Source organism: Neomonachus schauinslandi, chromosome 12 (genome assembly GCF_002201575.2).
Source record: "Neomonachus schauinslandi chromosome 12, ASM220157v2, whole genome shotgun sequence".
NCBI classification, from domain to species: domain Eukaryota; kingdom Metazoa; phylum Chordata; class Mammalia; order Carnivora; family Phocidae; genus Neomonachus; species Neomonachus schauinslandi.
In genome coordinates this window covers 64,387,208-64,459,296 of record NC_058414.1, presented here as the reverse complement: position 1 = coordinate 64,459,296, position 72,089 = coordinate 64,387,208, and the positions used below count along the sequence as shown (strand labels likewise).

Genomic DNA, 72,089 nt, shown 5'->3' with positions numbered 1-72,089 from the left:
CAGGCGCCCCCAGCATAGGGATTTGACCCAACCTTGGGATATATGACATGACTGGGCTTCGAGGGTTTTGTGTGCATTTATCTCCTCTGGGTAGGATGATAGCTGTGATTTATTCTCTCCCTGATCACCATTCAGATTCCTTATTCCTCTCCCCTTCTGCAGAGAACTCTATGAATTATACAAGATTAAATCATTCCCAAACCTGGGATCCAAGATCCTACATTACTTCTTCTTCCTTATCTATTTGAACATGTTTAAAACGGTATATTCTCCAAGTCATGACTGTATTTTTTTCCTGATAAGGTGAACTTGTTGTTTAATTTCTACTTCCTCACTTGGAGTTCTGTAGTCTACCCCAAGTTCTGTTTTTAGTTACTCTATAGTGTGTAGAATCAAAAATATGTTCTCTTTCTAATTTCGCTGCTGTTTGAGTTCAAAAATTTTTTTTATCTGATCCCATCATTCATTAGTTTTCCCAAGCAGATTAGTAAATCAGTTATACAGCTAATTTATTAAATAGCAGTGATTACTAACTCAAGTATTCACGTAATTGTGTTCACATTTAGGGACATCTGAAACTCTGAACCATTTATGTTAGATTTCTAGAATTCCTTTCCTCTGAAGGAATGATTCAGGGCTAAAGTAGAATTTTTAAAACAATGACTCTCATTCAAAAATTATATGCTCGACCTAGCAAATGAAAAGGGACAGCAAAAAAGAAAAAGATGGGGATAGGAAATTGAAAAGGAACCAAGAACACAGAAGAAAACGATAGGTTTAGGGTTGAAAAATTAGACTAAAAGAGAGGATGGAGAAAAAGCTTATCATAAATGCATGAAATGCAAATGTAATGGCATCGAGAAATAAAAATTGAGGTCAGGTTTCTAAATTATGATTAGACCCAAGGTGTAGATCTGTGATTCCAGGGAGATTTAGCCTTAAGGATCCCTTATTCAGAGGCTAACACTGCATCTCTGGGGTTTATTTCTGTCTTCTATTCACGAGTCCTTACCAGAGCACAATGACATTTTTTCAGAGGCAGAAGTTACCTTTCCAAAAGAGGTAGCTTTCTACCTTTCCAAAAGAAGATACTAAGTTCCTGTCTAGTGGTAACTTTCTTTGTTTTTACTGGTATTACTTTATTATAGGACTCTGAAAATGATAGCTATGAAAATAGCTAAGATGTCACAAATGAAGAATTTTTGGTTCTGATTAAAAAATTGGAATAGGAAATGATGAAATGTTAAGGAAAAAAAGAAAAAAAAAGCTTTTCCCTTCCTTTCCTCGGCAAATCAAATGCCCAGTTATCAAAGAACACAAGAAAATACTGCATACACGAGCAGAACTGTTTCTAAATAAAATGTTGAGACTGTAAATGCTGCATCAGTTCCTAATTAAGCACTCTGTGAATAAAGCCTTACTCTTCATCTTCGGTTTTATTGGAAACTTCCACGGGCAGAGATACTGAATGGAGTGAGACAGTAGGGCCACCCAGTGGCTAATGTGGTTAACCGCAGCAATGGTGCATTTCATGGTTCATTGTGTTTCCTGTTCTACAAATGAGTATATTTCCTCATGAAAATACCACACTAAGTACCTCTAAGAAGAAATTTAATAATATGATAGTAAATATGAAATCCGTAACTTGAATATAACTCTCAAATTAGGTCTTCATCTAAAATTCTGAAGAATTTGTGAGCAAGCAAATTTTTAATATAAAAATACCATTCAATCCTGCTTACTTTCTAAAAAAAAGTGGTTTTTTAAACCACCGAAGTAGGTTCCTTTTTTAGTACCAGTTTTGATTTTAGAAAATGTTCCTTATGGAGATTAAAACTTAAAACATGAAATTAACTTAAAGCCTCATGTCTGACTCCATCCAGATTGTCAATAAACAAAATACATTAGTATTTTAAAATACAAGCGTTTATTTTTTTAAGATTTTATTTATCTATTTGACAGAGAGAGAGAGTGCACACAGGCAGGGGGAGTGGCAGGCAGAGAGGGAGGGAGAAGCAGGCTCCCCGCGGACCAGGGAGCCGAACGTGTGCCTTGATCCTAGGACTCTGGGATCATGACCCCAGCTGAAGGCAGATGCTTAACCAACTGAGCCATCCAGGCACCCCAAAATATAAGGGTTTATGAAAAGAACTGGTTGTCCCTGTAAAATGTATATTTTATTTAAAAATAAGAAAGGCCAAAACTGAGAATAATGCCAACAAGGCTTGCTGCTGAATCAAGGGATAAGTGAGCTTTTACAAGTTAAAAATTACTTTTTTCTTATCAAAATAGTAAAACAAATTTATTTAGAAAAATTAGAAAACATGGATAGGCAGAAAGAAGTATGGATAGTAGAAAACATGTATAGAAAACATGGATATGCAGAATTCACCACAATTCCACTACTGATATTTTGGTTAACGTATTTTCAGAAATTGTTTGTCATACATGGATTATATAATTTTCAAGTGAAAAGGGATTTTGCCAAACATAATCTTTGCAGTTTGTTTTTCACCTTATGCCATGAACCACTTCTATCTCAGTACATATTTATCTGTACGTAATTTTAAAAAAGCTGTATAGTATTGCAGTATATGGTTATGCTATGCTTTATTTAATCAAACCCTCAGTACTGGATTTTTAGTTTTCATTTTTTGCTATTTTAAACAATGGTCTAGAATATTCCTACATCCCTTTTAAACTATGGAAGCATTATTTAAAGTGAATAGCCAAATAGGTATATTTTGCGACAATTTTTAAAAAATTTTATTTATTTTTAAAAATATTTTATTTATTTATTTGAGAGAGAGAGAATGAGAGAGAGAGAGCACATGAGAGGGGGGAGGGTCAGAGGGAGAAGCAGACTCCCCGTTGAGCAGGGAGCCCGATGTGGGACTTGATCCCGGGACTCCAGGATCATGACCTGAGCCAAAGGCAGTCGCTTAACCAACTGAGCCACCCAGGCGCCCCTGGACAATTTTTAAATTGTGAAATATAACATAGAGAAAAAATACAATCGACTTACATACTTAAACCAATAGTTATAAAGTAAACAAGTGTATCTACTACCCAAGTCAAGAAATTGAATATTACTGGCCCTCAGAATACATCCCTACCCTTTCCTGATTACAGTCCTCTTTTAAAATTTTGATATGCATTACCAAATTGTGCCCCCAGAAATGTGGAATTCATTTACACTCCTGCAAGCAGTACATCAGGTGTCCACCTGAGAGAACAGTCATGAAGTAACTGCAATCTGTGGTCTATGAACCCAACAGTAAAAACTCAGATGGAATTATATCACATGTCACATCGGCAATGCTTATATTGTATGTTTGATTCCTATACAGTATTTGCAAATTTAACTCAGGTTTGAATTTCAGCTCACTTCTACTGTGATATTTCATACACACATCTTGGGCCTTTACTGACCTCTGAGGGAAGCCGCACCCACCCAAGTAGGAGTCTAATACAACTGCAACACAGTTTGGGTACAAGAATGGGCTGTAGTTCAAAACATTTTCTCAGTTTCGTGTCCTTTCCCTTGGGTTGATCACTCCTCAGTGTCAGACTGATACAGCACTGGACTTTGAAGTGGTTTTAAGATGAAAAGGGCCCATGAGAGGAAGACAGCCTACTTTTATTGGTATGGGGCCTGGATCTCCAAACCATATGTGTGAATGTATGTAGATATATAGTGTGTATGTACGTATGTGTGTGTGTGTTTGTATGTACATACCTCATACACTTAGAATTCACTACCCTTTGTCAACCTGTATATATCAACTGAATAGGAAATTAATCTTTTCCTATAGAAAAAAACAGTCTGATACCTGTTTGGGTCGGCTTTGGTAATTAAAGTATAATAATAAATAATGCCCTGAAATAAATGAGTGAAATCTGTAGCTCCAAGATTTTTATGAAAATATATTTTAAGCATATGGTAATGACAAAAGTCTATTGAAATTAACACATTTTCAATTTCCGTTTCTGAATCTGGTAGATTAACAAGTTGCTTCCAAGAGAAATAAAAATGGGTATAATTAATTATTTGACGTCTTGGTATAGGCTTCTTTTGTGATTACCCTGTGATAATGATAAGTGAATGACTCTAGCAACTGAGTAGCTAAAAATGACATAACAGTTTTATTTGAAAATAAAACTATAAAATGCTAGGAATAATATCTTTTTGTAACTATTTAAACTCATGATGAAAAACTTTAGATGTCAACTTAAAAATGCATGAGGGGTTTCACAGTTTAAAAAAATTATTTTGGAGCTGTAAGAACAAAAATTTTTGAAGATTACTATTTTAGGCCCTAAGACCCACCTGTAGCCAAGTGAAAAGGAGGTTTCTTTATAATTTGGCCTTTTGGGTCAGAAGATGATGCCCTCTTTCTTCTCCTTCTTTCTCTTTCCTTCCTCTTTTCCTTTCCTCTCCTTCCCCTCTTTCTTCTTCCTTTCTCCTCCTCCCCCTTCTTCTTCCTCCCCCTCCTCCTCCCCCCTCCTTCTTCTTCCTCCCCCTCCTCTTCGCCCCTCCTCCTCCTCCTTCTTCATCATCAACATCAAGCAATTCTCATTTATTAAGGTCTTACTATGTGCCAGGCACTGAACTAAGCAGTCTGCATGCCTTAGCTCTTTTAATCCTCACAGCACCCATGAGGTAGAAATTATTATCTCTGTTTTATATTCAAAAGTACTAACACCCCCAGAGGTTAACTCACTTGCCCAAGATCATATAGATAAGTGATAGAGCCACATTTGAGCACAGGTTGGTCTGACTCCAGAGCCTAAGCTCTTAACTACTTCTACTTTGTTGCATAATAGTGTCATGGGAATAGAGAGCATGTATTGGCTAGCCTTTCCTTCTACATGTGTATTTTCTCTGGGGACTAGCTGAATGGACAGAATTCAAGGGTGAGATCCTGGGTCCCAGGCAGCTCTTACATGCTTTTCACCAAAGATATGACTCGTTATCTAAATGGGGAAAAAGGGGGCACCTGGGTGGCTCAGTAGGTTAAGCATCTGCCTTCAGTTCAGGTCATGATCCCAGTGTCCTGGGATCGAGCCCCGCATTAGGCTCCCTGCTCAGCGGGGAGTCTGCTTCTCCCTCTGCACCCCCTCCCCCGGCTCGTGCTTACTTTCTCTCTCTCTTCCAAATAAAATATTTAAAAAAATAAAGGGGGAAAAATGAATTCCTAGTATAAGGGGAGTATCTAAAGGTGCTCAGATGTCCCTCCTCTCCTGAAAATTCTGCCTTTCTTACTCCTTTCTGATTGTCCTCAATTAAAAACAAACCAACTTTTGGGGCACCTGGGTGGCTCAATCGTTAAGCGTCTGCCTTCAGCTCAGGTCAGGATCCCAGGATCCTGGGATCGAGCCCCACATCGGGCTCCCTGCTCTGCGGGAAGCTGCTTCTCCCTCTCCCACTCCCCCTGTTTGTGTTCCCTCTCTCGCTGTGTCTCTCTCTGTCAAATAAATAAATAAAATCTTAAAAAAAAATTAAAAACAAACCAACTTTAAAGAAGATAGGAATTTGAATCCTGGGTCTTAATTTCATTTTTCAGTTTGTTTTCAACTCTGCTAACTGAAAGTAGGTTTTGACAGGAAACAGGTTAGAAAGAACATTAGGTCACTGGACAGTGGAGGGTAGGTCTGAGAGAAAGGAGAAAGAAGGATGCAGTAAAGGGGAGATAAGAGAGAAAGTAAAAATTCTTACTTCACAATCTTAAATAGGGTCAAATTTACATTTACATTTATAAATTTAAAGAAGTTTAAATACAATATAAGTCATACATATGATGGATATGTTGTTTTTGTCTACCAATAGCCCCTCTGAGAAAATCACTTCTCCAAATCCATGGCTCCTAGGAGGGCTGTCAGTCACGGTGCCTTGTTCCCACCCCCCATCAACATGAGACCAAGATGGACCAGTAAGAGTACTACATCTTCATGGATATAATGATTGGTCCAGAGTAGGCATCAGAGCCAAGCAAGGATAATCAGAATCTTTAATGAGATCTGATATATGGAAGTCATAAGTCTTAAAGACGTAGGCCATCTTTTCTACTGTGAGAATGCCCACTAAGGAATGATACCAATATATCATTGGGTAAGCAAAGAATGGGAAAGAGAACCGAATCCACCATGCCTTTTTGATAGTTAGCTAGTATCACTTGCAACAAAATAGACAAAATGGCATATTTTCAGAGAATTTCAAAATGTTGATGACTACACATTTTATACTACAGCTGAATTAAAGCAAGTTAAAAATAAAATAATGCCAAATTCTTACTTTCATTTCAAGCTTTACTTCAACTGATTTAAAAATATAATGGTCAATGAATATCAAGAGTGACAAAATGCTCAGCTCCTTTGACTTAGTAATCATTCTCCTAGCAGTATGTTTCAAGAATAAGGGCTAAGCATACCAACATATTTATAGGAGTATTATTTTTATTAATGAAAAATTGTGAACTCACCTATCATTTGAGAAACAACTAAATAAAATTATGGCATGTTAATACAGCATTATATTTTGAAACTCCAGCACTGATAATACGATTTTGTAAAATAAAAAAGTAATCAAATAGAAATAAAAAGAATTTACAAAAACAGCTTTCAGTGAAAAAAGTCATTTCTAAAATAGTGTATGTATACTATTATTACAACCTTATAAAACTATACATATACATGGATTCATTATAAATATGCATACGTACATAATGAAAATTGGAACATAAAAGATAATGATAGTTGCTAACAGTGAGATTATAAAAATCAGACTAAAATTTCTTATAAAGTTAAAAAATAAGTTTTTAATAAAAAAATCATAGCTGATGTTTTTTTCTATGATATTTCTATAAAATAGCAATGTAAAAATGGTTTCTGTTAATAATAAGTCAAAATGAAACCATGTACCCAAATGGAGGCTTCTAAAGGAATTTTGAAAAAAACTGGAGAACCAATATATAACTGGTGGGGAGCAAAGATCATGTCTCACATGAATCTGAGACAAAGTACCAAACTATGCAGAACACTCTCTTCCTTCTTTAAGTTTATTTATTTTCATTAATTCCTTGGCATCCTCACAAATGTGGGTGGGTTTTTAGGGAGTGCCTCAAACTTTTCCCTTCCTGAAGCGTTACTCTATAAGCTGTACTTTGGGGTAAGAGTGAATAGAAGATTGTTGTGTTAACCAAGGAATGGCTTTCATAGACACGAAATAAAAAGGCTACAAGCATATAATAACTATAGGAGATTCCAGTTACATGTAAAATAACAAATAACAAATTAAAATATTGAGTTTGGCAAGGGAGTTATCAGAAAAATGCCTGTGGTCTGGTCAATCATTAAATGACAGAATGAAGTGTATAAGAGATAAGAATTAGGTATAATGCTGAAATTCCTGTGGTTGTTCTCTCTGTTTTTCTGGGTAGATAACAAACAAGTTTATAGTTAATCAAGGATGCTGCTTTTAGCTACCTCAGATTCTCAGCAGATGTATGAAGAGTCATGTCCCCGCATCACTTCTGAACTTTGTCTCTGTGACAATTCTGTAGTCTTTTTGCTAATCTCACGGTATAGCTCCTTACTGACCCAGATATCTATCCTGTAGTTCTACCAGACACTCTACTGTCTATAATCAGACACATGAAAGAGCATATGGATAGTTACACAAAAATCTTACAGAATCAGAAGCTAGAAGTGCTATTAAATAGGAACAAATAGGAAGTGCCATAAAATTAATGGACTTTTTTATCAACGGCTCTATCAATTATTAACTGGGTGACTTTGGGCAAATTACTTAGCTTCTCTACAGCTCTTCTCCCTTCTCTGTAAAATGAGTTTTATCATTTAGTTGATAATATTTATTGTTGTTATGCAATAGGAATTGTGCTGGGCAACAGTGATAAAAAATGGTTACAGCATAATATCTAGCCTCAGGGAGCTCACAGTCAAGGGAAAGAACACACTTATCAAGAGATAATTGTCACATGGTAAATGTGATAGATTTCACATGGAAGCACAAAAAAAGCATCTAAGAACAGGGCAAGTTTGAAAATGGGGGCTCAGCGTTTATCTTGAGGGGATTCGAAGAGATCACTGTACAAAAGCACCTAGCACACTCCACATTTGTAATAAACACTCTACCAAAGGTAAGTTGCCTTATTTTCATTCTTAAGTGATTTTAGTTACAAAGTCTTGCAACAGAACTGAGCATTTTGCACTGGGCAACATCAAAGTTGTGAAACATAAATCCCATCAGGGAGATAAAATCCTGCATTCTTTAAGAATGAGTGTTACATAGACTATACTCAAGAAGCTGTCCTATACTCTGTAAAGCCTGGAATTTAACAAATTTTCTTAAAGCTAGCTTGCTGTTTCAAAGACTCCACCTAGTTGACAAACCATAGGGAGTCATGAAGAGAAATGCACAAAGAAACTAAGAAGGGTAAAAAATATGAATTCAGCCAAGATTTTTCTCAAGAACTATGGCCTTTCCCCTGACCACTTTTTATTTTTTAAGATTTATTTTAGAGAGAAAGTGTGCATGCGAGCCGGGGGAGGGGCAGAGGGAGACAAGCAGACTCCCTGATGAGCCTGAAATCAGGACCTGAGCTGAAATCAAGAGTCGGATGCTAAACTGACTGAGCCACCCAAGCACCCCACCCCTGACCACTTTTATAACCATTTAAAAACTGTTATACATGTTTTTGGAACTACTTTTCAAGATAAGAAGTACAAAATCTTTGGAGTGTGAAAATGCATAGAATGAATGGATGAGTGAATGAAATGGGTTTCTAGTGTATAGTGTTTGAAATACTTGACTTAGCTGCCATACCCTCTTTCCCTTAGTCAGTCAAACCAATCAATTATTCTGCTGATCCTAGATCTGGCCTCAGAATCTTAACACAATTAACTAGGAAGCCACTACCAACAGAATGAAATTGCCATACTTACTGGAAGTGAAATGGGAGAGATGGTAGAGTGTGAAGAAAGGGATTGAGGTCATCCTTAAGAATGGCACAGTGAAAAAGAGGCATTAATAAGAGGGAGGTAGGCATGCATGCCTGGTAGTGTGGGGTCCATCTTCTCAGCTCCCTAGTGGCTGAACTGAAAGAGTCTCGTTGGGCCTGGGGAAAGGCAGTGGATGGGGTTTTAATGAACTCATAATCTAGGGGAAATGGGAGGAAAAGTTGGAAAAGGCGGAGGAAAGGAAAAAATCATGTCAAATTACTGTTTGCCTTTTGCAAATTGCCCCCAACCCACTTTGATGTAACAGATTACATATGTTCCCTTCCTTTCCTCTTCCGCTTTTGGCTGAGGCATGAACTGGCTGGGGTGCAGAAGGGCCTGAGGCACCCCTTACCTATTGTGTCTTATAGACATTTGTGTGCTTCTTATTTTTTCCTACTAAGTTGCAAACTCCTCGAAGGCGAGTACATCTTACTATTCCTTCAGTCCTCTGTAATAGTGACTAGCACAATTATTATTATGTAAATGGTGGACATTAAGTATATTTGCAGTTGAGCTAAGAATCCATGTGCCTCTCTGCATATAATGGTCTCTGATTCAAACCATACTGTGTCCTAGAAAACCTTCCCATCCTTTCAGGGTGCTGTCTCCCATTTGGCACCATAACTAGGGAGTTCATCTCAGTAGCAGCACCCCTTTCAGCCATACTTGCTCTACAAACAAGAGCAACCACAGAGCTTTACAAGCATGTGGGTGCTCCTCTCACTAATGTGTTTCTCAATACCTTAGTGAAGTGGGTGCCTTCTGGGTCTTCTCATGGAATGTCGGAGGGGGTGGGTGGGTGTGAAGGTAACACAGGATAGAGTTTAAGATTCCTATCTTCCCTAGGCCCTTGGATTCCTTTATCTACATCATGCCAGGAAAGCTCTGGTATCTCAGCTGTATTAAATGTAGGTCATGGTTGAGTCCAACTTTCAGTCAGTCAATCAATAAATTGTGAGAGCCACCTTCAGTTTTATGAACTAGCACATTAACTCTGGGATCTCTAGTAAGTACACTCATATTGAATAATTTGTCCCAATCTAGTGTTATAGTTCACCCTTCTCAGTCTAACACTCTTAGAATATACTGCCATGCATGTTCCCAATTTCTGCTGATACAGGTTACCAAAGGCTTGCCATTATTTTGGTGTGTAAGCTATTTCTTCCTGGGTCATGGTGTGTACCTGTTCCCATGAAACATGATGAGATTTAACCCTAGTTGTAAGTCTAGAGGATACAATAGGCAATAGGGGATGGTTATGGTGGGCCTTGAGGAGAATAAACATCCTCTTTTAGGAATCTGCCCCAGATGAGATTATCATAGAGTTTTTAAGCAATGAGGCTAGTCTCCTGAGGGCAGGCTACTTTCACTAACTGAGGAGCCTTAGAATGACTTGTAGTTTCAAGACTGTCAGTTTCATCTGGGTCTAAGCAGATGTCCCCGTTCCAACGGCAGGATCCCATTCTTTCCCATTCGATACACTAACTTTAAAGTGAAAAATTTGATGTGAATTCAATTATTGCTATAATTTAGCAACTCTTAAAATTTTGTGCTTGATTTTCATCAGTATCATCCCTGTGTCTGCAAGAACTAAAAGATTCTTCTATAGCTATCATGGAAGCATTCTGGTCTTCTACTGTGACTGGAACTGGGAGTTCAAAGATGAGCTTGTCATTTTCTTTTGCTAAATGCTAAAGTGCACTCAGAAGAATCATACCACTGTCCTGATGGTCATCTTAACTGCCATAATGGTCAAGTGCATCAACACTTGAGCAATCCCTTGCTACAGTCGGCATGTCATCACAATCAACCACAAGTGATAGTTTAATTGTAATGCCCTTATCTCTTTTCCCACTGGGAGGAGCTCAGCCAAAAGGCATGACCAAAGCAATTCTTAAATTCTTTGTATGTTTATCTCCTGGGACCACTACTGATGCCAATTCTGTATATCAGGGTCCAATCAAGAGAGAAATCAAACAATATTTTGAACATGGAGGTTAAATATATAGAATTATTCCTTGTAACAGGGAATTGGAATGATAAAAAGAAGGTTAGTAGGAGCAAAGAGAATTCTAAAGAATATAGGAAGACCAGATATATATATACCCATGAGATTGACCCTTGTTAAAGAAGTCCAGTGACTATGGCTCATTTGAGTTCAGAGGGGTTTGCTGAAGGTGCAAGGCTGCCTAAGGGGTGTGAGGGGCAGTTGTTTCTGGAGGGTGTTGTATTGGTGGTCTCCATTGTGAGGCTGCTTGTGAAGCTGTTCATGAGGGTTGCCTGCAAAGTTGTCGGAGAGGGCTTGTGGGGATTGCTACACAGAGCGGGCCTCTGGGCACTGCGGGAACCCGGAGCTGCAGAAGTCAGGTGTGCTGCGAGAGCCTACCTAAAGGAGCATATGACACTACACAGGTAGATAGCTCTTCTTCCTCCAGTGTCCCTCCAGTGCCCCCTACTGACAAAGCTTAGTTTCCTGACAGCTAGAGAAGGAGAACTATTTATAGGGTTTATCTCTATTATCACAAAGCAGGCAGTGAAGAGTATTTTTGGATTTTTGAGGCAAAAACTTGATAATTGGTTCAATAACCCATTTCCTTTAACTGGAAAAACCTTATAATGAGGACTGAATTTTATTGGGGGCTCTGAAAGGCACTATAAATGGCCCCTTCAAGGAGCTGATAAAAACCATGGACTCTTCCTCTGGGTAAATGCACACGTGTACATAAGTGCACAGTTCTATAGACGATTCAAGGTATATCTCCGAACCCAGATTAAGAGATTAGGCCACAGGTAAGGCCTAATGACTATTCTCCAGTTCAATTTAGTGATTATTCTTAACTTTGTTTGAATGTAGAATAGCAAATGTAATATCCCCAAATTCAACTATGTTTGCTTTTAGTAACAAAGATACACATTTATAAACATTTGAGAAATAGAGCCGATAGTGTTAAGGATGGTTCTAATTTGGGAGTGAGGAAATTGGTCAAAGATCTCCGGGGAGAGAGAGAATGTCAGAGGAAATGCAAGCAGTTGTGAAACGACAAGACTATGATTGGGATTTGGACTTGGATGGTTGTATATAGAACGAATGGGGTGTCTATTATGACCTGTTATGCTTTGGTAAGGTACATTACAGTAGCTGGCTTCTAAAAAGAGCCTGATGGTCCTTACCTCCTGGTATTCATGCTTGTATGTACTCTCCTCCCATGCTGACTCAGGGCTGGTTTCTGTGACCAAGAGAGCACCATGGAGGTGAAAAGGTGTGATGTCCAAGATGAAAGGCATTCCTGCTTCTGCCTTTGTCTCTTGGACCTCTCATTCTGGGGGAATCCTGCTGCCATGTTGTGAGGACACTCAAGCAGTGACGTGAAGAGACCTACATGGGTAGGAAGTGAGATTTCACACTAAGAACCAGTCCAGCTTGTCAGCCTTACAAGTGAACCACTTTGGAAGAAGGACCTCCAGTCAGTCCCAACAATGTCTTCAGATAACTGAATGCCAGCTGAAATCTTGGCTACAATTTCATGAGAGACTCAAACTAAAACCACTAGCTAACCTGTTCCCAAAATTCTGACCCACAGTTTTGGGTGTATATTGTTTTGCAGCAATAGACAAACCATACATTTAGGTCAAAATTCTCTAAAGGGTGGAAAGTATAAGGGATTTGCCCCTCCCTGCTTCTCTGGTCACCTAAGGAAGTCAGTGAGATGTTGTTTGGCTATAATTTTCTCCAAGGACTGTCATAAGTAAGTCACTAGATTGAATTATAAGAGAGAGACTTCAGTCTTAGCCAAATGGTCACTCTAAGTATTGACTAAATATAGTTTCTGAAAAGCAGAAATCCAACTGCTAAACCAGCTTATGAAGATTTCTACTAATACACAAATTAATAGAAATACAGATGTGTCCTTATGAAGACTGTTCTAGGGAAATCATGTGTCTAAATGCTTACTGCAGTCACCATAATTGATGAGGGGTATATAAACTACTGTGTCCAAAGGTGAGTCAGTATTCTGGGTGATCTGGAAACTATTCTTGAGGATGATTGAAGGATCTGGGATTTTTTAGTCTAGAGAAATCATAGAGAGCATTTATTCATTTGAAGGGCTGGCACGTGATATAAGAGTAAACATATTTTAGATTCATCAAGAGGAGAAAAGTTGCCTAATGACAAATAATAGGAAGGCAGATTTTAATTCACTTATAATAACCATGGCTGTTTCACAACAGGTCATGCTGTAGTGAAAACAAGTGTTCCTTCTCCTTGGAATGGTTCAAGCCAAAGTTGGCTGACTACCCTTCAGAGATATGGTGATTCTGGCAGTAGTTGGAAAACTGATCTAGATAACTTCTAAGATGTTGTTCCTGAAAGCCTTCTCCTCCTGAATGTGTCTTGGTATATATGAATATATTTAAATAGGAAAGTTCAGTGTAGTGGGAAGAGTCTGCATTATAGAGGAATCAGAACTAGCTGTGTGACTTTGGGCAAGACATTTAGCATTTCTGCACTTCACTGTCCTCACTACCTCTCAGGGCTGTTCTGAGAACTCATTAGATGACACATCCCTCAAATCACCCATTTGGCATTTAATGCATGGGTGGTTTTCTTCCTTCCATTTCCACAATATGGTTTATAATCAAACATCTGGGACCCATTAAGATTTTGAAAGTGTAGTGTTGAAACGAGCTAATTTTCCTAGGCTTTAAGTGTAGAATTTCATTGTTTTTAAACAATGAACTTGATTAAGATTTGATTAGATACTTTGTGGCACAGTGTTTAAAAAAAAAAAGACAAGTTTGGTGTAAGTAGAAATAGAAGGAATCAGAAACCAGATGGCCAACATCATCTTTGAAATTTGCAAATGCAAGATCATCACTTGACTAAAGTCTTTCCTCTCAAGATTATTAAAAAAAAACAACAACAAAATATCAAAACACCACAAACTGTATTATTCAACATCATAAAGTATTTTACCTTCCTGGAAGATATTCCAAATTTCAGTTAAGAAAAGTTCAGTAACAAGCACTTTATTTTCTTTAGATTTTTAGAAGAAACTGGAATCTCACAGAACGAATCAATATATACTTTTCTAGCTATCCTCCTTCCCACCCCAAAGATGAAAAGAATTGGAAAAAGTCCCACAAATACTGGAAATCAACTCATATGATTTACAAATAATTTTCTTTTAGATTTGCTTTACTTTGTTAACAAAGCTACTCATGGGCAGAAGTCACCCTGAACTACCGAATTAGCTACTAGGATTATGTGTACTGAATAGTTAATATTGTTCAAGTAGATTTAGTCTTAACCACCACAAATCCTTTATTATCTATTAGCATCACACCCTTAAGTATTCTCATTGGAGGCTGCCTTTAAGCAATAATGGTAACTGAAATATGCAATTGTTCTTTCACATTTCCATTTATCTGTAACATGTACAATGATCTAAATAGGCAGCTCAATGCTCGTAGAAGCCTTTAAGTAACTACAATGTTGCTTCTCCTCAATACTAACAATTTTTTCTACCCCAAATTCCAAGGTAAACACTATCCATATTTTGGGGACCACCCTTTCATACAATGTTCTATACACACATATACTTAACAAAAATGGGATCACATTCTAGTATCATTTATTATGGCCAAATTCAACAGCATCAAAAGCATTTCTAGGGGTGCCCGGGTGGCTCAGTCGGTTAAGCGCCTGCCTTCGGCTCCGGTCATGATCCCAGGGTCCTGGGATGGAGCCCCACGTCGGGCTCCCTGCTCCGCGGGAAGCCTGCTCCTCCCTCTCCCACTCCCCCTGCTTGTGTTCCCTCTCTTGCTGTGTCTCTCTCTGTCAAATAAATAAATAAAATCTTAAAAAAAAAAAAAAAACATTTCTAGACACTTAAATCAGGTGGCTGCGAAATTAAAAAAAATCATTTTTGTCTATATCATCCTTATAACCATATATTTCAGTCTCTTGAATGTTCATTACATTTTTAAATGTTTTTGTCCATACTAGTGAACCTCTCCTTTAAATAGTGAAATGCACATTCTGCCTTAATATTAGTAATTATTAATGTATATCTCACTAAAAATGTACATTTCACAGTACCAAGTGAAATGACCACATTACTCAGTCTGAGTCATGAGCATAAGTGACAAGAGTTGTAGGGTTAGGGTTAGGTGGTGATGGTTGTGGAAACTTCCTGGCTCAAACAGGAAATGGACAAAAAAGAAGTCTTAGGGCAGACAGCTTAGGACTTACATGGTCGCACAATGATGCCATAAAGGATCTAGCCTCTTTCAATTGTTCTGCTCTGCCAGCCTTGGAATGCAGGCCTCTGTTCTGTTTGTTGCTTCATGACTGAACTATGGCTGCTGCACCTCTGGCATATTCCTCAAGCAAGAACAACAGGTGTAGGACAGGATGAGCTCTGGCCTGCAGAACATGTGCATGTCCTTCCTTGAAAGGGCCAGTAGCAACTTCAACTTTTGTCTTATTGGCTGGAACTGGGTCAAACGGGCTACCCCTAGATGTACAGGAGTCTGAAAAAGTATTTTTAGCTAGAAATAAGTTAAAGTTCCATTAGGATGACTAAATACTAGGTAGAAAGAGACCAGGGTCTGCTACAGAAAACCCGAGTCATAGCAAGCTGTCCTCAGTACAAGACAAAAAAATAAAGGGGGCCTCACTCTTATTTCTGAAGAGCATTGAGAGGGTATGGCTCAGATATAGATGTCCTACCACAAAGACGGAGGTGAAAGAAGTCAGGGTGTAAGGGATCCTGCTGCATTACCTATAGAGAGGAAGAATTTCCCTTGGTCACTAACTCAATGGTAGCTAACCTTCACTAACCCTTCTGAAGGCGAGAGGGAAAAAGACTAGCTCTCTATATTACCTGCTTGCCTTCTCCTGTAAGTGGAAGCCCGTGAGAATGCACGTCTAATTTGCTGTACTGACCCCCAAACCCGTGCAGAAAATGGAGAATAAGTCAGTTTGGGGCAGTGAACATAACCTTTGCATTCTACGCCTAAGCCGTAAAACAGAAAAATAACACTACCATCCCTCTTCATCTCCCACTGAACTAAACACACAGTAGGGGCTCAGTAAGCACTTGCCGACTTCTGTGAAGACGAAGAGGAAAGAGATGGAAATTAACATTTGAGAGACTGTCATATGCCTGAACTGTACCAGATGGCTTACATACGTGGCTCATTTGCTCATCAACACGCAGTTAGCCATTACCGTTTGGAGAACTAAACTGAGGCTCAGAAAGGATAGCCAGGGTGACACGGAAAGTAGAGGCAGACCTCAGGTCTCACTGAAAGCCTTTGCTCCTTACGCAGTGTAGCCCATGGTCTCTCCGCCAAAGCTCCTGGTACCGTGCTTTGCAGACACTCGACACAAAACATTTGGAGCGGAAGTTTGATTCAGCATCTGGAAGGACACTAACTTTTGCAGAGAAACTCTTAGGATGAAGGAACACTTCTCAAATCTTCAGGGTGTGGTCAAAACAGGATGTGCTAGCGCCAGCTCAGCTAGTGGTGAGGCCTGAGCGCGGCTGGGGGACGAGACCGAGCGAGCGGTCAGGCCAGGTTGGGCTCCAGCACAGCCCAGCGGCTTCGCGGCGACCCGGAACTCAGCCGGCGGTCCCCCGGGCGGTCGGGGCGCGGCGGTCGGCTCCTGCTGGACCGCCTGAGCCCGGCGCCGGGGCGGGCCGCGCATGACGCACTTCCGTCCTGCGCCTTCCGGCTTAAAGGGGACCCAGACCTTCCTCATAACAACAACAAAACGAGCGAGCTCGCGCCGGGAGCTTGGGCTTCTAGTCCCCGCCCTCCTGCCACCTGCCGCTGCCTCTGCCGCGCCCTGTCCTGCGCCGCGCTGCCGTGTCCTGCCCGAGGGGTCAGGCGGAGAGCGGGCCGCGCCCTTTGGCCAACTTCTCCGGCGGCCATCGCGCCGCCTCGCGAGACCCGGGGCCGGGCCGTGGCCGCCGCCGAGCAGCAGGAAGGGAGCGGCCGCCGCGGAGGACGCCCGGCAGGACTGTGCGGCCGGCGGCCCTACCCGGGCGCGGAGGGAGGCGGTGGCGGGCTCCGCGGCCCTCCTTCAGGTACTCCTGCCCCGGTGGGTCGCCCTGAGCGGCTCGGCCCCTTCTCTGGCCCGCTTGGCAGGGCCGTCGCGTAGGGGCCTTGTTGCGTTTCAGCTTGGGGGTCGCGGCGGGGGCGGGGCGGTGACTCCCTCCCTTATCATTGCTTTCTCTCTTTTCCTCCCGGCCTCTTTCCGCAGTCCGGAGCCCGGCGGAGCCCGGACCTGGCGGGGAAAGCTGCACCCACGGCCGGGTCCCCGGACCCCGCCGCCGCCACTGTCCATCATCCTTGGTACCGGCAATGGCCCTTGTATCGCCCGATGCACTTGTGACTGACTTGGACACAGAATATTAAGAACCTACTTGCTGCCGTCCCTGTACCAGTCGCGCCGGCAGTTACCACCTCGGCTCATTTGGGCTGCTCCTCTTGACTCTGTTCAACTCGGGGGCACCATGGACCAAAATGGGATGGAGATTCCTGTGACCCTCATCATTAAAGCACCGAATCAGAAATACAGTGACCAGACTATTAGCTGCTTCTTGAACTGGACCGTGGGGAAACTAAAAACACATCTATCTAACGTGTACCCTAGCAAACCAGTAAGTGTCTAAAAGCTGGGCACAGCTGCTCTGGTCAGCAACTTTTCGTGCCATGCACTCCCGTCTCTCTGTTCATCCCCTCCCCTCTTGAATCAAATAGGTCTTTTGCTAGACTGCGAAGTATTTTGAGTTCCGAGGTGTGTGTGTGTCTCTTGAGTGTCTCAACCATCATTAATATCTTCCTCATGAGGTTCAGTTAATTAGTAAGAGTACTGTCTACAAAAATATCAAGGGACATAAGAATTGATAGGCATAAAAAAGGGCCATTTTCATTGGACTTAAGTCATCGGCTTAATATGGGAGAGACAGATGGATCCTTAAAAAAAAAAAAGATAAACCCTGCAACCTATATTAAAGCTTTTATTGCTTTAGTTAGGCATTGGGACTTCTAGAAGAACTACAGAAATAGGGCAGTTATTGCAAAAACAGGAGGTTTAGAAAAACAACTCTTAGTTGGCCTTATTTGTTTGTCAGTACTTTTGATACAAATATTTTTAGTAGAGGAACTAAAAACCCTGAGGTATTTAAGTACTTGGAACAAACTAGATGGAACCCTCATTTTTTTTAGATCTTTGGTTTGAAAGTTAAGATTTACACAAGGGGTAACAAATTTATTTTAAAGTTTTCTCCTTTACAGAAGATTTCCTATTGCATATGATTCATTTTACACATTTTCAAGGTGGAAAATAGCTTTTTGGAATAATCAGAATTGAAAGTCATAGACTTACATAGTACTATTTATAACATAGCCTGAATATCATTCCTAAGTATATAAGTATATACTTGAGCATATATCTAAGTGTGTGTGTGTCTCTCTCTCTCTCTATAACGTGTGTTTATACATTTACATTTAGATATATGCTCAAGTATGTGCTTATGTGAGATCTTTATATTGTATGATTAAACTAAAAGGGACTTGGTTTGCAGTATGTTAGACCAAGAGTTACCACTTCTCTAAAACTTTTTCTTTTTCAAAAAGTATCTAAGAGAAGAGTGATGTGAAACCCATTTGCCTTACCTGCACCCAGAAGAAGCCAGTTTTTGGCAGGAGTTCTGCCCTCCTAGTACTAATCTCTAGTACCCATATGGATCAGTTGGCTGCTGGAGGACAGATCAGTTGCAAACTTTGCTGCACTGTGTCTCCCTAACCCACCTGCTGCTTGTACACACACTTCCAGGTTTAACTGTGGCAAACCTGACTTTTCTCTTCCAGCAAGTCATTTCCAAGTGAATTGTATTATTTTTTTTAAGATTTTATTTATTTATTTGACAGAGAGAGTGTGTGCACAAGCAGGGGTTGCTGCAGAGGGAGAGGGAGAAGCAGATTCCCCACTGAGCAGGGAGCCCAATGAGGGGCTCGATCCCAGGACCCTGGGATCATGACCCGAGCTGAAGGCAGATGCTTAACCCACTGAGCCACCCAGGCACCCCTCCAAGTGAATTGTAATATTGAAGTTCATTTCTAGTTAATGAGAGTGTGTGGAACTGGGGGTGAGGACCATGTGTTTGTCTTAGAACTTCACTGAAAACTTCCTGTGGTTATTAGATTTGACAGGCTTACATTCTAACTTACTTATCACATGAGAACTGATTTGAAGTGTTTTAGTTGTTGAACACACCGACTGTTTCATGATACCCCATAGGTAGTCTTCAGTATAGGAATTGGAGTACTAAAAGTTAGATGGTTATTTAGAACAGAGAACATTTTGTAATATAGGCAATATTCTATTAATGTATTATGAGGGAAGTTTGGGTTCTTATGAGCACCCACAAAGACTGCTTAACACTAATTCTGTGTTTAGGTGTCTTAAGTGCTATTTGGTGTTTAACAGAGATTATTTCTTATTCCTGATTCTTTGCACATCTGCCTGGTGGAGGTGGATGATTTGGAAGCAGAGTACGGTTCCAGTGCCTTGTAGAAGCAAGTGTTCTCCAGTAAGGAGTAGAAAAGTGATGGCTCTGGTCAATACTGCTCTAACTGGGTCTGATGGGCCAAGGGCGGGTGGAGGGCCTTGGTCCCTGTGGGCAGTGGCTTCTAGGAAAGTAAATAGGAGCTGCTGGAGGGAAATAATGGAGATTTGAAGTTGCCCTTTTAGGATCTCTAAAACAGGTCACATGTCTACTGCTGTTAACAGAATTCTGGCTAAACTCTGCAAGAGTGTGTATAGTCTTAAGATTTTAGCTTTATGGTCAGGTACTGATTTGACTTAATCACAGATAATCTCCACATGAATATTTTAAATTCAATTTTCCATCTGTCAATAAACCCACAGCAAATATACCCTTTCCCACCAAAGCATATTTTCTTGGGCTTCATTTATTTATTTAATTAGGAGTTTATTGACCTGGCATTTGGGTGTCTATATGTTACGCATGAAGGTGATGACGATTCCTTTGCTCTTCTGAAGCTCAGGTCTAGTGGGGCATACAGATATGTAAGTAAAAAGCTGTAATATTATGTGACTGGTGTTATACAAGAGGGGTGTACTGAATGCTGTAGGAGCATAGGGAGGGAATGGTCATCTCAGAAGGGAAGGTAAGGGAATGTGTAGCTGTTTTAAGAAAAGGTTCACAGTGACAATGACATTTCTCTTTCTTTTTTTTTTTTTTTTAAAGATTTTGTTATTTGAGAGAGAGAGAATGAGAGAGAGCAGGAGAGGGGGAGGGTCAGAGGGAGAAGCAGACTTCCTGCTGAGCACGATGCGGGACTCCTGATGATGACCTGAGCCGAAGGCGCTTAACCAACTGAGCCACCCCAGGCGCCTCTGGGGACATTTTTCTTAAAGAGTTGATAACAGTTTTAAGCAGACAAGATGATAGCTGTTTTTTTTTTTTTAAACCTATTATTTCAGAGGTAATGTTGCTTTGATGATTCTCAACGTAATGTAGTACTTTTAAATAAAAGATTACAGATCCATAATGGGCTACGGAGGGGAAGGTGTCTTCCAGTTAGGAAATAGGGCAGTTGCCATATTTATGCAAAACTTTACGGTGCCATCACTAAAAACCTCAGATGTGGAATTGAACTCTTTTGGAGTTTTGTTTAACTTTGAATGGTATTGATAATTGGTTTAGGACTTGGTGTAGGAACTGGAAAGTGCATCAGTTCATGTTGATAGTGTATATAGATAGTTGTGAATTATGTTCTGATATGCCATTTGTCATCACTTCATGACTTTACATTTTCAGATCCTGAAATTGGCCTGTAGTGTGAAATAATTATTCTGTAATTTGGGTAATTGCCCCGGGGGCGTGAAGATACCTGTCAAGAAGGCCACTTTTACTTGACTAGTTTCAGACATTGATCTAGTTTAGGTTTATTTGCTAGAGATGTAAATATCAAAATAGTTGAACTTTCTTTTTTTTTTTAAAGATTGTATTTATTTATTTGACAGAGACAGCAAGAGAAGGAACACAGGTAGGGGGAGTGGGAGAGGGAGAAGCAGGCTTCCCCCGGAGCAGGGAGCCCGATGCGGGGCTCGATCCCAGGACCCCGAGATCATGACCTGAGCCAAAGGCAGATGCTTAACGACTGAGCCACCCAGGCGCCTCTCAAAATAGTTGAACTTAATGTTATTCAGTAGAATGCACTATCCTAGAGAAAACTTAAAAAGTAAGGATCTCTAAGTCTGATTAGGCATCTTTCTCATTATTGCTTCTTTCTTACTCTCTGTTCTCATACACAAACAATAACTAAGATGGACCTGACTCTCCCTGAATTCAGTTTTGAGGATAAACCTTTCTGGGGCTTGCCTTGGCTCCTCATTTTACAGTCTTGAGGTCAAAATGCCTGTTGAACATGTCCCTCAGCTGTGGGTGGATTTCCTTTGTCTGGGTGCTTTCTTTTGTTAAACTAAAGCAGTCAATATCGTTACTTAACGTCTTCTAGCTCTCCTGCTCAGCTAGGAGGTTTGTTCTGCTTTTTCAAATTGCTCTGCGATTCCATTAGAATTAAATAAATAGAAATAGAACCAGTTGTATAGGTTCTGTTCTGAGAATATAACATTCCATAACCAAATTGCCTACAGTTCAGATGGAAGTCTTAATTTCATTAGTAGTGGAAGAAGCTTGAGTAATATAATTTGAGGTTTATATCTGCCTCATTTTTGTAATTCCCTATTACCTTACTCAGGCAGGTCATTTTTAAAACTTACTTAACTATCTCAGAACTGTTGACTTCAAGGGGCTTATAATCCATATATATAAATAATTTTTGTTTTATAAGACTTGTCTTTACAATTTTAGTGCATATGTTTAAGAGGGTTTCATGTCACATAGCAATATAGTTCATATTTTTAAAACTCTTCGAACAAAGGATATTATTAAATTGAATGTGAAGATTGATGAAAAGTTAAGTTTTGAATGAGTGCTGACTAAATTTGTTTTATTTTTAATTTTTTTATTTTTTAAAAAAAGATTTTATTTGTCAGCGGGAGAGGGAGAGAGGGAACACACAAGCAGCGTGAGCTAGGGAAAAGCAGGATCCCTGCTAAGCAAGGAGCCTGATGCGGGACTCGATCCCAGGACCCCAGGACCCTGGGATCATGACCTGAGCTGAAGGCAAACGCTTAACCAGCTGAGCCACCCAGGCGTTCCGAAATTTGATTTAACTCCTTTGTAGCTTTTCCTAATGTATTCTTTTGGAAAATAACAGTACTATGTTTTGTTTAATCATGCATCAGTTTTTAAAATAGGATTTATCTAGAACTTTAAGTTTCTCACCTCTGCATTACAAATAGTGATTTCATGGTCTCAAATGCTGTTATTTAACTGTCATAGTTGGTGCTCAAATTTTAAACTTCCATTTACTCTAAGTGGTTGCCATGTATATTAGGCATTCTACTAAGTACTTTGTATGTTTTATCACATTTATTCCTCATAGACACCTTATGATGTAAGTTTTATTTATTAGCTCTATTTTATAGATAGGAAACTGAGGCTTGGTGATAAAACTCCTTAAGTAGTAGAATTGGAATTTGAACCCAGGTTGGTCTGACTTTCAAGCCTCGGTGCTTAAACCATTAATTCACATTGTATATGATGGTTATATGTGATAAGATGAAGAAAGGCATTTAGGGACCTGGCCATCTTAGCTATATGCTTGCAAACTGAAAAGAAATGAACTATAAAAGAGGTGTATGTGTTTAGGTGGTTTGTCATTTAAAGGCTGTAGATGAATGGATAACATAGCTTTAATAGTGTTCTAATGCATGTCATGTTAGTGTGTGCTATTTCTGTTTATTTTGATATATTTTAGGGAAGATATGGGAACCTAGTATCTTAAGACCTCAAAGCACATTGCTTTGCTTTATCGTTTTACATTCTTGCTTGTTTTTATGAACCATAGCAGTCACGTATTTTGGCATTCTCTGTTGTATGTATACCTGATTGCAAATGGCCTGTGAGTGGAAGCAGCTAAGCTGGGGATGTCCCTTTGGAGTTCTAGAGAAAATTATTTTTTAAGCTCCTGTTTGCTGCTTTTGTTTACTGTTGTTGCAAGGAGATAAGGGGTAGAGGCAGTTTGGGTAAACCATGCATCCATTTACGGTGCTTCTGAATTCTTTGGGGCTTGAAATTGGGTGAATTTAGTGGGAGTGGGAGGAAGATACGTTGCAGTACAAATTCATAGAATTCATTTCCTACAGAAACGATATGTTGTGCACCTTCTGGGAACCACCTCTTTAAAGCTATTTGGCACTTGTGACTGAGCTATATGTAAGTACTGAAATACTAATAATTACCACTTGCAAAGGACTTGGGTTCTAGTTCTTTGAACTAACATGTAAGTTGAAGATTTTTTACTAAGCTATTTGATTGTGTTGATGTCAGATATACTAAGAACATGATTTTTTTTTAAGCCATCCATAATGAGAGCTTGTATTTAGTTCCTCATATACAAAATTTAATCTTTTGATACCAGCAAGGTGACTTTCTAGAAATATGAAACTGTTGTTGGCTTTGTAAACTCATCTATCAGACTCTTGTGAATATTTTAAATGCACTAGGGATGCATAGTATTTTGTCTGTTTTTGATATCTGATTAAATAGTAAAAAGTCAGATACTTTAGATAGTATATGTAAACCTTTTAGGAAGAAAAAAATCTCCCCACTTTATGATTTATTTTTGCATGTTATACTAGCCGATGAGCTTTCCTCACCTTGGTTTTTAGTAATGTCTGTTAAGTGAGTGGCAGAATTTTTGGGGTCAGCTAGTTAAGCAGGTATTTGTTTGGAGTGGCCTAGTTTTGTCTCTCGGAGTACCATCCTTGGAGTACCATCGGGATGTTTCTAACTTGGTAATTTAGCTGCCTCTACTCTACCATATAATACCAGGTACCGTGTATCACTAGGCTTTGTCTAGTGGTAAGCAGTGGAGGCAGTGAAAGTAGCATTATCTGATAGGATTTGCTGGCTATTCCATGTAGGGTGTGAGCAACAGGAAGAATGGTGGTGTTAACATAGATGGTCAAGTATATATGTATCTGTGTAGCCAGTATCTTAACAGTAGACTTTTAATTGACAATTTAATTAGTACTTTGTTTTAGATTTACCAATCCTGAGTCTTCTGGATTTTTATATTGAAAGGGTACCACGTGATTTTTTATTTTTTTTAATTGAGAGAGAAACGAACTTTTATTATGTTAAGCTACTGAGATTATGGAGTTTGTTATAGCAGGTAGCATTACTTAATACAGAAATGGATTTTTCAGTCAAGATAAATGATGCTGTTATTAGCAGGTCTGGATAAATAAAATTGTGTCACTTTTATTAGTGAAATTGAATTTGAATTGAGATCTCAAAATCTGTGTTTTTCCTAATACTCTAGTTTATGATCCAAAATGGCTAGTTGAAAGTTCAGTCAGTTGATTACTGTGCTGTTTGTTATCATATCTAACTACTGGTTTTCCAGATATTTAAATTAATTTATTGATATTTAAAGTGAAGAGGCAATTTAGTGACATAGAAGAATTTTCAGATCTTCTCACCTAAGTTAGGCACATGAAAATTCCTTTTTCTCTGTTTTTCAGTCACAGTAAAATTAAAGAATTCCTTTCTCCTTTTAAAATTTCTGATTATTTGAAGGCATTTGAATATTTAATTTCAAGAAACAATTTTACTGAGATATAATTCACACACTGTAAAACTTGCTCTTTAACATGTACAACTCAGTGGTTCTTAGTTAATTCACAAAGTTGTGTAGTTATTATAACTGTCTAATTTCAGAACATTTTTGTTACCTCAAAAAAGAAAACTTATACTCACTAGTAGTCACTCTCCATTCTTGGTAACTACTGATCTACTTTCTGTCTATAGATTTGCCTATTCTGGAAATTTCATATAAATGGAATCATAGTATATGTGGTCTTTTTTGTCTGGCTCCTTTCATTTAGCACAATGTTTACAAGGTTCACCCACATTATAGTATGTATCAGTTCTTCATTACTTTTTATGGGCGAGTAGTATTTATTATATGTATTGATCATGTTTTGTTTATTCATTCATCAGTTGATGGACATTGGGGTTGTTTCTACTTTTTGGCTATTATGACTAATGTTGTTATGGACATTCTTATGCAAGTTATTATCTGCACATATGTTTTCAGTTTTCTTTGGTATCTAGGAGTGGAATTGGGCATCTCCTGAGTCATTGGGTAACTTTTTTTTTTTAAGATTTATTTTATTTATTTATTTATTTTTAAAGATTTTATTTATTTGACAGAGAGAGACACAGCGGGAGGGGGAACACAAGCAGGGGGAGTAGGAGAGGGAGAAGCAGGCTTCCCGCCAAGTAGGGAGCCCGATGTGGGGCTCGATCCCGGGACCTTGGGATCATGACCTGAGCCCAAGGCAGACGCTTGATGACTCAACCACCCAGGTGCCCCAAGATTTATTTATTTTAGAGAGAGAGCATGAGCAGGGGGAAAGGCAGAGGGAGAGGGAGAGAATCTCAAGCGGACTCAGCTGAGCGTGGAGGCCCCTGCAGGGCTTGATCTCACGACCCTGAGATTGTGATCTGAGCCGAAACCGAGAGTTGGCCGCTTAACTGACCGAGCCACATAGGTGCCCCCTGTCGGGTAACTCTTTGTTTAACTCTCTGAGGAACTGCCAAACTTTTTCATAGAGGCTGTTCCATTTTGTCTTCCTACCAGCAGTGTGTGAGGGTTCCAATTTCTCCACATCCTCATCCATACTTGTTTTTGCTTCATGTACTTTGTGGGGGGTGTGCCATGTAATTTTGTTATTCTATTGTATTCTGCCTTTTTGAAAATTGATGTTCCCTTGTTGTGGAAAGATAAAAGTTTATTCAAAGTTGACCCAATTGATATTTATTTTGTTGACTGTGGTAACATTGCAGTTATTTGAAACAAAAACAAAAACAACAAACCAACCCAAAAACCTGTTCCAGATACATACTGTTTTTACAGGTGAGAAGAAATGATGTGTGATATTTGTTTTAAAATTCTCTTTCCCCTCAAAAAGGCAATGGGGGATAGATGAAACAAGAATAGCAAAATACTGATAATTGTTGGAGTTGAGTATTTGGGAGTTCTTGAAGATGGTACCTTGGGGTTCGTTTTGTTCTCTCCACCTTGTGTATGTTTGAGAATTTTCATAGTAAAGTAAAAAAAAATTCGTAAGACTGATGTCCGTTATGCAGAATGTTTTGACATAGAAGTATCTATTAAATGTTTGGACTGATGGAAAAATAATAGTTTATGATGACTGTAGTATTTATCAAAGAAACTTTTTTAGTTTCCAGCTAAATTAGTAAGTATATTATGGAAACTTATAATTTTGTCCAAGGGTTAAATCAATTATTATCTACTTAGCTTTTAACTTATGTTATATAATTCACTATTCATTCCCCACTCAATATTTATGTGTATTGATTGAAATTTCAAGATTTGTGATATGTATTTTAAAAAAAAAACACCTCTTGTGTTAATTTGGTTGTTTATATACAGGAATTTGAACTTGTGCATTTTAGGAATGGCACACTCAAAAATACTTACAGGGAAAGCTAGATTATGCCTAACAGCTAAGTATCTTGGAAAGACAGCTGTACCTTTCCCTTCATCTTGGGTACCTAAGAAACCCTGAACCACAGATCTTACTCAGTATGACAGTTTCTATTATGGTTATTTTTAATGTAAGACCCTTTTTAGTAGCCATGCTGAATACATATATTCTGTTTGAAAATTGTTAACAGTTATTGCTTAGATTTGGCATATTTAACAATTGTTGATATAGCTAATATTTAATTGTTTTAATAGAATTCGTGGAACATCTACTTATTTAGGAAGTCTTATGGGGACCGTACATAAATACTTTGATTTTAAATACTTTAATTCTAGCAGTGTGAACACTTAGCAGATTTATCATACGTACAAAATAGGGCAGAAGTAACCAGAACGTATTTCCTATTCTCGGTTTCATATAAAGATGGCAGCTGAATCTCTATGCACTTGAGTTGATTTTTCTTTAGTCTTGTGTTTTTGAAAAACATATAGAGGTATTTGTGAGAATGGTAGGAATAATAAAAACTAGAATAGTTACATAAAACTGTAACTAAATTCAAACGGCTCTTGAATTAAAACCAGTAAATCGTTCTGTATGATAATAGTAAAGAAGGAAATAAATCTTGTATATTCTTTTAGATTATAAATACTGAGAAAACAATTTGAAATAACTGTGGTGACCTTGAAATTTTATCCCATTGTTGACTATTAGAAGGCCAGCCATCTTCTCATTTATAGTCTTAAAGGTTTTTAATGATAGTCACACATGCATTGCATTATGGCTGAAAAGGCAAACTTCCAGTTTACCTTTTTTCCTGTTTTTTAAAAAAATGGTAATTATCTGTATTTTATTATATCTACAATAGATAGACTACCATTTGCTGAGCTCTTAATGTCTTAAGTAGAATTTGGAAAAAAGGTCTTAAATTATGTCAATTTTCTGCTTATCTGTGCCTAAAGGGAGTTTTACTTTACTCATTTTTAGGCATATTATTCCCAACTTCCATTTGTATAATTAGAAAAAGTTGAATTCTTTTCTTTGTCCCATTTCTTAGTTGACGAAGGATCAGAGATTGGTGTATTCGGGCAGACTGCTTCCCGATCATCTGCAGCTGAAAGACATTCTCAGAAAAGTAAGCTTTTCTAACCACTATTTGATAACAGATACATTTAGAGTGTGAGAAAGATATGTTCTGAAGTTTTATCGATATCCAACTAGTTCAGTTTTTCGATCCTTAAGATCAACCCTTTTGGGTAGCATAACAGGTAAAGATGAATTAGAAAGTAAAGAACATAATGATAGACTCTAGTTAGTTTAGGTAATAGTTTTGTATATCCATCTGGTAGCTAAATATGAACTAGGAGTCTATGTTTCTGTTCAGTTGTCACCTTATATAAGAAAGCAGTATTGACTTAGAGGTAGTGCAGGAGTAGAGTGTTCAAGTAGTGGTGAGGGCTTTTCATTGATAATCTCTTCTCTCTTAAATCCCCTTTTGACCGAACTGCGTGATGTTTTAATACAAGTTGCTTGAGGTAGGAGTTTAATTTCAGGACAGGAAATGAAAAGGAAGTCCAATTACCTGATCAGTTGGCAAGCTTTGAATGTTGGTGCTACGAGCTAAAATATATTTCAATGTAGTTTTTGACAGTCAGCTTGAATGCTGGTTATTGTAATGGCAGCTCTTAGCTCATGTTCATTTGTGGAATTAAACTTGTAGAACTTTTCTGCATTTGAGATGCTGCTTTTTGTTTGTGAATGTAGCAGAATCAAATACAAAGCTTTTATGTTTCTCCTTAACTCTTTGACTTAACTCTTAATGTTCTTTTGGATATCCCTAATCTCATTTAGAAGATCTGTGTCCTCTCCTGTATGTTTATGGTCACCTGTTGTAAACTTCAAAAAATCTTATACTGGCATATTTCTTCTGTTTAGACAGTTGAAATTTTAGCTTTGCCAGTGTGACTTCTTGCTGTCATTTTCATTTTAATCAGGTAGTTTCAGGCTGCCAAAGTGGTTTAATAGCCTCTCTTCCCTGGCCCCCCCCTCGAAAATAGTGGCATTACAGCAGATTTTTTCCCTCTCTCTTTGATAGATGACTTTTTTTTTTTTTTAATGTAAGCCCTTACGCCCCGCCCAATGTGGGACTTGAATTCATGACCCCGAGATCAAAAGTCACATGCTCTACCTACTGACCCAGCCAGGTGCCCTGATAGACTTGAGTTTTTGGAGCAGTTTTATGTTCATAGCACAATAGAACAGAAGGTATAGAGATTCTCCATATACCCCATGTCTCTACATGTGCCTAGGCTACCCCACCAACAAAATTCCACATCAGAGTGGTATATTTGTTGCAACTGACATTGTACACAGTGTACTACATTGATGCAGCATTATCAAAGGTCCATAGTTTACATTAGGGTTCACCCTTGGTGTGGTACAGTTTATGGGTTTTCACAAATAAATAATGACATGTATCCACCATGTCATCTGCTGAAGAATAGTTTCACTAGCCTAGAAATCCTCTGTGCTCCACCTGTTCATCTTTCCCCTTGTGTTTATGCTTAAAAACGTTTCTGCTATATGCTCTTTGAAATACAGAATTTATTATTTTAATCCAAGGATGGCTAGAGTATGCATATGAATACTTTTTAAAAGGTTTTTCCTTCTGTAAATGATTTCTGACCAGAAGAGTTAAAATAAAAATGCTTTAAAGGACTGTTGTGCCCCTTATATAAAACATTTTGAACAATATTTTTATATTTTGAATAGATCTTTAAAGCGTTTTTGTTAAAGTCAGTTACCCCTTTACTTTTTTTCAGGTAGATGCTGCCATTAGCTTTACCTGTTAGTTATAAAATGTTTTGCAGAAACAGTCTCCAAAGGTGAATGAAAACTATTAGTTAATTGTGATTAATATGACCTTTGAAACTAGGTTTCTAAGGATAAACATCTTATACTTGAATGCTTTTTAGTATTCTGAAGCTAAGAGGACATTAAATCAGGTGTGCTTTCTACCTACCTTGCTAGGCACAGCTTATATCATGCTGTCTCTGGGAATGCCTTTTCCCTAGCGTTCTAACCCTATTAACTCCTTAAGCAATTGTAATTTGTGCTTCTCAGTTTTGTGCAAAGACTGTTTTATATATTCCCTAATTGTGCTCTAATGTTGTATTCTGATCTTTTCATGATATGAGCCTCTTTGGGTGAGGGGCTGACTCTTACCCTTTTTTTGGATTCACCTCAGAATTAAGCACAATTCTAGGTTTATGGGAGGCAGTTGATAAATTCTTAGTTTCTGGTAGCTTTGTTTCTCTTTCTCACAACTGGGAATCTTTCTTTCTTCCTTCCCCCTTTTCTTTATCCTTCTCTTGTTTTCTTTTCTTTTCTTTCTTTAAGTTGCTGAGCCATCCTTTGTTCTTCTCTGCTCTCCTTTATTTTCTCTCCTTTCTCCATCTTATATATTAGCTTTATGCCTGACTATAAATATACTCATGAAATCACTGAGCTTAAATGCCAATCCTAATCCTTATTAGAATATTTTCCTTTAAGCATAGTTGTAAGTTTATGGAAACACATGGAATATGTACAGAATGTAGTTCAAATATACACTTTAAATCTGTGTATAATTGTTATAGGTAAAACTAGTTTTTGAATTAAAACTATACATCACCTTGCTAAAATTAAGGCAAATGAGAGTAGGTGCAGTTGAGTTTCTTTATTATGGCTGCGAAGTCTCAAGTAATGGAAATATTTTCACTACTCAAAGTTTGTAGGCCTAAGCTTCAATGTGACTGTTACATAGTTTTGATATTAAGGTGCTAGATGTCTCTATGTTGAAATAATAGATTGCATTGATGCAACTTCACAGCACTGATTGCTTCAAGACTCCTTGATATACAAAGTAATCATTTTTTCATATAGTAGAGACTGAGTATTTAGACAGTTTTCTAAGCGTGCAGAGTATATTGAATTCAGAAGGGCCCCAGATACTAAAAGGGTACATTACAGTACCTTCAAATGGCAACAATTTACTAATAAAATGTCTATGCCAGAAAGGAACTTAAAATTTGAGTTAAATATTTCAGCTTAGGTACTGACTTTTTGAACTATATATTTTCCAGTACTACCCTTTCAATGTAATCTTCTTTAATTTTAGCAAGATGAGTATCATATGGTTCATCTAGTATGTACTTCTCGGACTCCTCCCAGTTCTCCAAAATCCAGCACCACTAGAGAAAGTCATGAAGCATTGGCATCCAACAGCAATTCTGTGAGTTGTTTGTGGAGGAGTAAATGTTGAAATTTTCTGATTATCCTTTTAAGTGAAAAACAGAACAATTGGAGCTTGTGGGTTGTGAGATTGTGTTTTGAACAGCTTAAGTTAAGCATTTAAACTTGGTTTTAAGAGATCCAGTGCATAGTGTTATCCCTGGAAACTTGACTCATTTGTTATTGAAGATCCAATCTTCAGGGGTTAAATACTAAAATACTCAGAAAACAAAGTGAAGATATGATTACATAATTTAAAATCTAGGACCAGTAAAGTTTCAGAAATATTAAAGATACTTGATATACTGTATTTTATTCAAGGTGGATTAAATTATTTAAATTTTGAGTATGCTAAATCTTAAAGTAGATTGCTTGGTCAAGAATTTTATTTTTTAAAGTGACTGGACTTGGGCATACATTTCAACTTCAGGAAGAAAGATTATTTCACCTAGTCAGTTCTTTCAGACTTCATTTTTCCCTTCTTATTTTTCCATCTGCCTAAACTTGGGAATTTTTAAAATGTTGAACTTTTCAATTTAGATATACAAGTTTTAAAGACAAATTCTTTATGCTAAATTATTTTCAGTTTCCCATTAAAGTTTTATATGACACCTTTGGAGGTGAGAAAAAAGGATTGGGTGAGTGGAAGGTTGCTTTAAAACTCTTGGGCAAAGAACTTACTTACTGTTAAGTATACTTCTTGTCAAGAATCTAGCCAAAACTTGAAGGAGGGGATGTATGGCAGAGGTGATAACTAGTTGAAGGATCTTTCAGTAATTATTAGTTAACTGCTTCTTTAAGAAACTAGACCCTTTAGTTGCTATATTTAATTAGTATGGCCTCAGTGGTAAGTATTTTCCAGCACTAGCTATGGGAATTTAGCTTTCATTAAATTGAAGTTTGGTTTATCAGTAAATCCAAGGGTCTTTCTATGTTTCCTATCTCTCCTAAGAAGGGACAAAACATCGGCATTCAGGATATACTCTTTGGACACAGTTGTGTTGCTTCAGTTTTTGTTAAGAAAGACCCCTCCTGACTTGTCTCGTGGTTCCTCAGCCATGATTTCATGTCATTAGTATGTATATTCAGTTTTTTCAAGCTGTGTTACCAAAATCTGAAAAGTATCAAGGGAAAATTAAGTTGAATTACCCTTCATTTTTTATGGCTGAGAAATTTCAGTGGGATTTGAGAAGGTCTTAAAAATCTAGTCATGAAAGTTATCTAATAAGGTCAAAAAAATTAGTTCTAACAAAATTAGGCTGTGCTGCCAAATGGCTATGCCTTTTTTCTGTTAATTTTTTAAAAAAATGAATACCATATTATGCTGGTCCATTTAATGAGAAATCTTGACAAAAAGGAAGCCTTTTCCAGTTTATGTCCCTAAGAAGCAAACTCCCTAGTCTGATTAGGTAGATACCTACTTGGTGTCTACTTTATGTGGAATAACCTCTTAAAGAAAGCTTTGTTAGTTTTGTGAAAGACCAGTGTTCTTGGCAGGCACCTTTTACATGGCATGACTTAGGAAGATAGACATACAAAAAGACATCCAGTCAATAGGAAGGCAGTACAGGTAAAATATAATTTTAATGAAGTTGGAAGGATGTTAAAATTGTTGAGGTGGTCTTCAAGTGGTTATATTATTTAAAGATATTGAATCTGTGAGTTAATGACATCATCAGAACGTGAGAATTTTAAAATCCTGATTGATATCTTGTTAATTTTGTAAAGAAATGTATTTGTTGATTTTCTGAACTCTTACTCTCATCAGAATGAAAATATCAGCCTATTATGCTGGGCACAAGATTCAAATCAGTATATTTCTAAAATTCACTTTTTGCAGAGGGATTTCATAAATACATTTTTAACAATGTGTCTCTAATCTCATGATTGCAATGAATTAAATCTCCTTGAAGAAATAATTACATTTTTGTTTGTAGAGTTCAGATCAGTCAGGATCAACAACGCCATCATCCAGTCAAGAAACCTTGTCTTTAGCTGCCAGTTCTTCCTCAGAAGGATTGAGGCAACGTACCCTTCCACAAGCACAAACCGACCCAGCACAGAGTCATCAGTTCCCCTATGTAATGCAAGGGTGAGTGAAGTCGTAGTTGTGGGCCTCTTAAAAATCTGTTACTCCCGACTTTCAGGGTAGCCCCTCTGTACTAATCAAAGTACATTGGAAATTTATTCATATTCTTCCTTATACATTTTGAGAATTAGGGGGTTAAGGAGAGCAGTGCTTTTGAAAGCTGGCCATACCTGAGAATCATCTAGGGCAGTGCTTTTCAGTCTTTAATGTTTGTGCTAATCACCTGGGGATCTTGTTAAGGCTGCAATATGATTCAGTAAGTCTGATGGGCCCGAGATTCTGCATTTCCAGCAAGCTCCCAGGTGATGCTGATGCTTCTGATGCTTTGACCACACTTCAAATAGCAAGGGTCTAGGTAGCTAAAAAAATTCTTTTAGGTTCACCATGGATCTACTCAAATTAGCTTTCTGGGAAGCTGATGGGTGAGTGAGGGTGTTCTTGGAAGAGTATAAGGCCCAGTAATCTGTTTTTAAAAAGTTCCACAGGTGTTTCTGATCAGCCAGACTCGGTAATAACTGAGGTAGGGTAAAACTGTGATGTATTATAAAAGATAGGTTAACCGTTGCTATGGTCTTTGTTAGAGGAGTTTACTCAAGAGGCTTGCAATGGCTACGTTATATTTAGCAATTATAGCAGGCCTTTTGGATTAGGCAGTCGTAGGGGGAAATGCAGCCAACAGCCACAGCACATCTTTCAGACAGCTCAAAGAGTAGGATCCTGGAGAATACGGTTTGGACCTGGGTTATGTACGAAACCAAGGTATTTAACTGGGGTACTATTATTTGTTACTTTTGAAGTAAAGGAAACATGAGTAATAGGTAGTGAGATCGTTTTGTATTGCATAGCATGCTATGGTCCTGCAGTGTGTGACAGTGCTCCAGATCTATGCTTGTGAGGCTAGAAATAAGGAAATAGCTAGGACCTCAGAATGGTAGAAGTGACATAACCAAGGAGTAGCCGTTGACGGCTATGTCAAACAGGATCGAATAAACATTCAGATACTTTTTACTTAGAACTTTAAACTTAATTCAGTACTTTTTCTTTTATAATGAATTATATTTGACGTAAAACATTATGTAATTAAGGTGTACAGCAAAACTCAATTCTTTTTTTTTTATGTTATGTTAATCACCATACATCATTAGTTTTTGATGTAGTGTTCCAGGATTCATTGTTTGCATATAACACCCAGTGCTCCATGCAGAATGTGCCCTCTTTAATACCCATCACCAGGCTAACCCATCCTCCCACCCCCCTCCCCTCTAGAACCCTCAGTTTGCAAAACTCAGTTCTTAATGTTGAAAAACAAAGCTGAGTATATAGCTTAAAATATTTTCTATCTTATGACAGTAATTCATTTCCTCTTTTTTTGCAGAATAAGACAGTTTCAGTTTCTCTCAATTTGTACAGTGATTTTACTTATTTGGTGGTAGTGCTGGAAAGAGAGAGTATAATGCATATAATAAACCTGGAAGAATATATAATGACATGTTAATAATGATAATAAGATTTTTAACTCTCATACTTATAGTGAATATATTTTGTAATAAAACAAAACTTACAAGTTACAGGTCTTCAGAATAAGACCATAGATACCTTGAGAAAAGATTAATAATTTCTCTAAGATTAATTATTTCTCTAATAATTTCTGTTGAGGAAATCAACATGAAAGCATTCGGCTCTTAGCAATGTATTAAACAGATCAGAAAATTCTGAAATAGTGTTTATTTTGCCAAATGTAAGTATTAAAATGATGAACGATAAAATCTTTAAAGATATTACAGCTTTACTTAGGGAATCTATTACTAGATGAATAATGTTTGGTTTCAAATCAGGAAGGTGGTATAGCTTAGTGACTGTACAGATTCTGGAGCCAGCTTGCCTTGGTTTGAATCTGTCTACTGACTACTAGCTTGGGCAAGTCTTTTCCCTGCTTTGCTTCAGTTTGCTCATTATCTGGAGATAGTAGTACTTATCATACAGGATTCCATTGTGGATTAAAAGAGTTCATGTATGTAAAGCGTTTAGTGATGTGTTAGCAATTACTTACAAATTCATTCATACTTACAAGAGAATGTTGTACATTTATTCAGCAAACGGATTTGAATGAATGAATGCCAGTACTAGGTGCTGGAAAATAAATATATTTGGGAAGAGCACTTTGTAATATACAAAGCAATTTACTGAAAGTTTAATAGATTATTCAGTTTAATAATGAATATAATTTAACTTAATCTCATAGGTGTAATTTTTTACTAATGAAGACTTTAAATCTATCTTTAAGTAGATTTTGTTTAACATAGGCCTTAGCCTTAAATGTGCAAGAGCAGTAATTTAGTGACCTTGATGAACTCACCAACAAAATATAAGCTGTGCATTCCTTTTTCAAAATTCAGTACAGCTTACATTTAACTAGTCACATGCTTTTTCACCATGTAGGTTAGTGTTCTCAGTCTTTAGTGAGCTTGTTAAAACTCCTAAATCCTGGTCCCTACTCCCTGAGATTTTGAATCACTAGGTCTGGGGTGGTGCTCAGGAATTTGCCAACTTATACTCTGGGAACCTCATGTTGAGAAATCCTAATACAGGTGATTATTTGCCCCTATCTAGGTCTTGAGGAAATATGGGAAGACCAAAGCAGTATGTGCACATCATCACATTGGCTGTCCATTTATAATGTCACATTTATAAATCCTGACTGACTGCTTTGGACTTAGTCTGTTGTGCTGTCACATTTATTTACTTTAACTCTGAAAATTACCAGTTGGGTTATAGAATACCCACTGTTTTGTACATCAGTTTTTTCTCCCTGAAATATTAACAGCTTTGTTTTATAATTAACAAAACCAAAACCTACTCATTGTACCCTTCCATATTGTCTGGTTTTTTTAAAAGTAAAAATTGCTGGGGCACTTGGATGGCTTAGTCCGTTAAGCGTCTGATTCTTGATTTCGGCTCAGGTCATGATCTTAGGGTTGTGAGATGGAGCCCTTTGTCGGCCTCTGTGCTGGGCGTGGAGCCTGCTTAAGATTCTCTCTCCCTCTGCACGCCCCCCAAAAAGTAAAAATTGCTTATAGCTCATCACCTAGAAATAACTATTACTAATATTTTTGTAATATCTTTTCACTTTTCTAAGTAAACTTTTAATTTTTTAAATTTTTTTTAAAGATTTTATTTATTTATTCATGAGCGAGAGAGAGAGAGAGAGAGGCAGAGGGAGAAGCAGCCTCCCTGGAAAGCAGGAAAGCAGGGAGCCCGATGCGGGTCTCGATCCCAGGACCTTGGGATCATGACCTGAGCCGAAGGCAGACGCTTAACTGACTGAGCCACTCAGGTGCCCTAAGTAAACTTTTTAAATAAAAAATAATACTATTATATTTTGTAAACCTTTTTTAAAAATATAATTTAGCAAGGACATATTTCCAGTTCAAATTTAAATCTACCACATTTAAAGTCTTGAGACACATGGCATTCTGGATGAGTTCTTATATTCACACCAGTGTTTTTTAGACTTTGGTTCAGCATTCATTTAGGGTGATTTAGCTCTGGAGGAGAGTTGGGGGTGGGGATAAAGAGCAGAGAGAAAGACCATTAGAGCCAGTGCCCAAACAGCAAAATAAAAGCCCTGCAGCTAACCAGGAAGTTCAAAGACCAACTATTGTTATTTGAACATGAACACGCTTACAAAGCCCTTAATCCCCTTCCTGCCACCCCAAGCAGCTTATCGAAATACTCCCTGCACATGTGTGTAGTTCTCCTGAGAGAAGATCCAAGAAGTACAAGTTTCTCTAGTTGTTTATGTTCCGGTAGTGCCTTAGTTTAACATCCTGGTTGGCTACCCCTTAGTCGTCTTCTATACCCACTTCTTGTTTGAAACAGCCTTTGTTCAGCACTTTGCCAATCATATTCTTATTATGCACCACCCAATTCAAAGCCCATTCTTTCCAGGGAGACTACTTTGATGCACACAGGACATTTTCTTTTCCCAGCATTACCTCTGTATGTCTCAGCATCTGGTGTCCCTTTATTTAAGAAAGTTTTAAGATTTTTCATTATGTGGATATGCCAGTTTGCTCACTCCTCTATCGATGAAGAATGTCATTAGTTGGTTTTACTACATAATGACCTCAAAATCTCACTGGCTTACAACAACACACTTCATTTTTCTTGTTCACAAATCTTGTTAGTCACTCGGGACAGCTCTGCCTCAGGCTGTAGGTTGAGTTCTGGTCTGTTTCATGTTTCTCATTCTTTGGACTAGAAACTCCCTAGGACAGGTTCTTCTTATGACAAATGACAGGAACACAAGAGGGGAAGCTAACCCGTGAGCACACTTACAATCTCTGCATGTGTCACATTCACTAACGTTCCGTTAGCCAAAACAAGTCACATGGCCATGCTCAATAGCATTGAGGTATTGCCAGGTTACCAGTGGTGTGCTGGTAAATGCTTACCAACTGGCTTTTCCTGCGGGGAGGGGGAATAAAGCTGATTTGTAGCATTTGCTGATTTGTCTGGTGTTAAGTACTTTCACCATGGCTGATTTCAAGATACCAAGGGTTGGCTCACAAAATTCCTGAACTTGAGCTTTGTGAGTCAATATTAGCTGGCATAAGCCAGTTTTAGCTTTGCCCCTGTATGCCAGACAGTATGCATGTATAATCCTGTTATAGAAGAGTGAAGAATTGGGGAAATATTCTATCATAAGGTTTGGGTTGTTTAATTTCTTCCCACTAAACCTCACTACAATCAGTATTCTTAAATAGTATTTATTTATATGTTAGCAGTTATTCTTTTAGGATAAGTTGTAAGAAGGGGAATTCCTGGGTCAAAGTGTTTCTTAAGACTTTTTGAGGCTCTTAAAGACCATTGCAAAATTGCAGTAAAGAAAAGTTGTACCAGTTTATTCTCCCAATAACAGTTGTTAAAGACTCTGATACCCCATACAAATATGTACTTGCCAATGTGATAAATTGGAATGTTCCTGTTTTAATTTGAGTCACGATAAAGAGACATTCTTTTTGTTTTGTTTTGTGAAATACTTATTTGTTGGTGTGTTGCTGTTTTCCGAAATTCATTTGTGACAGTTCTTTATCTAAAAGAATATTAATAGTACTTATAGAGCACTTAGCACAAGCTCGGCATTGTGTTAAACACTTACACATGCTATAATTCAGTGCTGTACATTGACTTTTACATCAACTCTGTGGTCTAGGTACTTTTTTCTCCCATTTTATAGATGAGAAGGAGGCTTAAAGGCTCTGAGCTTGCCTAAGTTCACAGAAGTGGTCAGCAGCAGAACTAGAACTCAAATCCATATCTCACTTGAAAGTCTGTGTTCTTAACAGTCTTGTTGAAGTGACTGTTTTGTCGTTTGTTTTAATAGGTTGCCATTTGTATTTTGACTTCATTTATAATGGTGTTTCTCTCCTCTCTGCCCTCCCATTTAAAACTTTAGTCAGATCTACTGATCAGATTTTTTTTTTTTTTTAAGATTTTATTTATTTATTTGAGACAGAGAGAATGAGAGAGAGCACATGAGAGGGGAGAGGGTCAGAGGGAGAAGCAGGCTCCCTGCCGAGCAGAGAGCCCGATGCGGGACTCGATCCAGGGACTCCAGGATCATGACCTAAGCCGAAGGCAGTCACTTAACCAACTGAGCCACCCAGGTGCCCTACTGATCAGATTTTAAGTATTGGTGACTGAGTAAGCAAATCTGTTTCTTTGAGGACACTGTGACTTTCTTCAGTAAAAGTTTACCTTATAATTTGTTATATGCTGGACACTGAAGACAGGAAGATGAATTATGTACTTGCCCTCAATGGAAGTAGGTCAGATAGACAAATTACCATCTGCTGATGTGTTACCATGGTCTTGAAAAAAGTTTTGCAGGAGCTTGGAGAAGGAAGTGACTGTCTCTGCTTAGAGGAGTGGGGAGGGCTTCATAGATGGTAATGTTTGAGCTGATTTTAAGGGAAGTTCAGCAGGTAGAACAAAGCAAGTGTGGAGAGTCTTGAGAAGGCATATTCTGGGAGTAAGGTGGGGATTCCCTGCAGTTGGTGCATCTTGGTATGGAGTGGTAAGGGAAATGGGGCTGATTTCACAGGTTTTTTTTTGAAAGAATTTGTTCCTGAATTTTGAAGTTTCCAGTTCCTTTTATCTTCTCTCCTTTGTAATTCCTAACTTTAAAAAACGTACTAATGAGTGTTTCTTGGTATAGCTCAAGTATTTGTTTGTGAATGACAGTCTTTCAAGTTCTTGGTTTTTGTCATGATCTCTGTTGTACTCAACCATTTCCATGTGTTCCTGTGAATGTCCCTCACCCCTTTTTTCCTTTGTTTAGTTTTTATCAAATAGTACTAACTGGTATAGTCTGTCTGAAAAGGAAAACAAAAGCTGTTAGAACTTGTGCCATCAAATGATTTCCTCCCGCAGGTATATAACCGCAGTTTCCTCACCGAATTTGCTTATACTTTTTAAACATTCACAAGTACAGAAAATAATATAATGAACCCCCATTTACCTAACACCCAGCTTCAACAACTGTTAACCATTCTTTATCTATTCCCTCTTGTTCCTCCTTTTTTTTTCTTGGGCTCGAGTATTTTCAAAGCAAAACCTAGATACCCTCTCATTTCATCTGTAAATACTGGGTATCTGTCACAAATAGGACAGATATGGACTATAAGAAAATGTTAATCAAAATACCAGTAGAATACTCATAAATTCTTTAATATCATCAAATACCCTATTCATATTCAGTTTTTCCTGATTATCTCAAATGTCTCTTCTGGTTGTCTTGATTGAATCAGTATTCAGAGGGTGACAGATTACATTTAGTTGATGTTTCTTAAAGCTCTTCTGATCCTTTACTCCCACCTCCCCCTCTCTTTTTAAAATTTTAATAATGTTTATTTTTATTTTATAGCTAATAGTTGCTATGTTTTTAACAATATTGCTAATATAAAATATCATTTGTGTAGGGCAGAGATGTGAAAATTTTCCCCATATTTTGTATTTCTTTAAGTTAATTCTCAGAAGCTGAATTACTTGGGCGGTTGGGTAAAAGTGAACATTTTTAAAGATATTTAATTTTGTAAAATTGTTTTTTAAAGCCTTATTCCAGTTCATCCTGTTAGCAGTGAAATCAATTATTGCCAATTGTACATTAACAGTCTTTTGAATATCATATTAAAAATTCATGAATTTGTTATTGAGTCTTGTCTCATTCTGGTTAGACCCAGCTTATATCAGCTAAAGATAAAATTCAAGTAATATGAAGAAAAGGAAAGTTAGCAAGTACACAAATTCTGATTTACTCATATGTTTATCCCTGTAGTTGTCTTGATATATGTGAATTTCTACAAATCTCATATCACACACTTTGGAGTTGTGTTCAGATTTAGGGATAAAGGACAGTAAAAATAAAAACAGCTAACATTTATTGAGTACAGACTAACAATCTTATGAGGAAGAGTCTATTATTAGCTCCATTTTAGAGGCAAGGAAACTGAGGCATAGAGAACTTAAGTATGACCTTCCACAAATTTTATTGAGTTAATAGACATTTAACCTACTTTAAGAATGCATGTATAAATATGTTCTGCCAGTCTTGGTTTTTTAACTAAAAAAAAAATTTTACAGATTTTTATAATGTTTTTTATTTTATAGCTAATAGATGCTATGTTTTTAATAATATTACTAATATAAAATATCATTTCGGTAGGCTCCCCATTCCTCAAAATATTTTGTCGTGAAGTATATTTTAGGGCTTTTGGTTCTTAAGGAGAATGTACTTAAAATGTAATTAAAAGTATTTTTGGCCTTTTCTGATGAAATGGGAAGATAGCAAAATGTTCAGGCTTGCCACACATTTTGTGGGTGACTTGCTTTATTTTCTTATTAAGATTGGGCTGAAATGTTAGTTGTTCTATAATTTGGGGCCTGGGTCATCCTGTATAAACCACAATATCTTATTTGAAGAATGTTGAAAAATAAGTATTTTTCTTTTCAGTATGATTTAGTGTATTTTGTCAACGGGTGGCTTATACTTAAGAAATGAAAATGCCAAGAAATGCTTTCAACTTCTAGAGCATGAAAAGACATTTCTTTTATCTGTGTATTGCAGAAATGTGGACAACCAGCTTCCTGGGCAAGCTATTCCAGCTGGATTCCCAGTGTATCCCGCTTTCAGCCCCCTGCAGATGCTGTGGTGGCAACAGATGTATGCTCATCAGTATTACATGCAATAGTAAGTTAATTTGAGTTCGTTTTTTTTTTTTTCTTTTTGCTTAGTGTGCTACTTGCTTTATTTTCTTTTTCATCCTAGGTAAGTTGATATGGGATTCCATTTACTGATGTGTTTTATTGGTTTTTAAAAATTACTATGAGAATGAATTTGCCAACATTTCAGCAGATAACTTTCTTTTAAATGATTTGGCTAAAGAGAAAAGGGTTCACATCCAGTTCACATCAGCTAAACCTATTCTCTGTTTCTCCCTCTCTCTCCTAATTACATTTAGCAGTATTGAGATGCTTTCTTTAATATAACATTTTATCTACTTAAGAGGAGAAAACTTAGGAAAGTTTCACTGGAAGGCAGCAAATCTACATGAAGAGATAGGATGCTAAATGAAAGGGAATCCTATGTCAGGAACATTCATGTTGACATAAGGCTAATAATATGCTTTCTGGACTGTCAGCATTTTAGTAAGTCTTGCTTCTGGTCAGCATGGATCGTAGCACCGAGCACAGCTTCTCAGCCTTCATTCTTCTGGACTTCTATGTATTCATTTAACATTTCTAGCTTCTCTTTAATGTTCTCTTGTTTCTGTGATTTTGTTATCCTCTTCATTCTTTCTGTTTTTCTGATCACTCATTTTGTGTCCTTGATGGCTCATTTTTCCCCTTCTTCTAAATGGTAACATTGCTTGTTTAGTTAGACAGAAATTTGTGTACTTGCCACGTACCTTATGACAATCTGGTAATGAAGACAGGGTTCAGTCCTAGGCCAGTCCTCTTGAATTTTTTCCTTCTGTGGCCTTAGTCATTAGCTCTCTGTGGATGACCCCTTTTCTTTATCTCCTGTGCTTCATCCTGGTTGCTGGAAGATTTCCCGAGGGAAATTTGCCTTTCCTTTAAATTCAGGATGTCTCAAATTTGACACCACTGTCCTCTTAAATGTGTTCTCCTTCCTGACTTGTCAGTGACACAGTCTCCTCTTATTCATCCTCCAGGCTCTTAACCTTAATCAGCTTTGACTCTGCCTTCAGTTAACCCTGAACCCAACAATTTACCAAGATGAGTTAATAGGTTGTTTCTAACTTTTGTTCTTCCCCTACATCTTCCTTTCAATATTTTGCCCAGATCTTTTCGCATTTTGGACCTACTTTACTGCAATTGTTCTTTCTCCTTTTGGATTCTTTACTATATTTCATCCTGCTGCTGCCAGGTTAATGTGCTTAACACAGAATTGAGCCAGTCATTCCCCATCCTCCCAAATACCTGATGGTTCCCTTGCCTACAGTGTGAAGTCTGTATCCTTATCCTTACTCCAGACCTTACCCCATAAAGCTGATGTGCTTTATGAACCTCATATCCTAATGTTCTCTTGCATGATCCCTTGGCTGCAGACAGGCTATTTGTACCTTACCTATTGCTGTGGTCATAGTTACCATCTGAGTGACTGCTTTGTGCTTAGTACTGTGCTAGATGCTAGATGCTTTACACCCCTTGTCTCATTTATAACTCCTGAGAACTGTGTAAGATAAGTGGGGCTTACTGTAGCTTGTTATAAATTATACACTATTATGTACATTATTTAACTTCTGAGCCTCAAGTTCTCTCCTTTAATGAAGTATAACTCACCTTTGAATCAGAATATCCGTGAGGTAGGATGTGTTTTGGAAACTAAAAAGCCCCCTACAGATACAAGGTATTAGCATACTGAATTAAATGGGCTTTTGTAGCCTGGGAAACTTCTGTTTTGCTATCCTGATTTATAAACATTTTATTGTAAAAAAATTTCAGCATGCAAAAAGATAGAATAGTGAAATGAATCCCTGTGTACTCATCACCCAGCCTCAACATTTATCAAATCATGGCATTCTTGTTCTAGAACTTGCCCCTCCTGTGCTGGATAATTTAAAGCAAATCCCAGATATATTATCTTTTTACTGGAAGCCTCATATAGGAAAATTTATTCTTTCAAGCAATCAAATTATAAGCAAACTTCAGGAACACAATTCTTCATAGGTTTACGAGTACCTATTCCAATGGTTCCCAGATGGAGTTCCCAAAAGTCAGGATTGGGGTTGGGGGGTTGTTATCTGGGATCTAGTTAATATCTTAAGACACAAATACAAATCATTTATCACTAACAATGGACACACAGGGTAATGATCAATTTACATTTTTAGACATATTTTTCAAAAAAATGGCTCTAAGGGAGAGGTGGTGGGTGCGGTGGTAGTCATCCCACATAGAAAAACAAAAGGGGCCATTAGTGAAAAGATTTGGAAAAAGATTTGGTCATTATGTTATAAAGTAATTTAATGAAAGAGAGAAAAGATAATGATTACCATGGCCTTCTTAATGTCTTCCACCTCTCCCCTACCATCTTAGACTGTGAGGCTAAGGGAGCATCCTTTCCTGAGCTACTCTCTCCTACCATCAGTCTTGACCTCACTTTTCCACTGGGATTCATGCTTACCTAAGAAATGTGGTACCAGAGTTGTGATATTCCATGTTAGGTTTATGAAAAATACATATGGCTCCCCAAGGAAGTTTTACAAAATACAAGAGTATGATAAAGTTTTTTTTTCTTCTTAATATTTATTTTGGTGAATATTTCAGTCAAGCTGCAGTTTCAGCTCAGGCCACATCAAATGCCAACCCAGCTCAGCCTGCTGCTTCACAGCCTCTAAATCTGCCACGTGTTCCTGGAGAAGAACCCCCGCCAGCTCCAAACCTAGTGGCCCAAGAAAATCGACCCATGAATGAGAATGTTCAAATGAATGCACAGGGAGGTCCAGTGCTAAATGAAGAAGACTTCAATCGAGACTGGCTAGACTGGATGTACACGTTCTCACGAGCTGCAATTCTCCTTAGCATTGTATACTTCTATTCTTCTTTTAGTCGGTTTATCATGGTAATGGGAGCCATGCTACTGGTTTATTTGTGAGTGATGCTTGTTAACTTTTTGTGGTTTCTTTTAATTACTTTCTAAAAATGTTCACAGAATTTGGCATATAGTAGTCTGTCATGACTGTTGAGTGAAGGAATAGGAGTTTTGGACTCCAGATATCTAGCACCAAAAGCAAAGTAGGTTATGTTGAGTAAATATGTTTATCAGAACGGTCTACAAGCAGATTTTTCTTTCACCGTCTTTCATAATAAAAAATTATTAATTCATTTAGACATGCTCTATCAATTATTTAGAACTTGAAGTGTCTGATGCACTTTTGCATAAGGATATTCTTTTTAGTTATAATTATCATTAGTAAGACCTATAGGAATAGGTCAGACTTTTTTTCCTAAGTAGACTTTTTCTTGCCCCCCTTTACCCCAAGAGGCAAAGAAATATGTAGTTGAATTTCATTTTGAAAAATAGCGGAAAAGATGTTATGAATCTCAATATGTTAGGACATTAAGATAGCTAAGTTAGATCTTAAGATATCTAGCACAGAACCAGCAAAGCCCATGATAGATTTTTTAGACTTAAGTCAATTCCTGTTTTGCTGTCATTGCTTTGAGAGGGACAGTTCTTGGTCCTAAGTAGGAAATTTGGTCTTTTTATTTATTATAGTTGAAATAATTATTCTGTTGTAGGACACTGTTTTAAAGCGTTACAAATAAAAACAGTTGAGACTTCTTTTCTTTTCTCTTTATTTTACTGCACAGACACCAAGCTGGATGGTTTCCTTTTAGGCAAGAAGGTCGTCAGCAGCAGGCTCCCGACAATAATGCCGAAGTTAACAATGATGGGCAAAATGCAAACAACCTAGAACTTGAAGAAATGGTATGCTAATGAGGCTTTTGTATATTTCAAATATAGATGTTCCTCAGCAGTGTAAGAAACCAACATGATAAAAGAATCTTGGGGCATTCCACAAGTTTGTGGAATGGCACGTGAAGAAAAGTTAACATATAAATTGTGTGATTTTATCTGGGAGAACTTAGAATATAATACTTAATCAGTCATATATTTGAATTAAGTAGGGGGGCACGTGGGTGGCTTCGTCAGTTAAGTGTCCGACTCTTGATTTTGGCTCACGTCATGATCTCAGGGTCGTGAGATAGAGCCCTATGTTGGGCTGTGCACTCGGGGGAGCCTGCCTAAGATTCTCTCTCTCTCTCTCTGCCCTTCTCTCCCTCTCCTCCTCCCCCACGCTCATGCTCTCTCTCTCAAAAAAAAAAAAACCAAAAAACAACCACAAAAAGAATTAAGCAGGAAGAATTAACATTATTCTTCCTGAAAATAGCCTAGAAAGAAAGTTATGCACACGGTGAGAATTTATTGTATTAAATTGGCAGTTATCCCTTTGAACTTGAACACTGAGGAATTTATCAATTTTGGATTTAACAAAGATTTCTAATGACCAGATATGTACCACTTCCTTATTACATACTCATATTCCTTTTCTGTAGAGAAGAGTTTAATTCTGTCTTTTTCTGTCATGAGTTAATGCTAACTTCAAATCCCTTAGGAGTATGTTTCTTGTTTTGTTTGAAAGGAGCGTCTTATGGATGATGGGCTTGAAGATGAGAGTGGAGAAGATGCAGGTGAAGACGCCGGTGCAGTTCAAAGGCCTGGATTAATGGCGTCAGCTTGGTCTTTTATCACCACCTTCTTTACTTCACTGATACCAGAGGGGCCTCCCCAGGTTGCCAATTAGACCTGAAAAACTGTGCCAGTTACAAAGGAGGGTCTGACTTTAGGAAAGTGTTTTAAATAACAGTGCAATTTCAAAAAAATTTATTACTTTCTTTTCATCATCATGTACAGAGGTGTTTTTTTCTTTAAGCTTCTCATGCATATGAATATTTTAAGCACAAATGGACTACTAAATGTGTGATTTCTTTTTTAAGATTCTAACAGAACATAGTATAACAATATTGGTCTTCCAGGTTTTGTTAATTTCAATTATGTATATTATATCAAGGCAGATCTATTTGTGTGTCTTATTTCTTTAAAGAGCTGCTTCCCATATAAATGTCTATAGCCAACAGCCCAGCCCTTCAGTGTATAATTTGAATAAATATATCTATTTTCTGTGAATTATCCTAAAAGTTTTAAACAGAATGACCTCATAGTTTTTAATAAAGAATATTATTTACCTAAAATGTGCTAGCAGCATCTTGCCCAGCCATAAAGCAATAAACTTCTCAATAATCTTAATTTTAACATTTGGATAAATAATGGAAACTTTCTATTTTAAGGGCATGTATCCCATCAATTGGAATTAGTACCTTAAAAAAAAGGCAGCTCTTCAATGGAATTAATAGTGATATAAATGTTTGATACAGGCAGTACTTTTATAAAATATGCTGGAAATTGCTCCCTGTAATTTTTTTAAATAAAAGGTCAATTATGGTAAACTGTCTTATGGGATATTTGTTCAGACCTTTCAGTAATGTACCCATTACATGTAAAAATCTATGTAAATTTCAATAGTTGTTGGAAAATCTTGCTGAAGTCTTCCAGGTCATTTTCACCTCTTTGTGTTCCAGATGGATATCTCTTAGTTCTCAATCTGAAACCTTGATAGTCTATTTAAAAATCCCTGTGAAAGCCAATTCAGTGTTTTATAAGAAAAGAGTAAGTTTCTCATAGGGTAGCTAAAAATTAAAATTGGACAAATGAGGATAGGATAACTTAGTGTGCAAGAACTTGATCTCACATGAAATGTATTATAAAGTTATATGTGATACTGGTCTGGTAATATATGATTAGATAATAGAACAAAATAGAAGATTAAGAAAACAAATGATTTTCTAAGTTGTTTACTTATAATGATAAAAGTGACATTTCAAGGGATAACTGGTTAACTCTTTGAAAAGTAAAGTTAGGTTTGTTTATAGATGTCAATCAAGATATCATGATTCAGTATGAGCAATTGAACATGCAACTACTAACAGAAAATATAGATGAATACTTCTATAATAATTGGGGTTACAAAATGCCTTTATGGCAGAATCCCTAAAAGAAAAGGTTGCTATGTATATAATATTTGACATACATAATTAAAAGGCAAACAATTAGGGGAAAAAAGATTAAAACAATAATAATAAGTCCTAAATTTTGTTAAAAGAAGACAATATCCCAGTAGGAAATGGGGAGGATAATCTCTAGTCAGGTTGGGCTGGGTGGCTTACACAACAAACATTTATTTCTCCCTGTTTTTGAGGCTGAGAAGTCCAAGATCAAGGTGCTGGCAGATTCTGTGTCTGGTGAAGGCCCTTTTCTTGGGTAGATGGTCATCTTGCTGTATTCTCAAATGGCAGAGAACAGAGCAGAAGCACACTCTCTCTCCTCTCTTCTTACAAGGGCACTGATCCTGTTCCTGAGAGCTCTGCCCTCATGCCCTAGTTACCTCCCAAAGACCCCACCTCCTAATACTATCACATTGGGGGCTGGGATTTCAACATGAATTTGGGGTTGGAGAGACATACAAACATTATGTCTGTAACAGATACAAATATGGGCAATAAATATGAAAACAGATGTAATGAGTCCCAAGGTTAAAACTATCAAATTATTAAAATAATACTCAATGTAGGTGAAGCTGTAGGGGAATATAAAATAGTATATAGCCTTTCCAGCAAGTATCAAATTTTCAAAGTGTGCACAGAATCATTCAGGGTCATCTTATTGTTCCTGGAATAAAAATCATGTTCTTAACATGTTTACAGAGGTCTGAAGGGTTGCCTTGCACCCTCTCAATCTCTGCTCACCATTAATGCCTCTCTTTTAGCTAGGCTGGTCTTCCAATTCCAGTACTCTCTCCTTCCAGCCCCAGGACTTTTAAAATTGTTCTTTTTGCTTGGAACACAGAGACTCTTCCTTTTTTTTTTTTTTTTGCCTTGTTAACATTTACTAATCATTCATGAGATCTCAGCTAATGGCCAGTTCTGTAGAGAAGCTTTTCCCTGGTAGCACTGTTCTTTGCAGATTACACCAGTGCAGTTTACATTTATTTCCTTTTGTCTCTCCCACAAGATACGAGGGCTATGAGGTTGGGAACATATTTATGCTCATTATAATATCCCTAGTCCTAGAAGAGTGCACAGCAATTAGTTCAATACTGAATGAGTGATTGAAAATGTACATACCCTTTGAATCAGCAAAAGTTTGAAAGGGTATGGTGTATGTGTGAGATTTAGCTTTTAAGATACTGCATTGTTTTAACAGGAAAGAATTAGAACTGATAGATATCCAACTGGGTGAGCTTTGGTACATTTGTATACTGTTTGGATCACAATTAGGGATGGCTTGCTTCAGGGCTGATGGAGTGAGTGCATCCAGAGGGAGGGTCTGGATTTTAACCTGGGAGCTAAATAAATAAACTGTCAAAGCTGTAAGAAATGCTTCATGGGTCATACCCTAAACCAGAATGGTTGGGTAGGGTAAGAAGGCAGAGATAATTATGAGACAGATTAATCTTTCTTCTTTTGGGAGCTAGAGATGGGAGAATTGGAGCCATAGAATTCATAGAGGGGAACAGCATTGTAGGGGACACCCATGTGGAAGAAATGAACAGGTCTCTGTATCCTAGCCGCAGATTGGGGCTAAGGAGAAAAATGTTAGTCATAGACGCCCCCTCTAAAGATTCTAAGAACAGTGGAATGTGTTGCTGGATTTTAATGATTTTCACTACATTATTAATTCCCTCATGTTAGGTTCACTTTTGGTAAGACTTTGGCAAAACCTACAGCCCAGTGTCAGCTGTGCTTTAGAGGATTAAGGGAGGAGCTGTGTCCATACTGGGGCCAGATGGTGCCTAGGGGGCTGTGGTAGCTTGGAGATGGTTTCCAGATGGCAAAAGAGCAGCACAGAAGCCCAGACACTGGTCTGTAGGCCAAATGCTGACTAGCAACAGCCAGGATGGATTTGTGGGATATAAACACTTCCTAGGACTTCTGTTCCTTACACATCACAATAAAGACTAGAATTTGTACAGCCAAGCAGTATGGGCGAGAGGGTCGGATTATGTTAGGTGGGTAAAAGGAAAGGGTGATCCTCAGGACTGGAGAGTTGGAGACAGTTCTTGCCGTAGTTTGGTGGCATTGTTAAGTGCCACCATCCATCATTATTCTAACTGGTTTTTCTGGCTCCATCATCACTATTGAAATTTGGCTTTTCAAATGAGGGGAGAAAAGACCATGTTTGGATCCTCATTTGTACAGTCCCAGTGGCTATTTTTGCTTCATTGTGGAAAGACTAAGGTGTGCTGATTTATAGATCAGCTTTCGATAAGTCTGGTATAAATCAGACCGTCAGGCTTGTCATATCTGGAATTGCGTTGCTGGGTCTGCAAAACTGCACCAGGCTCTGCAATGTGGTGTTCTCAATGACAGAGTATTTCCTGGAGTCCCAGCGTGGCTGGACTCACCACCCCACGTGGCATCATGTGCTCTAACTGTAACCGGGAAAGTGAAATAAACTGGCCACGTGGTGAGTACAAAACATGCTTCTGGCATTTTATATCTTACATAAATATAGTTTGGATGTTTCAATATTTCAACAATTAAAAGTACTTTAAACATTTTTTTGAAAATTTTTTCTGTGGTAGGAACGTCGAACGTTGAGATCTCTATTAACAGATTTTTAAGTGTACAATACAGTAACATTTAAAAACATTTAAGACATTTAAAATGATGCTTCTTGAATTTAAGTGTTGCCTCTTATTAAAATACTGTGGAATCTTTGAAATAAAGCCTTTTCTTACAAAGAGAGCCCAGAATAATTAGGGTTCTTGTTCCTTAGCACCTGGAGCTTCTCTGTGTCCAGGAATCCTAGTAAGTAGAAAGCTTTTCCCAGCACAATGAGGGCTCAGCCCTAATATCGGGAGGACAGCGAAAGATCTGTCTCCCTTTTCCAGAGCAAACCTTGGTGGTTACTGTCTCTCATTACACTTAGATACACCCTCGAGGCCATAGCCTAGGAGGGCTAATTTCATGAGTCTTCTTGCCAAAGCTTACTTCCTTGATCCTGCTGCTAAATTCTGACTCTCTCACTCCAATTGATCTATTTTCCAAAATGAACACACGAACGCCTGCGTAAACTATTTCATGCGGTGCAGTGAGCCATTCTATCCAAGGGTCCCAAAGCCATAGCTATGAAAGTTGGAAAAATTAAGATCTGTGTTGGGTCTTTAGCAGTTACAACCCTCACAGAGGGTGCTGTTTTGTGTTAATTTACATAATTAATGATAAAAATTATTATAGTACTTTGAAAACTGTTATCACTAACATTTGAGTAACATTTCAATATTTGCTACATTCCTGGCACTGTGCTCTACCTGCATCTAAAAAAAATCCTTAAAATAGCTCAAGGCAGGTGCTACTGTTACTTCTGTTTTTCCGGATAAGGACACTAAGACTCAAAGAAGTCAAATAGCTCACCTAAGTTCACATAGCTAGTAAGTGAGAGAGTCAAGATTTGAACTTGTCTATTTTACTTCAGAACTTGAACTCTTTACAATTAATTATTCAAGTAAGGCATGTGGAGAATTCAGCTTCCAGCAATGGGTGATTAGCTTGTTTTACACCAACCCTTCTGCTGAGAAAACCATAAAAGTCAGAACACGTGTATCTATTAAGACATCAGAGAGCAATCAAGAAAACAAAGGCCAGTGTTCCAGACAGGTGCGACCTACATTTGGTGCCACTTTTCCCACCTCAAAGCCTTGTTCATTCAAGCGTAGTGGCTGGGAAGCTGCGCAAAATTTTTTGGGAGACTCATAGGTAACAAAAATTAGAGTCCAGGATGCACCCAGTGGAAGCGCTTTTGAACACCCCCAGGCTTTCTACTGGGACCCAAAAGGGCCCCCTACCCCTCCAGTACACAAACTGGAAATGGGCCTGTTCTCACAGGGACCGAAGCCCACTCTCAAATCACCTCAGCCCCCAACTGAATGAGGCAATTTGTACCAAACCTAGTACCATCCAGAAGCAAAAACAAATCCCGACAGAAGATAACACTATGCAGTTTCTCTAATTTCTCTACAGTTTTTTTTTTTGGAATTCTGTTCATTAATAAAAGGTAACTAAGAATACAGAAACACAGGATTTGACCAAAATGAGAAAGTGAATAGAAACAGACCCTCAGAAAATTCAGATATTTAGCATTACATAACAGACCTTAACAACAGCTAGGATTAAAAAGTTCAAGGAAGTAAAGGTTCCGGCCCAAGATGGCGACCTAGGAAGAGCCCGAACTCACCAGCACTCCTCCGGAGGCGCCAAATTTCAAACTGAGGGTCCGCTGAACATCTTCGGCGCAACAAAAGACAGAAGGCAAAAGAGAACAGCGAGAGAGACGCAGACAAGGTAAGGAGGGAAGGCTGCGCCGACAGCGCTGCGAAGGGCCCTGGGGAGGGCTAGGACTCAGGGACTGGGGGCAGACCCCTCTGTCCTGGGGCACAGGGAAAAAGGAGTTTAAAAAGAGCGACTAGCATATGAAAGTCAGCCCTGGGACTCTGCCAACAGGCCGGGGAGCTGCTGGACTGCTTTGGGCTGGGAGGGGTTGTCCGCGGGTCCACATTCCCTCTCCACCCTGAAGGCGCAGACCAGTGCACAGGCTGGGCACCCTAACCCGCCTGCCGCCTCCGTGAGTCCCGGGTCCCCAGCCTGCACCAGCCTCAGCCGTCCTCTAGGGTGGCCCCAGGGCGCTGCACACTGGGACACCCCTGATTAGCACTGGCTACAGCTCCAGCCTTCCTGCCAAGGTGACAGAGGTGCCAGGCACCCCGGAGCGCCCCAGCCCCACACCACTTCGGCTTCAGATGGCTTGCTAGAGCAACACCTGCCCAGAGCGCTCAAGAACCTTCCGGCTGACGTCTCCTTCAGATCTAGCTGCCCTGCCAGCGTGCCCCCAGAGCCACGTGCTTGGGAACCCCCAGCCCATGCCTACATCAGTTCCAGCCCCCTTGCCAGGGCACCCCCTGTGCGGAGCATCCTGGAACACTCCCACCTGCACTGGCTTTGGCTCCAGTCGTCAGACCAGGGCCCTCCCTGAGCTGAGCACCCCGGGACACACTGGCTTGCACCCAGTTCAGCTTCAGCTGTCCCACCAGGTCGCCTTCAGTGTGGAGAGCCCCAGAACAGTCCCCTTGCAACAACTTCAGCTTCAGCTGTCTTCCTAGGGCACATTTTGCACAGAGCCCAGGGACCTGTGCCCTCCTTAGCCTTAGCTGTCCTGCCAGGGCTTCCCCTGAGCAGAGTGCCCAGTACCCTCTGGCCTGGGCCCTGCCTTGGCTCCAGTCACCCCTCCAGGGCAGTCTCTGTGTGAAGAGTCCTAGAATATCCCAGTTTACACTCATTTCAGCTTCAGCTATCTTGCCAAAGTGCCCTCTGTGCATAGAGCCCTGGATTCCCCTGGCTGATACCCACTTTAGTTTCAGCTATCCTGCCAGGGCACCCTCTGTGCAGAAGGTCCAGGGACCTCCCAGCCTACCCACTGCTTCAGCTCCAGCTGCCTCACCAGGGTACCCCCTGCAGAGAGTGCCCCACAGCCCCTGGCTTGCACCCATTTCAGCTTCAACTGTCCTGCCAGAGTGCCCTGAGTGCAGAGTGCCTTGGGATACCCTGGCTTGCACCCACTTCAGGTTTAGCTGTTTTGCCTGTACCCACTGTGCAGAAAGGCCCAGGACCTCCTGACCTGTACCTTGGCTCATTTCCAGCTAGCCTGCCAGGGCACCCTCTCCATGGAGAGCCCCAGTACACCCCAGATAACACCCCCTTCAGCTTCAGCTATCGTGCCAAGGTGCTCTCTGTATGTAGAGCCTCACAACACCCCGGCTTGCACTCACTTTAGCCTTAGCTTCCCTATCAGGGCACCTGCTGCATGGAGAGCCCTGGGACGCCTAGCCCATGCCAGCGGTAGCTCCAGCCAGCCAGGAAATTCACCGAGCACACACAGTCTACTCAGGAGATGATCACACACAAGACCATTCCTTCAGGTTTAGGAGAAGTAGCTCTTCTGTGTAATCCATAGAAACAAGCACAGAAAGTCAAGCAAAATGGGGAAACATAAGAATATGCTCCAAAAGAAAGAACAAGACACAACCTCAGAAAAAGAACTAAATGAAATGGAGATAAGCAATATGCCTGATAAAGAATTTAAAATAATGATTGTAAAGATACTCACTGGGCTAGAGAGAAGAGTGGAAGAACTCAGTGAGACTTTCAGCAAAGAGATAGAAAATATAAAAATGAATGAGAATTGAAGACTACAAAACTGAAATAAAAAATATACTAGAGGGAATCAGCAGCAGATTAGCAGATGTAGAAGAATGGATTAGCAATCTGGAAGACAAGTAAATGAAAAGCACCCAAGCTAAACAACAAAAAGAGAAAAGAATAAAAAACATGAGGATAGGTGAAGGGATCTCTTGGACATCAGGTGAACAAACATTCACATTATAGGGGTCCCAGAAAGAGAAGAAAGAGATAAGGGCAGAAAATTTATTTGAAGGAATAATACCTGAAAATTTCCCTAACCTAGGTAAGGAAACCATCAATAAAACAAAAGACAGTCTACTGAATGAGAGAATATATTTGCAAATGATATGTCTGATAAGGGGTTAATATTCTAAATATATAAAGAACTCATACAATGCAACACTAAAAAAACAAACAATCCAGTTAAAAAATGGGCAGAGGGCTTGAATAGACATATTTCTAAAGAAGACATCCAGATGGCCAACAGACACATGAAAAGATGTTCAACATCACTGATCATCAGGGAATTGCAAATCAAAATCACACTGAGCTATCACATCCTACCTGTCAGAATGGCTAAAATAAAAAACACAAGAAACAACATCTGTTGGTGAGGATGTGGAGAGAAAGGAAACTTGGTACACTGCTGGTGGGAATGCAAATTGGTGTAACCACTGTGGAAGACAGTATGGAGCCTCCTCAAAAAATTAAAAATAGAAATACCAAATGATCCAATAATTGAGTATTTATCCAAAGAGAATGGAAACACTAATTTGAAAAGATACATGCATCCCTATGTTTATTGCAACATTATTTATAATAGGGAAGATATGGAAGCAACCTAAGTGTCCACTGATAGACAAAAGGATATGGAAGATGTGCGCACACACACACATACACACACACAGGAATATTATGCAGCCATAAAAAGGATGAGATCTTGCCATTTGTGACAACATGGATGGACCTAGGGCTATTATGCTAAGTGAAATAAGTCAGACTGAGAAAGATATATGATTTCACTTATATGTGGAATCTAAAAAAAAACATGAATAAGCAAACAGCAGAATCAGACCTATAAATGCAGAGAGCAAACTGGTGGTTACCAAAGTGGAGGTGGTAAAGGCATGGGCAAAAGGAATGGGAGTGGGAGATACAGGCTTCCAGTTATAGAATGGGTAAATCATGAGAATAAGAGGCACAGCATAGGGAATTTAGTCAATGGTTTTGTACTAATGTCATGTGACAATGGTAGCTACACTGTGGTGAGCAGAGCATAATGTATAGAGAAGTGGAATCACTATGCTATACACCTGAAACTAATGTAACATTGCATGTCAACTCTACTCATACAAAAACATTTAAAAATAAAATAAGAAAAGTTCAAGGAATTGACAAGAAGGAGAAATTTCAGCAGAGACCTGGAAATCACATAAAAAAGAAATTCTAGAATTGAAGAATAATATAGCTAAAATTTAAAAATCAGTAGATGGCTTTGATGGTCACAGTTTAAGAGAGAGTTAGTGAACTGAAAGGTCAACAAATATCCAGATTGATGGAGAGGGAATGGGGGAGATTAGAGCAGACACAAAATTTGAAAAGACAATGGCTAAGAATTTTCCAAAAGTGATGAAAGATATTGAGCTACAGATATAAGAAATGCTATTGACCTCCAAGCAAGATAAATACAAAGGAAATCACATCAATCACTTCCTAGTAAAACTGCTGAAAAAAAGACAAATTTTAAAGGTAGCCAGAGAAGAGCTTTCAAAGAAGCAACAGTAAGTAAGCCTAATAGGTGATATTTTCAAAGAGCTTAAAGAAAACAACAGCCAACCTGGGAGAGGATATGCAACAAAAATATCCCTCCAAAGACATTTTCAGGCCAATGAAGATAGACTGTACCAAAAGAAAATACTAATGGGTGTTTGAGCATAAGGAGAACAGCTACTGATCCCTTGGAGGTGCAGAAAGGAATAAAAAAGCAGTGGAAAAGTAAATATGTGTAAATCTAAAAAGATAATGCCATAAACTAGAAATCTGATGCTTTATGGGGTCTTACACGTATAATGAACTACAAAAGTAGCCTATATGTCTGATGGGAGGTAAATGGAATTGAATATCCTGAGGACCTTAAATTGTCTTGGAAATGGAAATGTTGAAGGCACTAATTTATATTAGGAATTAATTAAGCAGGGTGCACATTTCAATTTCTATGGTATTTACTAAAAGAATAATTAAAATGTAAACCAAACAGATAATGGAAGGGGAATATGACATTTTAAAAATTCGAAAGAAGGCAAGAAAGGAGAAAGAAGGAGCATAGAACAGATGGGAACAAATGGAGCAAAGAGTAAGCCTGAATAATGCATCAATATTTACATCATCCATAAGTGGACTAAATATTACAATTTAAAGTCAACATTGTCAACCTGGATAAAGAACAAAACCTAGTTCTATGAGACTTAAAAACAACAAACCCGAGGTGTAAGGATATGGGAAGGTTGAAAGTAAAACAGTGTTTGAAAAAGGCTTCCCATGCAGTCATGAACCAACAGGAAGCTGGTGTATTTAGTATCCGAAGCAGACTTTAAGGTAAGAAGCATTACTGGAGTAAGAAGGATATTTCATAGTGATTGAAGAGTCACTTTACAAGGAAGGTGCAGCTCTCTGAGGGGTTCGGGCTGTTGATGAAGCCCAGATAGGCTACCCAGGCCCCGCTGCATCGTGGTCTGGCCCAGGAAGCTAACAGTCAAGAAACACCAGACTCAAAGTAACTCTTTGAAGATAGAGTGCAGGTGTGTGTGTGTGTGTGTGTGCTTTAGGGGAAAACACAAGGGATGGAGTAGCAGCATTCAAAAGGACAAGAAATGTAACATGTAACATTTTCTTCTTATAAATCAAATAAATGCTGTTTCTGAGCCTCCCCACTCCCAGCCCTGCATTTTTGGGTCAGCAACATTAAGAAATATTATTAATACTAGATCACACTCATCAAATGTTGATTTTTCTAAGTGCCTTGCAGGTATTCATTTATTTAATTTTCACAGCAACCCTAGGATGTAGGTATGTTTATTACCGTTTCTATTTTACAGATGGAAAAACCAGCATCCGACAGAGCTGGTCTTCAAAACAAGGTCTTCAAAACCCTGTCACAGTCTCTGCTCTAAGCACTCTGCAGTATGGCTTCTGGGTTTTACAGCGTGTCTGGCTTTTTGGATAAATGTTATCATACCTCTCATGAACTGTCTTCCATTTCAATGACTCAAGGTTGTCATGGAAATTGTGCCCAAGGGGCTAGAGAGGAGCATGAGAGGGAATACATATTTATTGGGGGCCTACTATGAACCCAGTGCTCATCAAGGTTTGTTATAACAACCTTAAATGTAACTATGATTAGCCTCACTTTAAATATGAGGAAAATGAGGGTCAGGGACACTCAAGAGGCTGAATAAGCCACGTTGAATACGAACAGAGAAGGGACTCTCTCCTGGTCCATCTGACTCCAAACTCTCTATGCCCAATAAACCACATTGACTTGTCATGCTATGAAATTAGTCAACTGATCAAATCTTGACATGTTGCTTCTTCTAGGTTGTCAACCTCTGCTAAATAAGTAGTTTTATGCCCCCACTAACAGGGACCAGAGAGGCAGGGATAGCATTGTTGCACTTTCTTATTTCAGCACTAGATGGCGATGTCCCACCGCATATCTCTACTGCTGTGGGTCCTAGAGGAAGGTTGCTCAGAGCTCCGGGGCACTGCTGCGCAGGATGCGACGGTCACAGTAGCATGAGAAAGCACGCAAGAGAGAAACCTCTCTCTTGGCCCTGACAGTCTGGTCTTTTATGCTAAACTTGGGGAAGGCTGGAGACCGTGGCCCCCAGTCAGCTCCAAGATGCACGGTACTGACAGCCTAGTCCTCTCTCAGTTTTCGGGCTGAACTCCTCCACCAAGCCCTGGTCAGTGGACTTGGGCACACACTTACCCACAATGCCCCCCCCCCCCCCCCATCTTAGAAGTTCCTGCAAATGAGGTGAGGTTTCTGGGCTTCTAGGAGCTTGGCACTGCTCTAAGGAGACCTTAGAGTTAAAAACTGAGTGCAGGGCAATCCTGCCCCTGCTAAGCCACTTCCTTATTCTCCTCTTGCTCCTTCTGGGGATTTGCTGGAGGTGACAGAGTCATCTCAGATAAGAACTCATATCACAGCTCTTCCCTGATGTGCTGGCAACGATCTGAAGAACTGCCTTCAATAAAACTGTTTTGGGAGATGGCCATAAACTCCAGGGGTTTATTTTACTCCGTTCAAAAGTGTTAAGGATGGGGCGCCTGGGTGGCTCAGTTGGTTAAGCGACTGCCTTCAGCTCAGGTCATGATCCTGGAGTCCCGGGGTTCGAGTCCCGCATCGGGCTCTCTGCTCGGCAGGGAGTCTGCTTCTCCCTCTGACCCTCCTCCCTCTCATGCTCTCTCTCTCTCATTCTCTCTCTCTCAAATAAATAAATAAAATCTTTAAAAAAAAAAAAGTGTTAAGGGTAAGAAAGACAAAGACAGAGGAACTGCCCCAGACTGGAGACGTGGCAACTAAATGCAGTGTGTGATTCTGGACCAGAAAAAAGGGCATTAGTGGTGCAGTTGGTGACATTTGAAGATAGTTTGTAGATTAATGAATAGTATTCCTTCAAAGTCAGTGTCTTGGTTTTGATCATTGTACTACGGCTTTGTAAAATGTTAACATTTAGGGAAGCTGGGTGAAGGGTGTACTGTTTTTGCAGTTTGTTGCCTGGAATTACTTCAGAATTGAAGGTTCAATAGGAAAAAAATCTAGAAAAACATGACCTTAATATTATTATGGAGTATTTCAGACGTTCGGAAAAAAAATTCAGAGAATAATAACCACTTGTGCAGGTTCCTCAAGGGTGCTGTGGGGGGCGCCGGAGAGGCGAGTGGTTCCCAGAGGAACTGAGGATTGCTGTCTCACTATCTTCCTGTGTCCAGAGTTGACTCCTGGTGGTTGAATCAGACCATTATTTTTCAGGCGAGGGTCATTTAAATTTTTGACAGTCTCTACTTTGGACAAATTCACAGAAACCCCCCCCATTAAGACCACAGTTTTTGGTAGTGAGATAACACCCTCTGCTTCATGCCTTACATCACAGTTCCCTTGGGAGACACTTTTCTTCAGTCCTCAGCTCTTATTACAGGGGTTTAATTATTACTGTCTAAAACTCAAGCATATAGATAAAAGTGGCCGCAATTGTTTGATGTTTCTTTTGATCTTTTCCTTTAGCTTCTTTAACTTGAGAAAATGAATGTTTAATTTTAGAACAGTTTTAGATTTACAGAAAAAATTGCAAAGATAGTGCAGAGAGTTCCCATGTACCCTGTACCCCAGTTTCCCCTGTTCTTAACAGCTGACGCTAGTATGGTACATTTATTGCAATTAACAAACGAATATTGATAGGTTGTTATTCACTAAAATCCATACTTTATTCAGATTTCCTTGATATTTACCTAATGTCCCTTTTCTATTCCAGAATCCTCTCTAGGATATCACATTACATTTAGTTGTCACATCTACTTAAACTAGGCTTTGACAGTTTCTCAAGACTTCACTTGTTTTTGATGACCTTGACAGCTGGAGGAGTACTGGTCAGGGGTTTTGTTGGATGTCCCTCATTTGGGCTTTGTCTGATGTTTTTCTCATTAGACTAGGGTCATGAGTGTTTTGGGGGATGATCACAGAGGTAAATTGCCCTTTTCTTCACATCATATCAAGAGTACATACTATCAACATGACTTATCACTCTTGACGTTAACTGTGATCACCTGGTTGAGGTAGTGTTTGTCAGATTTCTTCACTGTAAAGTTACTCCCTTTCCATGCTCTGCTCTTCGTAAGAAGTCACCATGTACAGCTCACACTTAAGTAGTAGGGAGTCCTGCTCTACCACTTTGCAGATGGAGTATACTACAGAAATTACTTAGAATTCTTCCGTATGGAAGATTTGTCTCTTCTCTCCCATTTATTTTTCCAATCATTTATTTATGTCTGTTGGACTCATGGATCTTTACCTATTTTATACTTTGGGTTTTAATCCAGTACTAGTTTATTCAGTTGCTCAAATTGTTCCAGCTTTGGCCATTATGAGTGCTTTTAGTTGGCTCCTGTGTCCCTTTGAAATAACTCCCATCACTGGGATTTTTCTTTTGAACTGGGATTTTTCTTTTCTTTCTTCCCTTACTTCCTGGCATAACAGGGTGCTCCAGGCTCATCTTGTATATGTCCTGCCCCAGCGCTAGAATTAGCTATTTCTCCCAGGAGCTCTTGGGAGATATTTACTTCCTTGATTACAGTTAGAATTTTCTCATGAGGGAGGTTTGCTGATGGACTGATGGAGCCAAGGACTATGTGATATCATGAAAATTAATTGCAACTGTCCTTCTAGATTTTGCATACAGAAGGCAGTAATTTAAGAAAAATGATGAAAGAAGGAATGCATCTGAGAATTCAATCAACAATAGACTGTTTGTCTAGAATGAATATGATTTTGTGTTCTTCTCTCACACAATTAAGTTTGTGCTTCCTAGGCAATTTGTTTTTAACTATAAAGAAAAGCAAGGGAGTCATTAACACGAAAGTCAGGAAGGGGTTGTCTCTTGGAGAAGGGTGCTGTTGCGGAGGCTGTAAGCGATGGGCAGCACCGTTTGGGTATCAAGAGGGGCTGCATCGGCCAACCTCCTTTACAATAAAGTTGAGGCCATGTGGCACTTCTCACAAAGAAAGCAGAGATGTGTTGCTTCTTGAGAAAGGCAGTTAAAAGCAGATGTGAGTTTTCCATGCTGTCTCTCTTCTTTGTCATACTTGACTAGAGGCAGAAAAAAAAGTCCAAGATGGCAAAATTGTAAGATGGAAACGCCCCAAAATTACATCAAGGAGAGTTCCTTAGGCTGCATGGGCTGTGATGTGAATGAAATATAAATGTATGTGTCTGTATATGAATTTTAAGCTAATGAGATTATGAGATCTGTCTGTAGGTGCCACAATATACGAAGGGGGCTTCTAACCTATTCATAATATTCTATTTCTTAAACTGGGTGATGGATACATGAGTGTTAATTTTATTATTATTCTTTAAACTTCATGTATGTTATATATTTTTCTGTATGTAAGATACTTTTCACAATAAACATTTAAAGTCACCCTCTTCTGTACATTGTTGACCACCTTGAATTGAAAATTAATTGATCCTGTTAATTTGGATAGGATATGTAGGAGTATAAATTGGAGTAGTGTTTTGGGAAAGTTTTTCACAATATATCTCAACAACCTAAATATTATCCTTTAATTCAGTAGTTACATTTCTAAGAGTTGAACCTATAGAAATAATACTCAACACTGGAAAAGTTTTATGCGAAAGATGTTGCTCATTGCAGTATTATTAATAATCATGAAAAATGGAGAGAAAAGAGCATGGTTTGTTAAAGTAGAGTGTGCCCACCTGAAGGAATGTCACTCAGCTTTTCTAAATGGTGGTTGTAAAGCCTATGAGTAACCTCAAAAATGCGTATAATATGCTAGATGAAAAAGGACAGAATACAAAATCTTGCCTATTGGATGAATATAGTTATATTAAAAAACTGTTAAACAAAAAGCTCTGTGCCTAGTATCTGCCAAGTCCATTTTATGCGTGTTTTTTAGACCATTACTGTGAAAACTGTGATAATTTAGGCATCATCCAATGTGTATACCCTATGTTTAGGAGGAAAATAGAAATAGTATGTGTTTGAAGTTGGAGATGAGATCCTTTTCCTTTTCTTCTTCTAGAGTAGTTAGAAAAATTCAAACACAGATTTAATAAATCTGATTCAGTTCAGCAATACAGCTTGAAGAATTGAACCCATTTGTGTGTGAGGTTGGAGGAGGGAAGAGTGGAAAGGCAGGGTTGTGAAGGGGATAGGGACAAGGTTCATTATGGTCCAGTGGCTGGAACTATAACAGATGGCAGCATTTAGCTCTTTGTCAAATGAGTGGAAGATGACCTCTAAAGTTTTTCCCATTGTGTCTATGACCTTGCATTCCATCATCTGAAAAGAAATTACAAGACTTTATTATGTTTCTTTTTTCCCAAGGCTTTTCGACCATCAAGGCTTTCTCACGAAGACAGAAGACTCATGGATGAAAAAGTGAGTTTTTAAGAAGATGGCTAAGCATACCTACCCTACTCCCCTTGTTTCCCACTGAAAGAGCAAACTACCCTTCCTTACCATGGTAAGTTTAGTTCTTCACTATCTGTTGTTTACTCTCTCAGTTAAGCCACTATGTTCAAAAACAGTAAGACATTTGACCACTTCTCAAAGGTCTTTAAATGCCTTCCAACTCTTCCTCTTTGGAAGGCTGCCAGGGTGATGGAATCTCAGATCACAGACACAGATAAGATGGACAAAGAAAGAAAGATACAAGAAGGAGTAAAAATGTCCATAATGAACTCACGCATCTTGAGGAAACCTCTAATCTAATGAGAATGGATTTTGTTGAGAAGATTGTACATGAACAATTAATTATTCATGGCAGAGACGTCATTAGGATTTCATTTTGTTTAAAGGCCTCTAAGTGATTCATGCAATTGAGTTAAGCTGGAGAAGAATTTCAAGAATGAGACAAGGGAAAGCTTTTCATTATATTGACTTTTCATAATATTTTCGAGATAGTTATTATGACTTGGCACATAAATTACACTCCAACTAAAAACGTCCAATGGTTTGCCTGGGCAAGAGTGTCCGCATGGGTGGATTGTGGACCAGTATGGTGAGATGGAAACAGACTGACAGAGATTTCTGAAAGGATTAGGAGATTTATTCCAGAATTCCATAATAATTCAATTTGGCTTTTTGGTTACTTTGGGAGTGTGAGGAGTCTCCTTGAAGTGACAATGAGATTTGTATAACCTGTGATATTTACACTCAATGATTCTTTCCCCAAGGCCGTATGGGAGGTGAGCACCTGTTCATTTACAGTAAGTGTGAAGTAAGATATTTTAACAAAAATTTTAGAGATCTGGAGTATTATAGGCCCTATTGTCTGCTTATCTTAAAGGCAAACATCAGAAATTAGTGTCAGGTTGAGATTTTAATGTGGGATTGATTGTAAGCATAGAGTTAGACATATAGGGTAAATTTATAGAGAGGCATTGCATATAGGATCAACTTCAATGGGTTAAGAAATACTAGTTGAATTAATTCAAGAGTTTTTGTCTACTTTGTCTGTTTATATCCCAAGCACCCAGGACAGTACCTTGTACATAGGGGGTGCTCAATAAGTATTAGTTGTTGAAAAAGTTTGAGGTTGAAATAGTAAATCAGGGCATGTGGAGAACATCATGCCAACCCGGGATCATGGTTGCAGGGAGGAGTTGATAAAAGGGATAGCCTTCTCCCTGCTTGTGGACTAAATCGCCCTATAATTCCTTTAGGATAATGAAGTGTTAGGGTTAGCACCCTAGGCTTGCAGGGTGGAATGGTAAAGAAAGAGATGCAGATGTGGAGTAGGAAACCCTGGGGTTGAGGTTTTAGCTGGGTCCTGGGCCAACAACCACAGCAGTGGCCACAGCCACAATAGGCAAAGATCTGCATGTTGTAATAGGAGGGAAAGAATCAATAAACAATCAGTGCAACAAATAAGTGAATTATATACTAGAAGGTTGTAAGTGCTATAGAAAAAAATTTTTAAATAGTGGTATGCCTAGTATGACTTCACTTACAAAATACTTTCCACATTTTCAGAAACCTGTCAAGTGGAAAAACAAGGTAATCCCTTATCTTTATATATTTCCAGTGACAAATTATTATAACCGTGGCTTAACTGATGATGATATCAAGCCAAAATGTCTATGGCTTTTATGCAATGGTAGCTCTAATTTTTCAGCAGCAGAGAAGTTCTCCAAGTGGCTCCCTTATTTGAATATCACAATGAACAATGTTCTGTATGTGTTTATCTATCTCAGCCTCTCTGTACCTCTGTGTAACACAGAGTGGCAAGATGGCATGTTGCCTTCTTAGCTTGACACATACCACAGCTAGAATTCCATGGCACCGTTTACACATTTTACAGTTAAATGTTTAGGCCTTGAGAACAGGCCTTCCTCTTTGGAAATCAAATACTTTGCTTTCAACACTGCTTCCTTCATGCACGGTGAAGAGAAGTCTCACCCCTGAGATGGGCCCCAGGGCCCTGGCCCTGAGTGAATCATAAGCACTGGATAAAGCAGGGGCTGGGGTCAAAGGAAATGCTTCTTCTGTGAGCTTTGTTAGCAGTCAAATGGAAAGAATTTGTTTTCCTACCAACCAGTCACATCAGAGGGTATGGACCAGTGTTTGTGATGGGGTCTCAAGACTGTTCTACACTGGCCTGGTTTCTTTTAGCTTATTAGTAATGCCTCAAAAGTCCTAAGAATTTTAGGAGTCTGGCACCCAGTAGTTTATGGTAAAGATTTGGGCTTTTGTTTTCTTGATTCTTTGTTGGGAAAAATAGAATTAGTTGAGTTGCCTTTCTTCCTTTATCTCTATCCCATACAATCCTTCCCAACTTCCATGTTTTAGAATGAGGTTAGCTATAGTTTTTTTTTTTTTTTTTTTCTTCTCCTTTACTCGTTCGAATCAGGGAAGCGCATTAGTCAGGGGCCTTCACACTAAAGCTCTTTTCTCTGAACCACAGCGGAATAAGCTAGAGGTTTCATGCATTGTTTCTTTCACCAATGGCATTCCGTTATTCCTGGAAAGAAAATGTATGATAATAAACCTGGATGGAAGGGGGATCAGTGCAATATGGATTCTTTGGAAATGTGTGAGTGGTGTGCATTAGATGCTGGTTTCCATCTCGTGTCCCTTCTGCTTGAATGCAGTAAAAGTGAGTCACCTGCAGAGGTGCTGGGGGAGGAGACCCTGGCCAGTGACTCCAGATGCCGCTTCCTCATTTGGATTACTGTTAGGCATGGGGCCAAAGGTTCCTCTTCTAACTACTGAGATTCTTCAATCTGTGGGAGAAAAAGGAAAGTTAGTCAAAACAATGGTGTAGTTTTAATTTCCCCTCTGAGAAAAATGATGTCCGTCACACATACCTTTAAGCCAGGCTGACTTGTCCAAACACCATGAGAGAAGTTGGCAAATAGGCACACAGTGGGTGTGTCAGCTGAATGGGCTCAATTTTTGAATGCTTAATTCCAGTTCCATCCCAGTTATACGTGGCTTTTGCCACTGGTTTGGTCTCACAGCGTCAGCCCTACTTTTGCTGCATGGATTTTGTGTTTGAACTTTGTTCCCTCAATTTTGACTCTCAGATGGCCTAAGAACCCAAGTTCTGGCCTTCTTCCCCTCCTGATTGCTTCAAATAGACTGAACCTAGGGTCTGAGGATCAAATACCCACCAGGGCTCTGGTCAGACCACCTTATTTGTCTGAATATTTGGATTTCAAACAATAAGAGCAATGCTGATTCCCAACCACCATGACTATGGTCATCACTGAAGGTTTTTGGAGTATGCTGAGAAGTCTTGTTCATTATCTGCAGCCTGAGGCTGCAGACTCCAGCCTTCTTTTGAAGTTTGAAAACCAGCCTATAGGTTGGAAGGGTCATCGTTTTCTTAGAAGTGAGATCAAATTTTTCTTACCCCCTGTGGTAGACAGAATAGTGGCTCTCCAAAAATGCCCACAGCTGAATTCCCAGAACTTCTGATTATCTTATGTTACATAGCAAGGGAGAATTAAGGTTACAGAAAGAATTAAGTTGCCAGTCAGCTGACCTAAAAATTGGGACATTAGTCTGGATTATGGAAATGAGCTTGATGCAAATATAAGGGTCCTTTAAAGTGGAAGAGGGAGGCAGCAGAAGAGGTCAGAATCACAGAGAGAGTTGAAATTAATGAGCTACTGGCTTTGAAGATGGGGGAAGAGGCTATGAGTCAAACGGAGAAATGTAGGCATCATACATGTAGGAGGCCTGTAGAAGCTAGAGAAGGCAAGGAAGTGGATTTCCTCCTAGAGTGTCCAGACAGAGCACAGCCCTGCTGATATCTTGATTTTAGCCCAGTGAGATCCATTTCTTACTCCCATCCTCCATTTATTTAAAATAATAAGTTTTTGTTGTTTTAAGCCACAAGTTTGTGGTAAACAGTTATGGCAGCAGTAAGGAATGAATACACTGCTCAGCAACAGAAAAGTGTCTTTCTATTTCATGATGAATTTTTGTAATCTAAAAAAAAAAATTCATTTTTGAACATGTAAGGTTAAACAGCCAGTTAAAATGCCTGGACTACTATTGGGGCGCCTGGGTGGCTCAGCTCATTAAGTGACTGACTCTTGATTTCAGCTCAAGTCATGATCTCGTGGGTCATGAGATTGAGCCCCGAGTCGGGCTCCACACTCAGTGTGGAGTCTGCTTGAGATTCTCTCCCTCTGCTCCTCCCCCAATTTTTTTTTTTTTTATTCATGAGAGACAGAGCGAGAGAGAAAGGCAGAGGGAGAAACAGGCTCCCAAGGAGCAGGGAGCCCGATGCGGGACTCGATCCCAGGACCCTGAGATCATGACCCGAGCCGAAGGCAGACGCCCAACCATCTGAGCCACCCAGGCGCCCTGCTCCTCCCCCAATTTGACACATACCACTAAATAAACAAATGCATCCTAAAAAAACCAAATAAACAAATACATCCTAAAAGAAAGAAAGAAAGAAAGAAAGAAAGAAAATGCCTTGACTACTGAATATACACACAGCTTTGTGCACATCCTTAATTAAATCCCGAAATCAAAAGTTTAAATATGAAAGTGCTTTCTCAAAGTGTATGGGCATTTCAGGCTTTTGAGACAAATGTTGTGATAAAATGCAGAATCTCTCCAGAAGTGCATGGAGTGCTGTTTCTGTGAGCCCTTGCCAATACTGTGAGTTTCTATTTTTAAATCTTTGCCAATTGTTAGAAAAAAAATTGTTCTTCGTGTATACAATAAATATTTATTGAGCAGTCACTTTGTGTAAGTACTACATTGAGCATCGTGTTACTTTAATTCAAAAACATTGAGGTGCTTGTTGACATTGAGCACTTTTTTGTAAACTCCGTATTACATACACATATATATTTCCTATTTGTAAAGTGCCCTCTGGCTGTGGTGGGACAAACAGGCCGTGGGAGGGGCCTGGAGGCCACAGCTGAGGTCCAGAGGCTGTGGCAATAGGGCAGGTGGTAGCTAAGGATGGCTGGGCTTGGCGTGTGCAGTGGAGGTGATGAGGCGTGGTCAGGTTTGGGACGTGCTCTGAGGTGGAGCTAAGGAGGCCTGCTGGTGGACTGCTTGGAGGCTGCGAGGGAAGGAAAAAACTCATGGAGTTGGTGTGTCAAACAAAGGCAACCGTGTGAAATTTCCTTCTGGCACACATCTAATTGCAATTTCTATTTCCAATTTCTTATGTTTCCCCTGTCATTGGATCATTTTGGGGTCAAAGGATTCAGTGTAGCTCTTGGTGTTAACACCGTCCGGAGTCAAAGTTCCTTAAGAACATACCTGTGGGGGAACAGATTTGCTTGTGTGACTTGCTACGACAGAGAACACCAGGCAACAACTCAGGATCGGAGCCTGTGTTAGGTGATTTCATGGCGTGTTCAAAGAAGCAGAGTACTCTCCCGGATTGGATATTGTAAGGAAGTCAAATTAAATCTACGCTTGGATAACTTAATACTCTTTATCTAGGAGGTGGGAGAAATGGAGTGGAGCTAAAGAGGAGATTGGCAAAAAGGCCGTGGTCACTCATGTTAGCTGAAAAGAGGGTGACATTTGATTATTTTCATGGTTTTCCCAGTATCCTTTTTCTTGTCTGTGCTCAGAAATAATTTCAAAGGAGTCTCACTTTTATCTCACTGACATGATCCCAGAGTGACCTCATCTGATGTTGGTGTTCTGTGAAATTGTTTATCTTTGGTAGGACCTCATGGTCTTGCTGTTAGTGCCGGCTGTTGGCTTTCAGAGATTTATTTGTCTAATTCTCATTCTGGTCAAAGGCGGATAAAATGAGGCCGCAGGACATTAGTTCACAATACTGAGATTTTCACCATTCCCGAGATTCTGTTTATCAGGAGGTTGTCCAGAAAACATTATTTGTACTTGGACAAATTAGTCCTTCTTGCTCCTTTTATTATTGCAGGATGCATTGTTGACTGATCTCATCTAACAGTGTTCGTGCATTTTTGATGGTACAGAATGCACCGGTCAAGTGGGATACAGACAGTTATGAAAGAACATTAGTTTTTGTAATAAGCTGTAAAGTCAGGGCCAGATGACTAATCCCAGGCCAAGAAAACATGCCCCAAAGTCCAGGTGGGTCTCCTCCAGAGATCCAGGTCATGCTTCTTGTTTTTTAGTCTAATCATAGACTGTTACATTTTTCCAACTGTATTCATGCTGGCAAAGTAAGAGGTATTTACCTTAGCATAAATACCCCCTTAGCTAGTAAACTTAACTAGTTTCCTTGGGTTTTCAGAGTAGAGATAATATGTACATAAAAGTAATATTGTAAGGGGCATAGACCTTATTGAATAACAAAACCCTACTTCTAGTTTTACTCATTTTATAAATTACTCATGTAATAATTTACAGTGAAGGAGTTATTAATAACCTTTCATGACTTATTTAGATATATACAGATATACAAATATAAAAATAAATGATAAATATAAATATGTTAGCTATAGCTTTAAAATATAACTATTGGTATATTTTAAAACAATATTTATATTATATTGGGTTTTTCTGAAATATTTTTTCTGTCGTTCATACATATTTAAGTGATTATTTCATCAGTGAGTGAAATAGCACGAAACTTAAATGATTTATCTTAAATGATAATACATCTGCTTCTGACACTTAATCAAATTAGAAAACTTATTTCTTGCATGGTTGAGAGTAAGCCAGAAGTCATTATAATTTTGGATTTATCATCTGAATATACTCATTTTATTTATTTTTTATTTTTATTTTTTTAAAGATTTTATTTATTTATTTGAGAGAGAGAGAGAATGAGAGACAGAAAGCATGAGAGGGAGGAGGGTCAGAGGGAGAAGCAGACTCCCTGCTGAGCAGGGAGCCCGATGCAGGACTTGATCCCGGGACTCCAGGATCATGACCTGAGCCGAAGGCAGTCGCTTAACCAACTGAGCCACCCAGGCGCCCTGAATATACTCATTTTAGTAAGCAAATTATTAAGTCATATCCACTGAGGAGGCATCACAAGCTCCAAGTAAGTCAGGAAAGGACCCTAAACTAGGGTCCATAGTGGCCAATTGACACAGAGAGGTGGGTGTTGAAGCCTAATGTGAGCATGGAAGGGGGTGTGACACCATGCAACCCACCCACAGAGGGGCTGTGGTTGGAAATGTAAACAGTTAGAAGAGGGAATGAACAAAGGAAAGGGTTTGGTTTGGTAAAAGTATGTAAATCCAAGTGTAATTATAGAGGGAACTTCTGGGGCAGTGAGTCCTGTCCCCTTCTGATGCTGCTCAACTTACTGTAGGTGGAAAGTCATGTAGCTCTCACTCTGTCTTTCCACCATCACTGCAAGGAGGAGACCGTGAACCAGAAACAGGCTTAATCTCTAGTGCCCTAGGTGAGCTGACCTTGGGCAGCTGCCCCACTGAGGTCATTAATTCTCACAGCAACTGTGGAGTCGTAGATGCTATTGTGATCTTGATATTTCATAGGAGAAACCTGAATGTTGGAGTAGTTAGTATCTTGCCCACATTCACAAAGCTCATGAGCTATCTACCCAACAGTGAACTCAGGTCATCCATACTCATAACCTCCATGCTATCAGGGTCCCTCCTGTTCTGGGTCTTCCCCCTAAATCTTTTTTTTTTTGCAAAGGGTCGCATGTTAGAGGGGAATCAAGGTTGGTTCCAAGGTTTTCATGCTGAACAACTGAGTGGATAGTGGTGTCATTTCCTAGGGTGAGGAAGACAGGTGGAGCTGGTCTGGGGTAGGAAATGATGAATCAAGATTTCTGTTACATTTGGGGTGCTTATGAGACAGCCAGTGGAGAGCTGAGTAAGCAGCTGGATTTATAAGACTAGAAAGATTAAAGACAGAGTTTTGCAAAACGTATTTTCCCCCGCAAAAGCTCCTTTCTATTCCATCCATGAATTTCTAAAGACACACACACACACACACACACACACATTCACATAGATTGAGAGAGAGAGAGAGAGAGAGAAAAGAGAATGGCAAAATGGCAGAACAGTAACATTGAATATAAGAAATAGGTACATAGGTGTTCACTGTATTCTTTTACTTTGGTGATGTTTGAAATTTTTTTCTAACAAGCATTACATGTGAACTCTTTATTGACCTAAACTATAGCTATCTTCACACATCAGCATGCTTTTGCAAATTATGACATTCTGTTCTCCAACTATATGCCATTGTGGTACTTTGTTATGCCCATTTTGCAGATGAGGTAACTGAAGCACAGAGAGATAAGAGAAGTTGTCCAAGTTACATGGGAAGTGGTGGGGCTGGAGTTTGTATCTAGGTCTCTCTGACTCCAAAATCTGTGCTCTTTCTGCTGTACTCATACCTGTCAAGCTTTAGGGTGTGTATATCTGATGGTATTCAAATAGACTGTATGTGGCATGTGGATACAATAGTAAATTACATTTTCACAGAAAGTTATTCATTTTTCAGTTATTTTTATTAATATGTCCATGAAGAAGTCTCAACTTTGTCCCATATTGAACGCCATTCAGCTTTTTACCATGTTCTTTTTTATTTTAATTAATTAATTAATTTTTTATGTTTCAAGTTTTTATTTAAATTCTAGCTAGTTAACATATGGTCTCTATGGTGTTCTTATTTCACTTCTTAAGTAAAGAAAGATCAGGCCTCAGGCTCAGAGCCTTCAGATAACAGTATCTCTAGTATATACATATATATTATCCAAGGCTGGGGAGCTTTGAAGGATATGTGTGTGTGTGTGTGTGTGTGTATGTATATATATGTGTGTGTGTTTATGCACATATATTTATTTAAATGTGTGCAGTTCCTTTTAAAATACATTCACTTAAATAGAGAAGGAAAAAGAGTAAATTTCCCAAAGTAAAACAACCAGTACACTAGTTGTATGATAATACAGGCAAAGATTGTAGCCTAAATTGTGAATTTGGTATGTGAATTACTAAAGTTTCGGAATGCTTTTCTCAACCATGGTGTTTTTCACTAGACAAATCACTCCCCATAAAAAAACATGTTTTATCCATAGCTTTAGTGAGTGAGGGCCACTAAAATATTAATTATCTGAGCATTCTTAAGCATAACTGAATCAGCTTCAATTTGCTTAGATAGATAGACATTTTAGTGGTTCATAGCAAAATGTAATAAACGGAATAACTGTAGGCTTTAATGTAATCTCACACAATCCTATTACATCCCAATTACTTTTTTGACCTTTTTAGGGTATTCCTTCCCTTAAAAACACACACAATCTGTAGTTCTAAATGTCTCCCCTGTACTATGCCAAGCAAATCAATAGATCAGAAAGAATGACTATCTTGCCATCTCTTCCATTTGTTATAATGCTGTCCCAGGAAAGGCATAATGTATGCCTCCCAGGCATTATAAATGTAACATTATAAATATTTACTTGTTGTTTGTTAAAAGCTCCCCATTTTTCATTCTCATAAGTTTTAGGACCTTGATAACATCTTTTATTTCCCTTAAACTAATAAACAAATTTAGGATCAGTCTTATTGCTGCATCAGAAAAGGTGGGAGATTGGCTGAGTTAGACAGATTTGATGCTTGAAAGAAACTCCTTTTTTTTTTTTTAAGGATTTTATTTATTTATTTGACAGAGAGAGACACAGCGAGAGAGGGAACACAAGCAGGGGGAGTGGGAGAGGGAGAAGCAGGCTTCCCGCCGAAGCAGGGAGCCCAATGTGGGGCTCGATCCCAGGACCCTGGGATCATGACCTGAGCTGAAGGCAGACGCTTAATGACTGAGCCACCCAGGTGCCCCGAAACTCCTCTTGAAAGTAAGTTTGTAATGCATGTAGAGGTGAATGGCAGAATCAGTTATACAGTCTAGATAGAATATCCAGTCTCTACGTAGAACAATCCACGTGAAGTCCAATTGTCTCCAGCCACTTCCACATAAACAATGAGTTTGCTGAATGATAATGATATTAATAAATTAATGCACTTATTCAAAATTAAATAATTAAACTGCTATTTACTGAACATCTGCGTATGTCAGGTTCAAAGCTATCCTTGGAGTGAACAAAGCTGTGTGAGACATGCTGACTGCCCTCTGGAGACTCGTGGTTTGGTAAGGAGGAAAGCTAGACCAAGTAAATCCCAGTACAGTGAGATGGAGCAAAGACAGGAGAGTGCCAGGTATGGGGGTGGCACAGAGGAGGCTGTGATCGGCTTTACCTGGAAGAGTCTGAGAGCATTTCTGCAGCAGGAGGGGGATGAGCAGGGTCTTGAATGCAGAGGAGGTGTCAGAGGAGCGCTAAACAAGGTGAAGGAAGTCATCTCAAAGTGGAAACTGA

General features: G+C 38.9%; 1 protein-coding gene across 2 annotated transcripts; it reads left to right on the top strand.

The window, feature by feature from the left end:
* Nucleotides 1–16,780: 16,780 nt before the first annotated feature.
* HERPUD2 (HERPUD family member 2) lies at nt 16,781–46,664 on the top strand. 2 transcript variants are annotated; one of them, XM_021699306.1, is made up of 9 exons: nt 16,781–17,117; nt 17,294–17,693; nt 27,768–27,845; nt 30,870–30,983; nt 32,920–33,074; nt 41,200–41,322; nt 43,926–44,249; nt 44,973–45,090; nt 45,809–46,664. In XM_021699306.1, exons 2-9 carry the CDS (start codon nt 17,547–17,549, stop codon nt 45,965–45,967), a joined length of 1,218 nt encoding a protein of 405 aa, XP_021554981.1. In that variant the 5' UTR covers nt 16,781–17,117; nt 17,294–17,546; the 3' UTR covers nt 45,968–46,664. The 2 variants fall into 2 exon arrangements, with proteins under 2 accessions (XP_021554981.1, XP_021554980.1); XM_021699305.1 differs by having other exon boundaries at nt 45,806–46,664.
* The last annotated feature ends 25,425 nt before the right edge of the window (nt 46,665–72,089 follow it).

Bases quoted from the DNA above. Each gene is read 5' to 3' on its own strand.
- HERPUD2 (XM_021699305.1), top strand. From the start codon at position 17,547: ATGGACCAAAATGGGATGGAGATTCCTGTGACCCTCATCATTAAAGCA. The intron at 44,250-44,972 runs GTGAGTGATGCT...TTTACTGCACAG, and splicing joins GCCATGCTACTGGTTTATTT to ACACCAAGCTGGATGGTTTC. The intron at 45,091-45,805 runs GTATGCTAATGA...TTTGTTTGAAAG, and splicing joins ACCTAGAACTTGAAGAAATG to GAGCGTCTTATGGATGATGG.